The sequence below is a fragment of the Salmo salar genome, chromosome 20 (genome assembly GCF_965601325.2).
Source record: "Salmo salar chromosome 20, fSalSal1, whole genome shotgun sequence".
NCBI classification, from domain to species: Eukaryota; Metazoa; Chordata; class Actinopteri; order Salmoniformes; family Salmonidae; genus Salmo; species Salmo salar.
The window spans coordinates 12,118,826-12,190,914 of NC_138310.1; the positions used below are offsets into that span (position 1 = coordinate 12,118,826).

The 72,089-nt window shown below is 40.9% G+C and overlaps 2 protein-coding genes and 1 non-coding gene across 3 annotated transcripts; 2 read left to right on the plus strand and 1 right to left on the minus strand.

Moving 5' to 3' along the window:
- Positions 1-265: 265 nt before the first annotated feature.
- trnav-uac (transfer RNA valine (anticodon UAC)) lies at positions 266-347 on the minus strand. The gene has a single exon. It is a non-coding gene; the product is annotated as a tRNA-Val (tRNA).
- A 1,837-nt stretch (positions 348-2,184) lies between these two features.
- On the plus strand, positions 2,185-7,460 carry LOC145862388 (uncharacterized). The gene is made up of 4 exons (XM_082966196.1): positions 2,185-2,316; positions 2,919-3,221; positions 3,560-3,655; positions 6,835-7,460. Exons 2-4 carry the CDS (start codon positions 3,008-3,010, stop codon positions 6,984-6,986), a joined length of 462 nt encoding a protein of 153 aa, XP_082822322.1. The 5' UTR covers positions 2,185-2,316; positions 2,919-3,007; the 3' UTR covers positions 6,987-7,460.
- A 14,349-nt stretch (positions 7,461-21,809) lies between these two features.
- LOC106580237 (immunoglobulin kappa light chain) lies at positions 21,810-54,587 on the plus strand. Its single transcript, XM_082966842.1, has 4 exons — positions 21,810-21,917; positions 22,091-22,408; positions 38,476-38,781; positions 53,857-54,587. The coding sequence occupies exons 1-4, from the start codon at positions 21,875-21,877 to the stop codon at positions 53,994-53,996; spliced, it is 807 nt and encodes a 268-aa protein (XP_082822968.1). The 5' UTR covers positions 21,810-21,874; the 3' UTR covers positions 53,997-54,587.
- Positions 54,588-72,089: the final 17,502 nt, after the last annotated feature.

A 72,089-nucleotide genomic window follows, 5' to 3' on the forward strand; every position in this document is an offset into this window, starting at 1 on the left:
GCCTCCCCACAACAGGGTAGCATAGAGGGGGTTACGAGTAGTAAAGGCTCACAAGTGAACTCATTCCTACTGATGAGCCTGGTCTTTTAATGGGCAAGTTGATAAAAAATGTCCAGTTGCTCCACAATACAGACAGCTCTTGGTGTGTTGTCTGCGTAAGCACTAAGCATTTACATTTACATTTGTCATTTAGCAGACACTCTTATCCAGAGCAACTTACAGTAGTGAATACATACATTTCATTTCATTTCATGCATAAGTTTTTTTTGTACTGGCCCCCCAGTGGGAATCGAACCCACAACCCTGGCGTTGTAAACACCATGCTCTACCAACTGAGCCACAGGGAAGACAAAAAATGGACAGCTGTGTCATCTAAATTTCAAAATAGTTGGGAAGAGATTTTCAATGTACCCATTCCATGGCACATGGTTTATGAATTGATACGCAAAACAACGCCGGATTCAAAACTAAGCAGGAGACAATCTAGACCTGCCCAGTTACATAGTCTCCGTAGGAGGCGAGTAAGCAGCCCTCAGTGATTCCCGAGAGAACTCGGGTGACATCGGATTCACTCGGAAATGTAGATGTTGGGGATTTCCGGGATTCCTCTGAGGCGAGGTGGGAATCAAGGATGAGCAACAGCGACAGGGAACAGATTCCCTCTCCCTCCTATGTTCCTGTAGCCACCCATCGATCCGGATGGTCAAGGCTATGAGGGAGTCAAGGTCCGGGCAGCTCCCGGGCTGCGAGGTCATCTAAAATCACCTCCGATAATCTGGGAAGGAACATGTCTAACAAGGCTTCCGTGTTCCAGGCACTCTCAGCCGCCAACGTGCGAAAATCCACTGCGTAGTCTGCCACACTACTGGAGTCTTGACATACCTGTTGCAGCTTACGAGTAGCCTCTCTCCCGGACAACGGAGAATCTCACACCTTACATACCTCCGCCACAAACTCCTCCAGTCTGAGACAAACAGCGTACTATTGCTCCCACACCACCATAGATCAGGCGAGGGCACTCCCGGACATCAGCGTTATGAGGTATGCTGTCTTCGTGCGGTCCAAGGGGACGAAGAAGGCTGCAGCTTGAAGATGAGGGATCACTGGGAGAGAAAGGCCCGGCAGGTTCCAAAATCTCCAGCGTAGTGCTCCGGAGGGGGTAGCGAGAGAATCCCTCCATAAGGCATTGCAGTAACTCCAATGGTGGCTCCTTGCTGCGAGACAGCGTTGTGGAGCTGGGTCAGTCATGGCCAGTTCGTACTATGTTTTTCAAGTCAACCAGCGGTTTTCTTGTACTTCTCCTTCTATTCTATTTTTGCTAATCTTCCTGGTTTTGACCCTTTCCTGTTTTCTGGACTCCGTACCCGCCTGCCTGACCGTTCTGCCGGCCGCTCTGTACCTCCTGGACTCTGAACTGGTTTTGACCTTTTGCCTGTCCATTCTCTTGCCTACCCCTTTTAGATGGTTTGAGTGTTTGTTTAATAAATATCAATCTGCCTCCCGTGTCTGCATCTGGGTCTCACCTTGTGCCCTTATAGGGCCAACTTCTTGGAATGAAATGTAAGTCAGGACTCTCTTGTTTCCTACCCCAAGTCAGTGATAATTTGCATCATACATTTTCATTATCTTAACATAAATTAACATACTTTTTTCATTGTTGGAAATTTGCTGTAGCATGTGACAGCACAGCAGTAAGCCTAAGCTGGTTTGGAAAGTGTTTTTATACAGCGTAGAGACCTAATATTCTACAAATAACTTATTTCAATGACAGGTATTTGTATCAACATTTTAGCTTTTTACAATAAACATGTCTTTACAGTGTTATTAGTTTAAATGGCACGTGTGCTTCAGAAGTAGCTAATACAGGCTATACCTCAATCGATTAAAAAAAATCTTCATTTCTGGTGCTCCTAATGTTTATGTTGTGCTCTTAACTTTAAGTTGGGAGCACCAGTGCTACCAATGAAAAAAGTTCACTTAACTTTGGCAGTAGGCTTCATGTTCCAACTAATTGTTTGTGTGTGCGCCTGTATGCGTGCGTGCCACCTCTAGATATATTTTTAAGCTCAAGAGGTATGCTTAGATATGCATAATAATAGACATATTTTGTTTTACATACTGTAGAATTAAGCATGATTTGAGTGTGCCCCCTCAGATATTTGTGCCCCCTCAGATATTTGGGGTGCATGAGGCGACTGAACCTTTGTATAGCTAACACAAGCTCTGTCAAGAAGAAGTGAAGACTACTTTTTGACAAGGGAATTTTCACTGTGTATGGTTATGTATTTGGCTCTGGTACGAGACTTTTTGTGACAGGTAAGTGATCCATTCCTCTGATTTTTGGGCAGAAAAACTAAGCAGTAGTCATTAATAATTAATCTGTCTAATCAGTCCAACATAATTGACCAAACATCCTGCAGTATTGCTACCCAAATATGCACACACTATTTATGATCAACCCATGTTAGAAAAAGTATCTATGAATTTTAACATTTGTTATTAGCCTGTATAATTGATCGTTCTGATTGGCAAGGAAGCCATATGCACAATTTGCAGTGTATTGCGTGTCCTTAATATTAGATATACACCCTCAGTTAAATGTGATATGTAGAGTAATCTGATATAGGGAAGAATGTCAAACTGGTTACTGAGCTAAGAATCTGATTTAAATAATATTGAATGTTATAATTGACTTTATATTGAAATAAGATATTCCCTAAAGGATAGCTAAGAAAAATATCAGATGGTTTATTTATGTAAGTAATTGTTTACTTGACTATAGACAGTAAAGCTGCATATAAAACAAATGGTGTGGGACATCACGATTCCTTTTGACAACAGAATACATCTGAAGTCTGAACTTGTGTGATGGCCCTTTAAAGAAGTCTGTAAATGTTATTGTTTCTCTTGAAAACCAGACAATAACGTACGAAAACCCAAAGTGACGGTCTACTCAGAGTCCAACCCTGAGTCGAATGTGAACACCCTGCTATGTCTGGCTGGAGACATGTTTCCAGACTTGGTCAAGATCTCATGGAAGATGGAGGATGAAAACGGCAGAGCAGTCGAGGTGCCTAAAGCAGAGGGGGAACAACTGGAGCAGAGGGAGGAAGGACAGACGACCAGTATGATCATCACTGATAAAGAGAAGATTTACAGGAACAAATACATCTGTTCTGTGGAGCATGAAGGGGGCCCTCAAGATGTTTACATGCTAAAAGGTAAAGCCAGTCATTGAAATAGTTTTACATTAGTATGTAGGCCTATTATATTTTATATACATCATTATTCATTTAATATGTATGTAATTATGAGTAGGTTATTGTGTATTCAACCTTGCAAAATTGGCAGGCCTACCTATTACCTTTTCAAAGAAAAAAAGAAAGTATATAAAAATTGGACTCACACTTGGTAATTGTATTGGAATGTTGGTGTAGTTAGTCTCCCAAATTTTTAAACAAAATAGCCTTTTTTTCTTAACAATTATCCTCGACAGTAGCCTACATAATGCTCTGAAAAAAATCTTAAATAATACGATCTTTTTCCATTTCATTCTCAGATCAACCAACTGAAGCTCCGCCAACCACCGTGGCTGCACCAACCTGTTCGTTCAGAAATGACACACAGCAGTCACAGTCTCTACATCTTACCGATGGTAAAATTTGTGTATTTCATGCAGGGTTCGGCTCAATTCAAAAATATGGGGGGGGGGGGGGGTGTAAGTGGTTGGATAAATTAACCAATTTAGACAGGTATTAAATTCGATTGCGCTTTGTCACAATTGCACGTTTTGGAGAATGCATTCATGGTAAACGCTGCTTATGTCTGCTGAATTGGAAATGTACTTTTAAGGGTGCTTTCAGATACAGTGCATTCGGGAAGTATTCAGACCACTTGACAACATGTATTAAATTTAAATATTCTCTCGGATTAACACAATGAAAACGCAAAACAGGTTTCCATTTTTTTTTTACAATGTATTTACATAAGTATTCAGACCCTTTGCTATGAGACTCAAAATTGAGCTCAGGTGCATCCTGTTTCCATTGATCATCCTTGATGTTTTTACAACTTGGAGTCCACCTGTGGTAAATTTAAATGATTGGACATGATTTGGAAAGGCACACACGTCTCTATATAAGGTCCCACAGTTGACAGTGCATATCAGAGCAAAAACCAAGCCATGAGGTCGATGGAATTGTCCGTAGAGCTCCAAAACAGGATTGTGTTGAGGCACAGATCTGGGGAAGGTTACCAAAACATTTATGCAGCCTTTAAGGTCCCCAAGAACACAGTGGCCTCCATTATTCTTAAATGGAATAAGTTTAGAAACACAAAGACTCTTCCTAGAGCTGGCCGCCCGGCCAAACTGAGCAATTGGGGGAGAAGGGCCTTGGTCAATGAGGTGACCAAGAACCTAATGGTCACTCTGACAGAGCTCCAGAGTTCTTCCTCAGTCAGACACATGACAGCCTGCTTGAAGTTTGCCAAAAGGCACCTAAAGGACTCAGAACATGAGATACAAGATTCTCTGGTCTGATGAAACCAAGATTGAACTCTTTGGCCTGAATGCCAAGTGTCACGTCTGGAGGAAACCTGGCACCATCCCTACGGAGAAGCATGGGGGTGGCAGCATCATGCTGTGGGGATGTTTTTCAGCGGCAGGGACTGGGAGACTAGTCAGGATCGAGGGAAAGATGAACGGAACAAAGTACAGAGAGATCCTTGATGGTTTACCTTCCAACAGGACAATGACCCTAAGCACACAGCCAAGTCAACGCCGGAGTGGCTTTGGGACAAGTCTCTGAATGTCCTTGAGTTGCCCAGCCAGATCGAACATCTCTGGAGAGACAAGAAAATAGCTGAGCAGCAACGCTCCCCATCCAACCTGACAGAGCTTAAGAGGATCTGCAGATAAGAATGGGAGAAACTCCCCAAATACAGGTGTGCAAAGCTTGTAGCGTCAAGAAGACTCAAGGATGTAATCGCTGCCAAAGGTGCTTCAACAAAGTACTGAGTAAAGGGTCTGATACTTATGCAAATGTAATATTTCAGTAAAAATTTTAATAGCAACCTGTTTTTGCTTTGTCATTATGGGGTATTGTGTGTAGATGGAAGAAAAAAAGGCTGTAATGTAACAAAATATGGAAAGTCAAGGGGTCTGAATACTTTCTGAATGCGCTGTATCCTCTTATGATCCGGATCCTGAAGTGTTTAGTAGCCTACCCTCATCCGCGCTATAAAGCCAAGCCCCCCCCAAAATGCCATATTACAACTTATGTGTTGTGATAATTGCGTTGTTAGCCCTGTAACCTGTTCATTCATATGCCTTGCAACCGTGATAGAAAGGCCAAGATAATAATAGGATAGTGGTTGAATAAATTCAACCACACCTTTGTTTTATTACAAAACCGTATAGTAACCTCAAAGCAGTTCACAAAGCATATTGCATGTACAGTAGCAGACAGTTACATGACCTACAGCATGGTCAAGCAAATTAATGTTTCTGAAATTTGCTGACCGCTAAACAACTATTGATTTACAGCAGAACCACAGTTACCGCAAGTCGCAAAGAAAACAGGAGCTACCTCCTCTATTCCAGCACCATTTCAACTTCAACTTCAACATTTTCAACATCATCTGCTTAGTCTGATACAGTGACGACTAAAAGATACAAAAAACAATTTAGTCCAATTAACGTAAGCTAGATATGTGGCTGTCATGGTTCTGATTTCTGTGTGCATGTATCCGTGTGTGTGCTCATGCTCGTTTGCGCAAGAAGAAAAACATGTTGGCTCACCCTACTTGTACAGAAAAGCCAATGCCATTCTCCACTTTCATGTTGAGGAACGGTCTATCACGCTGTCATATACTACATGCTTTTTTTTTTGCTTACTCGCTAGCCTAACTTCAACGTTAGCTAGGTAACATTAGTCCAAATCCCTATCTCCATCCATGGCTAATTTAGGAAATAGCCCATTTTAGCTAGCTGGCTAGCTAGCCACCGGAGGACAACAACTAAAAAATATGCAACAATTCAAGTTTTTCTGTCAATGGCATTTGCGCTCAATGGGATTTGAGTGACGCAAATCCAAGCTGGCTTCTCTTAACTTTTTGGGGGGTATACCAGGACCATTCGCTGAGCTCGATCAGTTTAGCTCAACGCTGATTGGCACATTCTTTGTACTTATTTTTTTGTCAAGGGAGTCCAGATGCTCGCTGGCTTCCCTTGACTTTTAATGCTATGGGCGGCAACAATGTCATACTCGTTTGGACCAGACCGCATCAGATGGCCCACACTTAGAGACAGAGGGGTGCTGTTTTGCTCACTCTGATGCTTTCACCTGTGAGATACATTGTCAATTGCGAATTGAAAATTATGAAACAGAGACGAAAGGTATATAATTTTTTTATTGATCATTTTTGGGGGGAAGCTTGGCTTCCCTTGGCATCTATGAATACATGCCAATGCTGAAACGACTCCTGGACCTGCATGAGTAGTGGCTCCAGGACCAGAGTACCAGGTATTGTGATATAGCAGCGCGAGTCGCATGGAACATTTTTGCCTGTTGTACTCACTGTTGTACTCGTAAAATGTTCATATTGCTAAAACGCCCTAAATGGAGTGGTGCCAACAAAATGCGATTGGATAGCTAATCTGATCATGGTGAATAGGCAAAGTGTCTTATGAAGGCATAATTCCTGCATTTGCCGAGATGCCATCCACGGTAAATGTTGCATATGTCGGCTTAAAAGGAGAATGTCTTTAAAAACCGCAATGCCTGTAACCAGCAATCAGATTGAATCCCGGCCTTATTCTTTTCTCTTCTCCAGATTCCTTCCAGTCAACGTTTAGTCTGAACCTGGCCTCTATCCTTTACACAGTGATGATAGTGAAGAGCATGGTGTACTGCTGTGGGCTCTCTATCCTGCTGCACCACAGGAGCTTGGGAAGAGGACCCAGCACCTGTAGACACATTTATTGAAAGGATACCCCCCCCCCCCCCCCCCCATTTATGGATAGAGTTGTAGTGGGCTGGGAGTAACATGGATTTTACATGCCATTGAGGTCTAACATTTCATTTGTATTGCTTTTATTTTTCCTGCTTTATTTTTTAGATGCTACAATATTGTGAGCCATAGATTTCCATGTCTTCTAATAGCTTCAACTGCCAAATATGACAATTGCAGCACATTTAATTGTGTATATGGAGTATTGTTTCCCTCCTTATGTGGGAGCTACCCACTGCAGACACATGAATAAAGATTAAGTTAAGGTTTTCTGAAAAATAAGCAGAGCAAATCTTGAATGTAAATACATTATGATTTTAATTTAGACTTGTTTTGTTAGTTGCCCTGCAATATGTCATAGAGGTAGGCCTAAATTATACTCACAACCTGTATTTAATTTATACAAAATATGTCATTATTAAATATGTAGGCCCATGAGTTCTAAATCATTATCCAATATAATATTTAGTAACTTGTCTTGAAGTGTAATTTTTCTCAAGAAATTACTTTGTTTCACATCTCAATAAATGAATAAGAGAATCAATTTTTGCTTTAAATTCTAAATGCTGAGTGCTTATTGAGCATAAAAATTGGGCTATGCGCAAAATAATTTATTGGTGCTTTTGTACATTAATACAATGTTTTTTTATACAGCTTTTATGAAGAGTAACACAGCCTGCTCAAATGAACCAAGTTGCTCAAAATAATAATATCCTTTCAGATGAGGATGGATTTAATAAACGCAGCCTTTGTGAACGAAAAGTTACAACAATGGTTCTGCAAATGATTGTAAATAACTTTTTTACAGTTCCTTGCTAACCCCCCCCCCAAAAAAAACATTGCATTTCTTTACTATAAGATCATCTATTCATATTTGTGAATGTTATTTGATTAAATCTCATCAGCAGCAGAACAATAAAATTGTAAGATCCCCCATTCTCTGTTTTCAACTTGTTTGCTTCAATGTGCATGTTCCAACACAGATGTTGAGCCTAGACTCAATAGTGGTGGGAAAATGTGGTTAATTTATATTTGGTTTTCTAAAGAAATGTGAAACGGTACTTACTGGAAACAAGATATAGCTAGCTGCATAACCACAGCTCGAGCGTGTGATGAGTTGGTTATCCAAAGCTGCTGGATGATTAGTTTTTATCTTGAACCGTTTTCTGCTCTATTTGTGGGTTCGGCTCCTGCCATCAAATTGAAGAATATGACAGCGATGGCAGACAAAACGAGTCCATAATGGTAGCTTATGGTTCTTTCATTTGTAGAATTATAGCCCTATGACAAAACAAGCTCTTACTTCTGTTTGTGTACTTTTTACCTTGAAACAATCAAATTAAATGAAATCAGAGTTGAGTGTTTAATTTGTTTTTAACACATCTTTTGAAAGGAAATTAACATTGTTATCCAAAGAAGTAGTAAATACAGTAGGTTTACGTTTCCACGTTATGTTATTACCATTTATTCTGTTTTAATGTAACGTGCTACCAAAATGTAATATTAATTGCTTTCTTTTATCTTCACTTCCTAAAGAAGAACATGTGCAAATGTTACATTTCATTAAAATCTAAAGAAATGCAAAACAGAACTTATATAGGCCTATAATATCAATAACAGATTAATCATAGAATTGTAACTTTCATAAATACACGTTATTGAATTGACAACCAATGTAACTCATGATCAAATGTGGTAGGTAACTGTTAGGCTACTTCATAATAGGCTACTTTATAAACAAACACATGCTTGTCACTGTGAAAATGAACTTGGTGTCTTAAAAGGTGAACCTAATTAATTTACTGTATTGAATAAGAGAATACTATGTTTAGTGGGTCTTAAATATAGAACACTAAGGCCAGGATTAAATCTGATCAGTCTTTTAAGGTGCACGCTATGTGCACCTTAAAAGGCAACCACAAAAAGGTCGATGTCCGCACCCCCGCGGAAATATAATTACCATTAAAAAAAAATCACCCATAACCAGTCAGTTTGAGATATCTGGGTTGCATTGAATGCGTCTCAATCCACCGCATCTGTCATTTTCGACATTCCGTATCTGCGGTGAAAGGTGACAGAGCTAGAGCGGTGTTTGTCAAATCATGAGACATCCGGATAATCAGTCTTCTCACAAAATCGTCTGTAGCGTCCGAACGGTTTGGCCTACACCCTATTATGAGCCCTCTATGGAAAGATGACACTCTCACGAACACGGTGGTGTCCGAACAGTTTCGGCTACATACCCCTCAGTGGAAAGGTGAGACTCTCACAGGCCCCATAAAACTCGATTGAAGGTCCCTGTTTAAAAAATGAATGGAAGTACAGTATATATGGTCACTGTTTAGTGCCAAAAATAAGTGGCTAAAATGTTTCCTGAACTTTATTACATCTCTCAGATAGACATTTCAGATCAAACTTCTTTAGATTTTTTGGGGGGGGAGAATGTTGTTCCATGTATTGAATCTGTAATTCAATAGTTTTCAATTGGCTAATAGCAGTAAGTCCAAAATATTTTCTCATGAAATATTTTTTTTTATGTATTTTGTTGATACTTCAAGGGGTCATTAAATAAAAAAGCTAAAAGCTAAATGATCCTTGGTATAACCTCAACCTGGAACCCTAAGCTGTATGGAATTGTTTTATCTCATGGGGGCAGCTTACATTTAAGCAATAAGGGGGTGTGGTATATGGCCAATGTACCATGGCCAAGGGCTGCTTACGCACGATGCATCGCGGAGTGCCTTGGCCATATACCACAAACCCCCGAGGTGCCTTATTGCTATTATAAACTGGTTACCAACATTATTAGAGCAGTAAAAATAAATGTTTTGTCAGACCCGTGGTATACGGGATGATATAGCACAGCTGTCAGACAGTCAGCGTTCAGGGCTCGAACAACCCAGTGTATAAGTAGCATTTTATCACGTGTAACTATGACAATGATTTTAATTGGCTGATGCACATTTTGATACATTTAAACTCTTTCAAATGTTTGGAAGTATAGAAGTTTTATTACCATTGACACTTTAATACTCTTGTCATGGTGGATAGAAATGAGGGTGGGAGTCATTCTATTTAATTCAAACAGCTTCTGTAAACCACTACAGGTGGCTGTTAGATGCCAGTGTGAACTCCAAAATCAGTTCATAGAAAAAGTATTCTGTCCTGTCCAACATGGAAGACATGTTGAATTTGTACATGGATGCATTTTGTAAAGCTGAATGCAAAGTTTATCAAGAAGCTTCCACGCTAATGCCCTTCTTCCAAAATGTCAGTGCATGCATTTGGACTGTATATACAGTCTTGGCCAAAAGTTTTGAGATTGACACAAATATTAATTTCCACAAAGTTTGCTGCTTCAGTGTCTTTAGATATTTTTGTCAGATGTTACTATGGAATACTGAAGTATAATAACAAGCATTTCCTAAGTGTCAAAGGCTTTTGTTGACAATTACAAGAAGTTGATGCAAAGAGTCAATATTTGCAGTGTTGACCCTTCTTTTTCAAGACCTCTGCAATCCGCCCTGGCATGCTGTCAATTAACTTCTGGGCTACATCCTGACTGATGGCAGCCCATGCTTGGAGTTTGTCAGATTTTCTGGGGTTTTCTTTGTCCACCCACCTCTTGAGGATTGACCACAAGTTCTCAATGGGATTAAAGTCTGGGGAGTTTCCTGGCCATGGACCCAAAATATCGATGTTTTGCTCCCCGAGCCACTTAGTTATCACTTTTGCCATATGGCAAGGTGCTCCATCATGCTGGAAAAGGCATTATTCGTCACCAAACTGTTCCAGCATGGTTGGGAGAAGTTGCTCTCGGAGGATGTGTTGGTACCATTCTTTATTCATGACTGTGTTCTTAGGCAAAATTGTGATTGAGCCCACTCCCTTGGCTGAGATTCCAAGCACCACCCTCTGGAAAAGAGGGACTTTGCAATTAATTGCAATTTATCTGATCACTCTTCATAACATTCTGGAGTATATGCAAACTGCCATCATACAAACTGAGGCAGCAGACTTTGTGAAAATGAATGTGTCATTCTCAAAACTTTTGGCCACGACTGTAGATTATGGATTGAGCTTGTTACATTATAATAATATGCATATGTAGGCACAGCTGTGTTGGTTATGCAGCCTATTCTATTTTTCCCTCTTGATAGTATTCCAAAGGAGATTACTCTGAACTTATTTTTTATTTATATTAGGCAATCTATTGATATTCAAGTGCCATCATTAAGGACTCAATTGTCACACACTGCCATCCTGACTTCTCAGTCTTCAACTCTGAACTGATTTTGGAGCCATGGTTTACCAATATAAACACATCAGGATCTAGTTTTATCTGAAAGATTATGGTTTCAAAAAATGTTAACTGTATGCACAAAGTCAAGGTAAAATGTAACATTATCTTCATCTTTAAATACAACTGTTTAGAAGCTTGAGTGACGAGGCGAAGAGAAATGAAGCAGGTGTGTAGACGGTGAGTAGGCTGAGGAATGTGGATCTCTGTGGAGGAATACAGAACATGCAGTGGTTGTAAGGCAAAGTCTTCCTTCACAGTTAGATGGGTTAGCTGCTGTGAGAACTTGGGTAACTTTGGGTTCTATCGCTCAAAGTTGTGATATTCAAACGTTGCAATTTCCAGGATGACCACTAAAAATGGTTCTTCTAAAGAACTAAAAGAAAGCATGTTGTAAGCAAGCAAAACACAAATTATATTATTACCTTGTATTCTAAAATAAGTGATCAGTGAACCACATAATTAATCAAACCCGAAATAGTGTCCTAAAAATACAGTAATGTGGAAGTATTTTCATGTCAACATTATCAAAAGGACATTTTAACAATAGAGCCATACAACTTTTATATGTTCTTATATGAAGATATTAATTATACCTATTATATACACCATATCAACGTGAAATAATATTGTGATATATTTTGTTCATATCGCCCAGCCCAACTCAACCCAAGTGTCAGGACAGCCTTCGCTTTGGCTATTCAGCCTTCGCCCTCCTATCCAGCACATGTGTTTGGTGTATATAAATATATTTTGAGCACAACAGCATTTGGGGTTTGTCCCGCTTTGATCTATGGTGCTTAAATAAATTCAGTAGTTCTTAACCTGCTACTGCCTCCTCTACTCTACATCAGTGACAGAATGACCGACCCAAGAAAACAGGAAGCAGCAGGACATTCCGCTGTAGGAGCGAAGCTCCGCCACCACGACTCGTGTCTGGAACGCCTCGGGACTGCCATGGACGAAGTGTATGCCAACAGCAGGCTACACCACCATCTTCCCAGCTCACCGCGGTCGTTTCAGCCACCCCACCACCATCTACATCACCCGGGCCAATCAGCAACGTCCACCTGTTCCTCCCGGAGCGGATTGAAGGCATCCCAACTCGTTGTATGGGGTTTTGTCCTGCAGTGTGACCTCCACCTGGCCCGTCATGCCGGGACGGCATCTGAGAGGGACAAGGTGGCCTTTGTTATCTCGGTGCTGACAGGCCTGGCTCTGGAGTGGGGGCACGCCGTCTGGGAGAGGGACGGACCAGAAGTGAAGTCCTATGACAGCTTCACCCAACTCTTTCGTGCCGTCTTCGACCAACATACAGAGGGCCAAGAGGGATGTGAGCATCTCCTCCGTCTACACCAGCGGTCCAGGACAGAGTTGGAGTACGCTCTGGATTTCCGAACGGTGGTGTGTCCACTGGTTGGAACGACCAGGCCTTGTTGTCCCCAGCGGGCTACAGGCGGATGTCCAGACCGAGCTGACCTGTCGCAATGAGGACCTCACGCTGGACCATCTCACTGCCATGGCCATCCACTTGAATAATCTCCTGCGTGCCTGTCGTCGCCCATCCCGGGGGTTCAGGTCTCTCCGAGGAACCTCCAGCGAGACTGAGCCCATGGAGGTGGCACGACACACCGTCCCCCTGAGGAACGTCAACGCCGCCATCAACAGGGTCTCTGCTCCTACTGCGGGGAGTCGGACCACCCCTGGAACACCTATCCCAGAAGGAGAACAAGGCGAGTAAGCGACAGGCCGAGGAGCGCTCCTGCACCTTCCCAGGTAGGCATGGATGTGCCTTACTCCTCTCTGTCCACCCAGCCTGTCCTCCTCCCTGTCACCTTCCCTAACTATCCTGGCCCCCCACTGAGTCCTGCCCTAGTGGACTCATGTTCTGCAGGCATTTTCCTAGACCGATCAGTTACCTTATCATTACACATTCCTAAAGCACCTTTACAATCCCCTATCCCAGTCCTTGCCCTAGACAACCGTCCCCTAGGAACAGGACTGGTTTGCCAGACCACGATTCCCAATTCCCTCAGTTACTCACAACCACCATGAACGCATTACTTTCCTCATCTTAGACTTTCCTGCACACCCCATAGTTTTAGGTTTCCGCTGGCTACAGTTGTATAAATCTTTTTAGGGATAGGGGGCAGTGTTCGGAATTTTGGATGACTGAGGTGCCCAAAGTAAACTGCCTGTTACTCAGGCCCAGAAGCTAGGATATGCATATAATTGGTAGTATTAGATAGAAAACGGTTAAAATAATGTCTGTGAGTATAACAGAACTGATTTGTTAGGCAAAACCCCGAGGACAATCCATCCAGGAAAATAATTTTTTGAGGTCATTGGATTTTCCAATGCTTTTCTATGAGAAAGCATAATTATTAGGACCCAGATTGCAGATCCTATGGCTTCCAATAGATGTCGTTAGAAATTGTTCGATGTTTTTTTTATGAAGAAGTATTCATATTCTTTCTAAGTGTCACTCAGGTGGACTCTAGTCTTTTGGTGCGCGTGAATGAGAGCATGTTCCATGTTGTTATTCTCCAGTATTGGAAACAGTTTATTCCGTCTTAAATTTTATTGATTATTTACAGATTAGAGTACCTGAGGTTGGATTGGAAACGTTGTTTGAAATGTTTGGACCAAGTTTACAGGTAATTTTTTACATTCCTTTGTAGGCGAGTTGGAACAGGTGTATTTCTGAATCAAACGCGCCAAATAAACAAACATTTTTGGGATATAAAGAAGGACTTTAATGAACAAAACGACCATTCATTGTGTAACTGGGACCTTTGGGGTTGCGAAAAGATGAAGAGCTTCAAAGGTAAGGCATTTATTTTATCGCTATTTCTGACTTTGGCGATGCATCTGCTTGGTTGGAAAATGTTTTTGTATGCGGGGTGCTGTCCTCAGATAATCGCATGGTATGCTTTCGCCATAAAGCCTTTTTGAAATCTGACAAAGCTGCTGGATTGACATTTTTGTTTACATTTTAGTCATTTAGCAGACTCTCTTATCCAGAGCGACTTACAGTTGTGAATGCATACATTTCATTTCTTGCATTTGTTTTTGTACTGGCCCCCCGTGGGAATCGAACCCACAACCCTGGCGTTTCACACAGCATGCTGGCGTTGCAAACACCATGCTCTACCAACTGAGCCACAGTGAAGGCAGCTAACAAGAAGTTAAGCTTTTAAATGATGAATCATGAATGTTTAACCTGTTATGGCTAGGGGGCAGTATTTTCACGGCTGGATAACAAACGTACCCGATTTAATCTGGTTACTACTCCTGCCCAGTAACTAGAATATGCTTTGGATAGAAAACACCCTAAAGTTTCTAAAACTGTTTGAATGGTGTCTGTGAGTATAACAGGAACTCATATGGCAGGCAAAAACCTGAGAAGATTTCATGCAGGAAGTGGCCTGTCTGACAAGGTGTCGTTCTTCTTGTCTCTGTTTATTGAAGAGTGAGGATCTTAGCTGTCCCGTGACACTTCCTATGGCTGCCATAGGTTCTCAGAAGGCGGCAAAATGCTGAATCATGGCTTTGCAGGCTCTGGCTGAAACAAAGTAGCGCGTTTGGGTTACAGTACTGTGAGACTCAGGCTCGTGCCCGCGTCGACCAAAAGCTTTGTTTTCTTTCCTCTGTTTAGCTAAATGGACATTCCAGGTCGGAATATTATCGCTTTTTTACGAGAAAAATGGCATAAAAATGGATTTTAAACAGCGGTTGACATGCTTCGAAGTACGGTAATGGAACATTTAGATTTTTTTTGTCACGAATTGCGCCATGCGCACGACCCTGATTTACCATTTCGGATAGTGTCTGGGACGCACGAACAAAACGCCGCTATTCGGATATAACGATGGATTATTTTGGACCAAACCAACATTTGTTATTGAAGTAGCAGTCCTGGGAGTGCATTCTGACGAAGACAACAAAAGGTAATCAAACTTTTATAATAGTAAATCTGATATTGGTGAGTGCTAAACTTGCCGGGTGTCTAAATAGCTAGCCCGTGATGACTGGGCTATGTACTTAGAATATTGCAAAATGTGCTTTCACCAAAAAGCTATTTTAAAATCGGACATATCGAGTGCATAGAGGAGTTCTGTATCTATAATTCTTAAAATAATTGTTATGCTTTTTGTGAACGTTTATCGTGAGTAATTTAGTAAATTGTTAGCAAATTCCCCGGAAGTTTGCGGGGGGTATGCTAGTTCTGAACGTCACATGCTAATGTAAAAAGCTGTTTTTTGATATAAATATGAACTTGATTGAACAAAACATGCATGTATTGTGTAACATAATGTCCTAGGGTTGTCATCTGATGAAGATCATCAAAGGTTAGTGCTGCATTTAGCTGTCTTCTGGGTTTTTGTGACATTATATGCTAGCTTGAAAAATGGGTGTCTGATAATTTCTGGCTTGGTACTCTGCTGACATAATCTAATGTTTCGCTTTCGCTGTAAAGCCTTTTTGAAATCGGACAGTGTGGTTAGATAAAGGAGAGTCTTGTCTTTAAAATGCTGTGAAATAGTCATATGTTTGAAAAATTGAAGTTTTTGTATTTTTGAGGAATTTGTAATTCGCGCCACGCCTATCATTGGATATTGGAGCAGGTGTTCTGCTAGCGGAACGTCTAGATGTAAGAGGTTAATATTACGACTTTAGTATTTTTGAATTTAGCGCTCTGCAATTTCACCGGATGTTGTCGAGGTGGGTCGTTAGCGGCACGTCTATCCCTAAAAACATAACCCTAGTATATCGTGGACAGAGAGGAGGTTGTTGGTTTGGAATGTCAGGGGAGGTGTCTCTCTGTGTTAATCTGTGCCACCTCCATGGAAAGTCCGGACCAGGCCACCCAGGTTCCTATCCCGGAGGTACCGGGACCTACATGTGGCCTTTTCTAAGACTCATTACACGTGCCTTCCCCCTCATTGCCCATGGGTCTGCACTATCAACACACTGTCTGGTTCTATCCTCCCGCGGGGGCAAATCTACCCACTCTCGCAGGCAGAGAACGAAGCCATGGAGACCTACGTCCAGGAGGCACTGCCCAAGGATTAATCCATCCGTCCACCTCTCCGGCCGCCTCCAGCTTCTTTTTCGTGATGGAGGGAGGTCTCCACCCCTGTATCGATTAACGGACACTGAATAAGGCAACTGTTAAATTAAGTTATCCCATGACTCTCATACCCACTGTCATCTAAAAGATGATCGGTGCTAAGTACTTTAGTAAATTGGATTTACGCATTGCCTACAACCTGGTGCACATCAGAGAGGGGATGAATGGAAGACCGCCTACAGCACCAGCATGGGGCCAATGCATCCTCGGTGTTTCAATCATTCATTAACCTGTTATGGCTAGGGGGCAGTATGTTCACAGCCGGATAAAAAACGTACCCGATTTAATCTGATTATTACTCCTGCCCAGAAACTATAATATGCATATAATTATTAGCTTTGGATAGAAAACACTCCAAAGTTTCTAAAACTGTTTGAATGGTGTCTGTGAGTATAACAGAACTCATTTGGCAGGCCAAAACCTGAGAAGATTCCATGCAGGAAGTTCCCTGTCTGACAATTTCTTGCCCTTCTTGATTATCTCTATCCATTACAGAGGATCTCTGCTGTTACGTGACACTTCCTACGGCTCCCATGGGCTCTCAGAAGGCGGCAAAAAGCTGAATCGTGGCTTTGCAGGCTCTGGCTGAAAAAAAGTAGCGCGTTTGGATAGTGGCTGGTTACAGTACTGCGAGACTCAGGTGCGTGCCCGAGTCGACCCCATGCTTTGCTTTCTTTTGTCTGTTTACCTAAACGCAGATTCCCGGTCGAATATTATCGCTTTTTTATGAGAAAAATTGATTTTAAACAGCGGTTGACATGCTTCGAAGTACGGTAATGGAATATTTAGAAATCTTTTGTCACGAAATGTGCCATGCTCGTGACCCTTATTTACACTTCGGATAGTGTCTTGAACGCATGAACAAAACGCCGCTGTTTGGATATAACTATGGATTATTTTGAACCAAACCAACATTTGTTATTGAAGTAGCAGTCCTGGGAGTGCATTCTGACGAAGAACACCAAAGGTAATCAATCTTTTCTAATAGTAAATCTGACTTTGGTCAGGGCTAAACTTGGTGGGTGTCTAAATAGCTAGCCGTGATGGCTGGGCTATCTACTGAGAATATTGCAAAATGTGCTTTCACCGAAAAGCTATTTTAAAATCGGACACCTCGATTGCACAAAGGAGTTCTGTATCTATAATTCTTAAAATAATTTATGTTTTTTGTGAACGTTTATTGTGAGTAATTTAGTAAATTCACCGTATGCTAGTTCTGAACGTCACATGCTAATGTAAAAAGCTGTTTTTTGATATAAATATGAACTTGATTGAACAAAACATGCATGTATTGTATAACATAATGTCCTAGGTGTGTCATCTGATGAAGATCATCAAAGGTTAGTGCTGCATTTAGCTGTGGTTTTGTTTTTTTGTGACATTATATGCCAGCTTGAAAAATGGGTGTCTGATTATTTCTGGCTGGGTATTCTGCTGACATAATCTAATGTTTTGCTTTCGCTGTAAAGCCTTTTTGAAATCGGACAGTGTGGTTAGATAAAGGAGAGTCTTGTCTTTAAAATGCTGTGAAATAGTGATATGTTTGAAAAATTGAAGTTTTTGCATTTTTGAGGAATTTGAATAACGCGCCACGGGATTACACTGGCTGTTGAGTAGGTGGGACGCAAGCGTCCCACCTAGCCCATAGAGGTTAAGCCCTTGTCTCAGTCTTCTGTTTCTAGGCCCATCCCTCCCCAAGGGTTATTGATGGCCAGCCAGCGTATACGGTGAGACGCCTCGTGAGGGTTCGACCACGGGGCAGGGGTTTCCAGTACCTGGTTGACTGGGAGGGTTATGGCCCGGAGGAGAGGTGCTGTGTCCCTGTTAAAGACATCCTGGACCAGGCCCTAATTGCTGATTGTTTTAATTTTTTTTTTACGCCGACACCCCGGTCAGCCAGGTATGCCTCCAGGTAGGATGCCAAGTGGCGCACCTAGGGGACGGGGGTGGGGGGGTACAGTCACACTGATCTGTTTCACCTGTGATTGTCTCCACCCCCTCCAGGTGTCGCTTTTTTCCCCCCAGTGTATTTATCCCTATGTTTCCTGTCTCTCTGTGCCAGTTCGTCTTGTATGTTTGTCAAGTCAACCGGGGTGTTTCTTCCCATACTCCTTTTTCTCTTCTCTTTGCTAGTCCTCCCGGTTTTGACCCTTGCCTGATTTCTGGACTCCATTCCTGCCTGCCTGACCATTCTGCCTGCGCTGACCTCAAGTCTGCCTGTCCTTCGGTACCTACTGGACTTTGAACTGGTTTTGACCTTTTGCCTGTACACGACCATTCTCTTGCTTACCCCTTTTTGGATTAATAAACATCTAAGGCTCCAACCATCTGCCTCCTGTGTCTGCATCTGGGTCTCGCCTTGTGCCCTTATACATGGGGTCTATATGGGCAGACACCAGCCATAGGTCTACAAGGGAGTAAATCTATAAATCCTCATCTCGGATGTATCCCTCCGCCGCAGAGTGATCCCAATATATTGGAGTGATCCATATAGCTCACATAACCATGGTTACATAATTAACCTTCGTTCTGCCATACAAAGGCATAGAGCAGTAACTACGCAAATAGGGAAACTGAGAAAAATGTCTTGAAAGTTTATTTGCTGTCCAGCCAAACATGTCGTAGGTACTGTAGATAAGTGATGATGCACTGATGTATTAACTTACTATGAAGTACTTTTTTATGCATATCTAGCATGACCATTGATTTGACCTGTGACCCCTAAGTCAATTAAATGACCGTGCAAAGTAAAATAGATAAATTACAAGAATTTTGGATAAACACATTTAGATTGTAGATATTCCTCCAAATTCAAAACATGTTTTTATCTATAAAACGTTCTACGTCATGAAATAGACCTTATCTTTGGTGAAAAAATACTTGTGGGTAACTATAATATAACATTCAAAACATGAAAAGATAACTACATCAAATATGGAATGTAGTTAAAACTCAAACATGGAATGTAGTTAAAACTCAATCTGTTTCCATCACACAGAAAAACAAAAAAAGAGTTGAATGAAAACATTTCAATTGTACATACTGCACTTTGCCTTTGCTTTACCCGTATAGTTTAATTTCATGCAAAGGCAGTGTGCAGTATTTGCGTTTTAGGGGTCATATGTTAAATCAGTGGTCATGGTTGATATGCATAAAAATGACTTCATAATAAGATCATACAGCCGTGCATTATCACTTATCTACCTACAGCATATTTGGCTGGATATGAAATAAAGCTTTGAAGACATTTTTCTCAATTCACAGTTGGGGTAGTTAATGCATTTTGCCTTTGTAGGGCAGTATAAACCTTAAATGGTATATGAAAATGTTGTTAATAATAACAGAACATCAGTGATCAAAATCAATGCTTCCCATTTATAAGATTGAAAATAAATAGCCATTGGTCTATTGTGAACCATTTCTCTATTCAACTTGATTTCTCAAACATGATTTATAGGCTTATGTTTTATCACCATCTTGTGGAGAAAGAGACAGGGGAGCAATGTCAGTATTGCGTCCCACCTACTCAACAGCCAGTTGAATCCTGTGGCGCGTTATTCAAATCCTTAGATATGCTATTACTTCAATTTTTCAAAAATATGACTATTTTACACCATTTTAAAGATAAGACTCTCGTTAATCTAACCACACTGTCCGATTTCAAAAAGGCTTTACAACGAAAGCAAAACATTAGATTATGTCAGCAGAATACCCAGCCAGAAATAATCAGACACCCATTTTTCAAGCTAGCATATAATGTCACATAAACCCAAACCACAGCTAAATGTAGCACTAACCTTTGATGATCTTCATCAGATGACAACCCTAGGACATTATGTTATACAATACATGCATGTTTTGTTCAATCAAGTTCATATTTATATCAAAAAACAGCTTTTTACATTAGCATGTGACTAGCATGTGACTAGCATTCCCACCGAACACTGCCGGTGAATTTACTAAATTACTCACGATAAACGTTCACAAAAAGCATAACAATTATTTTAAGAATTATAGATACAGAACTCCTCTATGCACACGATATGTCCGATTTTAAAATAGCTTTTCGGTGAAAGCACATTTTGCAATATTCTCAGTAGATAGCCCGGCATCACAGGGCTAGCTATTTAGACACCCAGCAGGTTTAGCACTCATCAAAGTCAGATTTACTATAAGAAAAATGTTATTACCTTTGTTGTCTTCGTCAGAATGCACTCCCAGGACTTCTACTTCAATAACAAATGTTGGTTTGGTCCAAAATAATCCATCGTTATATCCAAACAGCGGCGTTTTGTTCGTGCGATCTAGACACTATCCTAAAGGCTAAATAAGGGTGACGAGCATGGTGCAATTCGTGACAAAAGAATTCTAAATATTCCATTACCGTACTTCGAAGCATGTCAACCGCTGTTTAAAATCAATTTTTATGCAATTTTTCTCATAAAAAAGCGATAATATTCCGACTGGGAATCTGCGTTTAGATAAACAGACAAAGGAAAAGAAAGCATTCGGTCGAAGCGGGCACGCGCCTAAGCCCATAGTACTCTGAGTGGCCACTTGCCAAAAGCGATAAAGTGTTTCAGCCGGAGCCTGCCTCGATATCGTTCAACTTTTTCCCGGGCTCTGAGACCCTATGGAAGACGTAGGAAGTGTCACGTTATTGCACAGATCCTGAGTCTTCAATAAAAAGAGCCAAGATGAAACACTACTTCTCAGACAGGCCACTTCCTGCTTGAAATCTTCTCAGGTTTTGGCCTGCCATAGGAGTTCTGTTATACTCACAGACACCATTCAAACAGTTTTAGAAACTTTAGGGTGTTTTCTATCCAAAGCCAATAATTATGTGCATATTCTAGTTACAGGGCAGGAGTAGTAACCAGATTAAATCGGGTACGTTTTTTATCCAGCCGTGTCAATACTGCCCCCTAGCCCTAACAGGTTAAAGGAGCAGTCTGGTATTGGTACATCGAGGTCTACATCAAGTCTTTTTCTTTAGGAGGACATTGAACATGTATACATCAGGAATGAATCACTTAGCTGAGTAGTATTGATAAATCTGGTAAAAAAAAAAGTTTTATTTAGACAGTGAATGGGTGCGTCCCAATAATACATCCTTTCTCCTGAAGTGTTCACTACTTCCCACAAGCATTAGATAGGTCGAGGCATGGGCTACTGGCATTCCCACCATGTTTCTTTCAAATCAGTGAAGGGAAGTAAATAAGTGCACACTTTGGAAGGAAGGAGAGATAAGTAGATAATATAATTGGAACATAGCCCTTGTCAAGGACCACAGGAAGTGACATCAGATTGGAGGAGAAGTTAGAAACCACAAGGCCCAAGTGACAGTGTTTCACTTCACATCATCTCTGCTCCAACTGAACACAATTATCTTCAGGTTCAATAGAGGACACATCAGAATCATCATAGAAATGTCTCTAGGCTCTGTTGTCATTCTTTACTCACTTTATTTAGGTAAGTTTGTCCATCACTTAGAATTGTTCATGGAGCAACTGGAAATTACTAGAGGAAAATAGTGTCTATGTCTGAATTTAAGTCTATGATTGATGCAAATATTGTGGACATGTGAATGCTTTTAACTTCTGCTAATGTATTTTTGTTTGAGTGTGTTGATTTTGTCATTGCAGTGTCAGTGTCAGGGCAGAAATTGGACCAAGACATTTCATGGACTAGGAAAAAGGGAGAGGTTGTCTCCTTCAGCTGCAAAGACTATGACCGGTGTAAAACGTTTCTCTTGTGGTTCCAGAAGAAAGAGGGAGAAACTTTTACCTATATTCTTGCAATCTTTAAGGATGACTGCACTATCTTTGACAATATAGAATTTCCTCAAAAAGACGATTTCTCAGCCATGAGAAAGAAGAACAACTGTGATCTGAAGATCCAGTCAGTTAAAGTGTCCCATTCTGCCACCTACTACTGTGCCTGCTGGGTCTCGGGAACCCACAGTGAAAACTGATCCACACACCCTGTACAAAAACTCTGTGGTTTTAATCAAACGAAAAAATAAAATGTTTTTTTTTTGCACCCCAGGAAGTTACATAACTGTTTAAAATTACACTCCCAGCTTGTGTTTCACCTCTCGTCTTCATAATTTACTATTTGATGCAAACCATACTTCAGTAAAGATTTTCGAAATCAATTTGATTTCCCCGTGATCATTTATTTTTCATATTCATATTGTTCAACGTTCTAGTGTTATACAGCTTTTGATTTTCTCAATTCTTAAGCCCATATTCACTGAACATGGACTGTGGTTTAACAAGATACTCTCTTTTTAAGTGGTTCATCCAACCTGTATCCAAATATTTCAATGAAGTAACTTTACCGTCTGTTTTTTAGTATTCCACTTCTGTTTTGCAATGGCTGCTTCAGAACAATGGTTGCAACAGGACCAAATATCAGAGACTAGGAGAGAGAGACATATTGTCTCCTTCGGCTGCAAAGTTACTGGTCGGTGTGTGGGTAACTTCGTTGAATGGTACCGGAAGAGAGAGGGTGAACCCTTCACTTGTATTCTAGGCATTGATTTTGATGAAAATTCTGTCACCCCTGATACCACTCATCCTCAGAGACTGTACAGCAGGGTGGCTATGCATTTAGAGGTGAAGTGGCCGTGTTCACCCCATTGCAGAAGTGATCAAGGTTCAGTAGAAAGAACCTGGCTCCTGTGGCTCCCACAGTCAAGCACCACCTACCTCTGTTTTCGGATTTCATCAATGAATTTACAACAACCTGGCCCAACCCGCATGCATCTAAGCTGATGCTGCATGGGCGTGCCCCCTTCATGGAGCTGGAAGGGATGGAAGGGGCAGGGCTGGTACACACGCCTCCGGTGGATAGGAAGTTAGCTGGCTGCCTAACCCCGTTGGCTAACAAGGGTGTGGCTAATGCGAATCTATGCTTCTTAACAAGTACTGTCGATTTCGGCTGCTCAGCTGGAGAAGATGTATCGTTCAGAGGAGGTGGCTGCCCAATTTCTGTCGTGTCAGTATGCTGCAGGTCTATCAGACTGAATTTCTGGATGAGCTGGGCATGGCTTTGGCACGCAGGAGAGCCACTTGCAGATCTCTGGGTACTAGCAAGGTGTCCCCGACATTCCTACGAGCACTGGTCCAGTGGCATATCAGTCATCATATTGTCGGATATGACCAGCACCTGCCGTGAAGAGGTGCCGGAGAGCTATATACACCGTCAGAAGTTCCAGGTAATTGATAACATTTTTTTTCTTTTTTCAAATTTTATTGGTCACATACATGTCTTTAGTACTGTAGTTGTTATTAGGAGCTAGAAACACAAACATTTCGCTACACCTGCAATAACATTGCTAAACACATGTATGTGACCAATACAATAAAACAATTTTAAAAGAATGTATCAATTACCTGGAACGTCTGATGTCTTCCCACTTTTGTCGGGCCGGCATGTGCTGGTCAGATCCAACAATATGACGACTGTGGCATACATCAAAAGTCGGGGGGACTCGGTCCCTCCACCTCCTCACCACGGCTCACTCCTGGTTTCTGTGGAGCAGTGAGCATTTGCTCTCACTTCGGGTTCCTGGTAGCCTCAACTCGGGTGCGGATCTGCTATCCAGGGGAGGCCCTCTTCCTCAGAAGTGGACACAACAACCTTGCGTGATTGCGCATATATATTGGAGAGGTTCGGCAGGGCCAACGTAGATCTTTACGCGTCAGGAGAAAACGTGCAGTGTCATTTATTTTTCTTGGCGAGTGACCCGAGTGCACCGTTGGCCCAGGCAGCCTTTCATTCATCTTTCAGGTGTGGACCCGTGGCAACTCCTGTTGAGCAGGGACATGTTGTCCCAGGCGCACGGACAGGTTTGGCACGAGAGGCCGAAGTCTTGGTTCCTATGGGCATGGCCCCTGAGAGGACCAATCTGATGGCCAGGGGTTTCCCTCTGAATGTTATTGCTACTGTTCAGTCTGCAAGTGCGCCCTACATGAGAGGGCTGTATGCGTATAAATGACAAGTGTTTGAGTTCTGGTGCCATGATAAAGGACTTGTTCTTTTCAGTGCTCTGTGAGGGACATCCTTATAAACTCAGCAAAAAAATAAACGTCCTTTTTTTCTGGACCGTGTCTTTCAGAGACAATTCGTTAAAAATCCAAATAACTTCACAGATCTTCATTGTAAAGGGTTTAAACACGGTCTCCAATGCTTGTTCAATTAACCATAAACAATTAATGAACATGCACCTGTGGAACGGTCGTTAAGACACTAACAGCTTACAGAGGGTAGGCAATTAAGGTCACAGTTATGAAAACTTAGGACACTAAAGAGGCCTTTATATTGACTCTGAAAAACACCAAAAGAATGATAACCAGGGTCACTGCTCATCTCCGTGAACGTGCCTTATGCATGCTGCAAGGAAGCACGAGGACTGCAGATGGGGCCAGGGCAATAATGTCCATACTGTGAAACGCCTAAGACAGTGCTACAGGACGGACAGGACGGACAGCTGATCATACTTGCAGTGGCAGACCACAGGATCGTTACATCCGAACATCAATTCTGTGGGACAGGTACAGGATGGCAACAACAACTGCCTGAGTTACACCAGGAACGCACAATCCCTCCATCACTGCTCCCCAATAGGCTGAGAGAGTCTGGACTGAGGGCTTGTAGGCAGGTCCTCACCAGACATCACCGGCAACAACATAGCCTATGGGCACAAACCCACCGTCGCTGGACCAGACAGGACTGGCAAAAAGTGCTCTTCACTGACGGTTCACGGTTTTGTCTCACCAGGGGTGATGATCAATTTGCATTTATCCATCAAAATAAAGAAAGTCGCACACTCCGTGTATAATCTCCCAGCAATTTTATGGGTATCTAAAAAAGTTTCGGCATGCCTTCCTCAGGGTCCGTGAGGAAGGCACAGTGATGCCGAAACGTTGGTAGATACCCATTACATTGTGGGAAGATTATACATGGTGTGCAAATTTCTTTTTTTGATAGTTTGTAGTTTATTCGCAGTTAGTCAGCACCTCCACACATACTATTATTCTGACCCTTTGTTCAGGGACATATTATTCCATTTCTGTTAGTCACATGTTGTGACGATCGTCAAAAGGAGTAGACCAAGGTGCAGCGTGGAAAGTGCTCATATTTATATTTATTGTAACTCAGAACACTCAAACAAAATAACAAAGAAAAAAAAAATGAACGTCACGTTTTGCAGGCTTACTGAGCTGACAAAAACAAGATCCCACACTGAAGGAGGGAAAAAGGGTTGCCTAAGTATGATTCCCAATCAGACAATGATAGACAGCTGCCTCGGATTGGAAACCATACTAGGCCAATCAAAGAAAAACAACATAGAAATATGACACATAGAATGCCCACCCCATGTCACACCCTGACCTAACCAAACAGAGAAAAACGGCTCTCTCAGGCCAGGGCGTGACACATATCTGTAGAACTTGTTCAGTTTATGTCAGTTGTTGAATCTTGCTACGTTCATACAAATATTTACACATGTCAAGTTTGCTGATAATAAACGCATTTGACATTAAGAGGACGTTTCTTTTTTTGCTGAGTTTAGTTCGATTGGGATGTGAGGACACAAAGGATAATGACATTAGTACTATAGACTGACTTGAGTTTAGAGTGGTAGATTGGGGATTTACAATTGAAAGTGTGAAATTAGTGTGTATACAGTTTATTTGGCATCTGTTGTCAGAAAGTGTAGACTAAATTCTTCATAGATGAACAGTGGTGGGTGCAATAAGGAGCTACAGGACCAAATCTAATGGCAGTGTATCACAGTATGGTCAGGCAAAGATAGCAGAAGGTTATGCTAAGACAAACTCAGATTGTGGAGTACATTCAAACAGAGCACACAACACCCATGTGCATAACACTCCTCACCTTTCCACCCTGATAGATGTGTGGTTAACGTTCTGGTACAATACGGTTGCTATGCATCACCAAGTGGGTGCTACACAAGGTATATGTAAATTGCTTTGAGTGGTCTTTCTGATTGAAACATTTTATTTCACATCTTCAGAAATAGTTCAGACCTGGTGGTACTGTTTTCTTGTTAATTATCTGATTGTAGTCCCAGTCCTGATCGTAGTCCCAGCAGAGAAGACTAAGGAAGACGCCCATGTAGTTTCCCAGATATTGGTATGCAATCTCCCTTTCATATTTATTTGCAGGATGCAATGCAATCAACTACACCAGGGTTTACCAAACTTTTTCATTACGGCCACCATTTCCCAGCTTTGATCTAACTTTATAAAACAAACACCATTAGCTTGTTCTCTATGAGTGGAGCGGACACTGTGAGGGGAGTGGAGGGTCCCACAGATGTGCAGAAGCTTCAGGACCTTTAGCTGTCGAGAGGAAAGATCTGGAAAAATCTGATCCGCACCCACTCGGTTTTTTACTTTGCATGCTTTTATTTCACATCATGCTTTCAATAATCTCACCAGAAAAAAACATAACTAACCAACACTGACACTTTGTTTGTAACGAAGACACAGAGAGTCGAGAAGCAGGTGGTACGTTTAATAAACCAACAAACATGGAGCAAGACAACATAAATGAGGTCTTAACATAGACACAGAAACAATACTGACTGGGGAAAGAACTTAAGGGAGTGCCAGATATAGGGAAGGCAATAAGTGAGGTAATGGAGTCCAGGTATGCCTCATGATGAAGTGCACGTAATGATTGGTGCCAGCTGTGCGTAATGACGGATGCCAGGAAGGGTGGTTAGTATACCTGTGACGGCGACCTCCGGAGGGGAGGAGCGGGAGTAGATGTAACATTGATGAAATCAACTCACTTTAAGCTGTAGGGTCAATATTTGTTTGTTCTTTACCTCAAGAGCACAACTTGAAACTTCAGGAGGAGGAACCAAAGTGGTGGACCTTGTTTCAAGGACAGAAAAGTAATTTCTACAGACTTCTATTTTGTCTCCTGTCTTTGTACTGGGAAGTTGGGGGGATTTCAAATGCGTGTGTCAACAATGAAGGTGTACAGTTGATTATGTTTTTCACTTTGGATGCACCGGAGTTAAAAGTATTATCAATGTAATCGATATGACACAGAAAAAACAAGATGGTTTCTGCTGGAGAACAAGGATGACGTTTTACGTATTCCAAACCAATTGTGTTTTATTGTTTGTTTCTTTGCGTTGTTAGTAACTTATTTTTTAACTTACTTTGTACATAATGTTTCTGCTACCATCTAATATGACCGAAAACAACCTCTGGACATCCCCGTCATTTGCGTGAAGAGAAGGCGGAGAAAAAGGGGCCAGAGGGTGGGCTGTCTTCTGAGAATTTGTAGGCGATTTAATAAACCCCCACTTCTTTCCATTCTGCTAACAAATGTGCAATCTTTGGAAAATAAAATCGATGACCTACGCAGAAGTTTAAACTACCAACGGGACATTCAAAACTGTAATATGCTTCATGGAATTGTGGCTGAACGACGACATTATCAACATACAGATGGCTGGTTATAAGCTGTTCCGGCAGGATAGAACAGCGGCGTCTGGTAAGACAAGGGGCGAAAGACTATGTATTTAGTAAATAACAGCTGGTGCATGATATCTAAGGAAGTCTCGAGGTTTTGCTCGCCTGAGGTAGTGTATCTCATGATAAGCTGTAGAGATAGAGATTCCGCCGATGGCATTGAGGAGTACACCACATCAGTCATTGGCATCATCAATAAGTGCATCGATGACGTCGTCCCCACAGTGACCACACGTACATACCCCAACCAGAAGCCATGGATTACAGGCAACATCCGCACTGAGCTAAAGTCTAGAGCTGCCGCTTTCAAGGAACGGGACTCTAACCCGGAAGCTTGTAAGAAATCCCGCTTTGCCCTCAGATGAACCATCAAACAGGCAAAGCATCAATACAAGACTAAGATTGAATCATACAACACCGGCTCTGACACTCGTCAGATGTGCCAGGGATTGCTTGCAAACCATTACAGACTACAAAGGGAAGCACAGCTGAGAGCTGCCCAGTGACACAAGCCTACCAGACGAGCTAAACAACTTCTATGCTCGCTTCGAGGCAAATAACACTGAAACAAGCATGAGAGCACCAGCTGTCCCGGAAGACTGTGTGATCATGCTCTCTGCAGCCGATGTAAGACCTTAAAACGGGTCAACATTCACAAGGCCGCAGAGCAAGACAGATTACCAGGACGTGTACTGCTAGCATGTGCTGACCAACTGGAAAGAGTCTTCACTGACATTTTCAACCTCTCCCTGACTGACTGAGTCTGTAATACCAACATGTTTTAAGCAGACCACCATAGTGCCTGAAGAACACTAAGGTAACCTGCCTAAATGACTACCGACCCGTAGCACTCACGTCTGTAGCCATGAAGTGCTTTGAAAGGCTGGTCATGGCTCACATCAACACCATTATCCCAGAAACCCTAGACCGACTCCAATTTGCATATCGATATAACCTCCCTGGGCGAGGTGGGACGCGCATCTCACTCTCACTGTCCCCAGGCTGACCACTCACAAACTCTCCTGCTGTTCTTCGCCCAGAGACAGCAGACACCCCATTCCACTTTCTGGCAGCTTTAGAGAGCCAATGGAAGCCTTAAGAAATGTCATGTTACAGCACAGATGCTGTATTTTCGATAGAGATGCAACAGAAGGACAACAAATTGTCAGACAGGGCACTTCCTGTATGGAATCTTCTCAGGTTTTGGCCGGCCATATGAGTTCTATTATACTCACAGACACCATTCAAACAGTTGTAGAGTGTTTTCTATCCAAATCTACTAATTATATGCATATTCTCGTTTCTGGGCTAGAGTAGTAACCTGTTTAAATCGGGTACGTTTTTTATCCGGCCGTGCAAATACTGCCCCCTAGCCCCAACAGGTTTTAACCTCTTGGGTAGGGGGCAGTGTTTTGACGTCTGGATGAAAAGCGTGCCCAAAGTAAACTGCCTGTTACTCAGGCCCAGAAGCTAGGATATGCATATAATTGGTAGATTTGGATAGAAAACACAAGATTCTAAGACTTTTAAAATTATGTCTGTGAGTATAACAGAACTGATATGGCAAGCGAAACCCCGAGGACAAACCACCCCTATTTTCAATGGCTATCACTTTAATTATAAGGCAAGTCTTCCCAGATTGCAGTTCCTAGGGCTTCCACTAAATGTCAACAGTCTTTAGAAAGAGTTTCAGGCTGGTTTTTGGAAAATTTTGCCAGAAATTGTAGTTTTTCTAGGTGGCTCCCATTTTGGCTGTAGTGTTTCCAAGCATGGAAGAGAGCGCGTTCTTTGGTATTTTTCTCCGGTAAAGACGACAACGATGCTCTGTCTTAAATTTTATCGTTTATTTACGTATTAGGGTACCTAAGGTTTGATTATAAATGTTGTTTGACTTGTTTGGAAAAGATTATTAATAACATTTTGGATTCATTTTGTATGCATTTTGATGGAGGGAAACTGGGTGGATTGACTGAAGCGCGCCAGTTAAACTGAGTCTTTATGGATATAAAGAAGGACATTATCGAACAAAAGAACCATTTGTGATGTAACTGGGACCTTTTGGAGTGCCAACAGAAGAAGATCATCAAAGGTAAGGCATTTTTTATATCGCTATTTCTGACTTTCGTGTCGCACTTGCCTGGTTGAAATATGTTTTTCATGTGTTTGTATGTGGGGCGCTGTTCTCAGATAATCGCATGGTTTGCTTTAGCTGTAAAGCCTTTTTGAAAACTGACACCGCGGCTGGATTAAGAAGGTAAGCTTTATTTTGATGTATTATACTTGTGATTTTATGAAAATTAAATATTTATAATACTGTAGTTTGAATTTCACGCTCTGCAATTTCCCAGGATGTTGGCCAGGTGGGGCCCTACCGTCCCACCTGCCCATAAGAAGTTAACACATCCACAAATAATGCAATCTCTATTGCACTCCACACTGCCCTTTCCCTCCTGGACAAAAGGAACACTTATGTGAGAATGCTATTCATTGACTACAGCTCAGCATTCAACACCATTGTGCCCTCAAACTCATCAATAAGCTAGGGACCCTGGGACTGAACACCTTCCTCTGCAACTGGATCCTGGAATTCCTGATGGGCCGTCCCCAGGTGGTAAGGGTTGGTAACAAAACATCCTCCACGGTGATCCTCAACACAGGGGCCCCTCAGGAGTGTGTTCTCTGTCCACTCATGTACTCCCTGTAAACTCCTGACTGCACGGCCAGGCACAACTCCAACACCATCATTAAGTTTGCCGATGACACAACAGTGGTAGGCCTGATTACAGACAACGACGAGACAGCCTACTGGGAGGAGGTCAGAGACCTGGCCGTGTGGTGCCAGGACAGCAACCTCTCCCTTAACGTGATCAAGACAAAGGAGATGATTGTGGACAACAGGAAAAAGAGGACCGAGCACGCCCCCATTCTCATCGACAGGGCTGTAGTGGAGCAGGTTGAGAGCTTCAAGTTCCTTGGTGTCCACATCACCAACAAACTAACATGGTTAAAGCACACCTAGACAGACGTGAAGAGGGCATGACAAAAACCTATACCCCCTCAGGAGACTGAAAAGATTTGTCATGGGTCCTCAGATCCTCAAAAGGTTCTACAGCTGAGCATCGAGAGCATCCTGACTGGTTGCATCACTGCCTGGTATGGCAACTGCTCAGCCTCCGACTGCAAGGCACTACAGAGGGTAGTGCGTACGGCCCAGTACATCACTGGGGCCAAGCTTTGTGCCATCCAGGACCTCTATAGCAGGCAGTGTCAGATGAAGGCCCTAAAAATTGTCAAAGACTCCAGCCACCCTAGTCATAGACTGTTCTCTTTGCTACCGCATGGCAAGAGGTACCGGAGCGCCAAGTCTAGGTCCAAGAGGCTTCTAAACAGCTTCTACCCCCAAGCCATTGTTATTATTTATGCATAGTCACTTTAATAATTCTAACTACATGTACATATTACCTCATCTAACCGGTGCCTCCGCACATTGACTCTGTACCGTTACCCCCCTGTATATGGTCTCCCTCTTGTTATTTTACTGCTGCTCTCTACTTTTATTTCTTATTCTTATTTGTATTTTTTTACAGCATTTTTGGTTAGGGTTCGTAAGTAAGCATTTCACTAAGGTCTACACATGTTGTATTTGGCGCATGTGACTAATAAAATGTTATTTAATTTGAAATGGAAAAGTGAAAAAAGATCAACAACAGCATGTTTACCAACGTAATTTGTTTGCATTGCCACTTTGTATATTTCTTTTTTATTGACCAAATGATTATATTAACAGGCCTACACTCCTTCACTGGACCAAATATAGAACCCCAGGGGTTCTTCTTAACTGAACCAACATTTGTTCTATATATATCCCTGATAGTGTCATTCATTAATTATTGCTAATAATACAAATAAAATGTCTACGTAAGAAAATAAAACATATTTAATAATAAACAAAACAAAGAATACCAGCATAGTTTAGAAAGTCATGTAATGATTAACTGAATTGCCTAGTTAAATACAGGTAAACTAAAAAATGTAAATAAATAACTATTGAATCACCAAGACTTATTATTAATCATTTATCTGTTTTGTGTAATTGTTCATTGAAATAAAAACTGTGAATTGCAACGGCTGCTACAATATTGCACCAGGCGCGTGTTATGTTTCTCAGGTGAAAGCGCATTGGGCAAGACAGACAGACAAGCTTCGGAGAAAGTTAAGTCTAGGCTACTTGAAAAGGGATGATGAAGAAAGAAAACATCTAACCTCTATGTTGAAGTGATCTGAGCCCAGCACTGAAGCGTAGCCATATTGGTGGCACGTTTTATTAGGCCTAGCATACTTGAAACAATGTTGTAAATGTTGGAGAGACAAACAGCAAGGTTTATACAAATCTCCTCTGTTGAAAACTAAATGTTAGTTATTACCTAGATGCTTTTTATAGCGGAGATCAAGTTTATAAATTCTCTGGCTGGGCTGATGAGACAGTGGATTGCGCAGTCAGATGGAAAAGAATAAATAGGCATTTTAACATCATAGATTTAGCCGGTAATAACTTGTGGAATAGACACAGCTGGAATGCAGATTTAACCAATTAGCATTCATGATTAGACCCACCCTTTGTATAATAGATAATAAATACTCTCTATAGTGGGTATTCAATATAAAACACTGGGGCCGGGATTCAATCTGATTGCGCTTTGTCAATTACAGTATGCACCTTTAAAAGTCAATGTTGCTCTATTCGCGGACACTGCATTCATGGTAAGTTCTGCATAAAATATGTCGGCTCAATCAGAAAATACCTTTCAATGTCATGTGCTACTATGCAGATCTAACGCTGATTGGATTGAATCCTGGCTTAAGGGCGGCTAGTCAAGGATGCATCATGCAATATTAGGACACTGCATTTGTTTCAGACCAAGTGGGACAAAAGTAGCCTAAACCTTGCATTTTGAGGTCTACAATATCCTTCTGGTGGCTATGTTGACCTATTTTAAGAAATGCCATTGATTGCCATAATCACAGTCAGCTTTTCAGGTTAGCATTGAGGTAAATGTGCCAGGTTCTCTAATAGGAACAGCCAACATGCAGCGTTTATCACATGCAACTACGTCAACTATTTTAATTGGCCGATGCACATTTTAAGACAGATATATTTTTTCAACGTAAACTTTTTCTAATGTTCTTAAGTATGGGCCACAGATGTTTTAGTTTCTAAATTGCGGTAAGTACAGTAACTAGTTGGCTGTGGTATTTTGGAAGCAGAAACTGCAGAATAACTGCAGTGTACTACAGTTGAACTGCAGTTATACTGCACTCTAACTCACATGGCAAAATTAATACAGTAAAAAAATATATTTTAGACGCAGTATTTGCAGCATACTGCAGTTATACTGCACTCTGACTGCCATCATTTTCGTAAGTGTATTGTCATTTTCATAGTCTTCTCATGGTGAATAGAAATGGTGGTGGTGGGAGTTATATTAATTCATGCAAACACAACTCCTGTTAACCACTACATTAAATGGTCCTCTCTGTGTTAGCTGTTTGTTTGTGTATTCACATGTGTGGGACTGCATTCTTCAGTACCTACAAGTCTGCTACTGCGTGAAAAGCCGTTCACTTTGAAAAAATACAGTGCAGATGTATGTGAAAGCAGCCATTTTGATTAAAGGATGAAACTTCCGGATGGGGTAACAGATGACAGTGTGAATTCAAATATGAGTTCATAAAACATGTAATCTGCCCTTTCCAAAATGGATGCAATTTTAAATGTGTATATTGATGCATTTTTCAAAGCCAAGTGCAAGGTTTACGAAGAAGCTTCGAGGCTAATGCTCTCAGTTTAGCAAAAAAACAGTTTAACAATGTCCAGTGATTTTAATGGTTGTACTATACTATTCGACAATTTGTTCCATTCCTATAATGAGGAGAGGGCAGCCGTAAAGATATAAAATAATGGGTTCCAAAGGCATGCATTTGGACATACACTATATAGATTATGGATGGCAGTATATAGATTATGGATGGCTTTAAAAACAACTGTTTCGGAAGCTTGAGTGAAGAGGCGAAGGGATATGAAGCAGGTGTGTAGATGATGAATAGGCTGAGGAACATGGATCTCTCAGTGGAGGAATACAGAACATGCGGTGGTTGTTAGGCCAAGTCTTCCTCCACAGTTAGCTGGGGCAGCTACTGCGAGAACTTGGGTAACTTCAAATGGGTTCCACATTCCAGTATGACCACTAAAGGTGGTACTTTAAAAAAAATGCATGCTATAAGCAAGCAAAACACATTATCTTATCTTCAAAACAGATTGAGCCACATAATTAATCAAACCAAAAATTCCATGTTGTATTATGGAAGTATTTTCATATCAAAATGACCTTTTGGCAATAGAGCCATACAGCGTTTATATTTTACTTAGATAAATCATACCTATGATACACACGAAAATAATTTAGAGATTTTATTAAAAGTTACCCTCGACAGTTGCCTCATTAGTTTGAGAGGTACAGACAGTATATCTACCTGCTAAATAAGACCCTTCTTCAGGTTGTATTTATCATCCAGCACTTCATCATCAGAATCTACAAATGGAGCAAGCACAACAAAATCAAATAGATTATCTGAGAAAACACAAAAACCCACACAGAGACAGGAAATGGCAACAAAAAAAAGCTATGCAATAACTCGATTTGAAAACGACTTGCGTCACTACCAATGATTTAGGCTACACCAGATGTCTACCCAGGGGGAGGACCCATGGAGACTCCTTGGCACTCCTCCACCAGTGTAAAAAATGTCTACATTCGTTTTGGCCACATTTATTGTATTACAGACAACTTAATACATACTTTTAAATTGTATCATGTATAAGCTAAACATAAAAATAGAAAATGAAAAAATATAGAACAACATTTTACAAAGTATTAATGTAATTATGTCCTTGAAATACGGTATAATTCCATTAATTCCTATGGAGGACTGCTTTTCTGAGGAGTGCCAATATGGCTGACCGGTGGCTTCAAAGCCTCTCCATGGCCAAAACATAGCATCAGCATTCCAGGGTTTATGTACATCATTGATCACTATGTGGTGACACAGTATCAGAGTATACATATATGAAATAAAATATTATTCAGAATATATCTCTTATGCCTCTAAGAACTGTGAGTTATCTTGTCTTGGTTTCCAGAGAGCGTCTCTAATAATTGTCATATCAGTCCTTGGTACCAAAACAAAATGTAGCATTTACAGTGCCTACAGAAAGTATTCATAGGGCCTCCCGAGTGGCGCAGCAGTCTAAGGCACTGCATCTCAGTACTTGAGACGTCACTACAGACCCGGCTTCGATCCTAGCCAGCGTCATCTGGGTTAGGGGAGGGTTTGGCCGGCATGTCCTTGTCCCATCGCCCTTGAGCGACTCCTTGTGGCGGGGTGGGCGCATGCATGCTGACTTCGGTCACCAGTTGTACGGTGTTTCCTCCGATACATTGGTATGGCTGGTTTCCAGGTAAAGCGAGCAGTGTGTCAAGAAGCAGTGCCATGTTTCGGAGGACGCATGGCTTTCGACCGAGTCCATATGCATGGCTCTTTCCCGAGTCCATACGGGAGTCGCAGTGTGGGGACAAGACTGTAACTACCAATATGATATCATGAAAAAGGGGTAAAAAGTACACACAAAAAAAACGTATTCCACATTTTGTTGTAGTACAGCCTGACTTCAAAATTGATTCAATGTTTTTATTTTTCTCACCCATCTACACACAATACCCCATAATGTCAAAGTGAAAACTTGTTTTTGGAATTTAAAAAAAAATGTATTGAAAATGAAATACAGAAAATTCTAATTTACGTAGGTATTCATACCACTGTGTCAATACTTTGTAGAAGCGCCTTTGGCAGCGATTACAACTGAGTCTTTCTGGGTAAGTCTCTAAGCGCTTTCCACACCCGGATTATGCAACATTTGCTCATTATTATTTTCAAAATTCTTAAAGCTCTGTCAAATTGGTTGATCATTGCTAGAGAACTATTTTCAGGTCTTGCCATAGATTTTCAAGTAGATTTAAGTCAACATTTTCACTGTCTTGGTAAGCAACTCCTGTTATCACGGCTCAGGCTAAGTAGTACGAGTCTCGAGTTTATTACAGTAGTTTGAGGGGAAGGCAAAAGCTGCAGCAATTTGCTGCTTGTGGTCTGAGAACGCCCATTCAGCTGCTGGAGGCCATATGAACGAAACCTTGGGAGAGGTGAGTGCAAAGACGGGGGAAAAAATGGTGCTGTAACCCCGGACAAAACAACGGTAGAAATTGGCAAACCCCAGGAAACGTTACAACTACACTCTGGATGTGGGTTGAGTCCAATCCAACACAGCTCTCACATGGTCAGGGTCCATCTGAATATTCCCTGCATCGATGACGTATCCTAGGAAGGAGATGATGGAGCGACGTAACTCACATTTCTTAGCCTTCACAAAAAGCTGGTTCTCCAGGAGACACTGGAGGATCTGTCGGACATGGAGGACATGCTGAGCGAGCATTGGTCAGTCCGAACAGCATCACCAGGTACTCGTAGTGCCTGCTAGCTGTTTTCAAGGCAGTCATCCACTCATCTCCTTCCCGGCAGAGTTCAAAACCTCCCATAAGTCCTGGTACTCCGCGGGAACAGCGGAGAGATCCAAGGTCTTTCCCAAGACAGCAGGGAGACATCCCAGGGCAGGCTGCGCCGACTTCCGACAATGAGCATGGCAAAATGGGCTCCAACCCATGACGGACCCCGTAGCCCAGTCAATAAGGGGATTGTGCCTCGAACTAAAAGCATGGGTATATGAGGAGACTCCAGGAGCAGAAACTGCATGGAATCACTGAGGTTGTTTCCTACCCATTAGAGTGATAATTTACATCATAAATTAACGTACTTTTTGTTGTTGTTGACAGCAGTAAGCCTAAGTTTGTTTGAAAAAAGGGATTTTATACAATGTACAAACCTAATATTCCACAAATAATTTTGTAAATTAAATAACAGGTATTTGTATCAACATTTTAGCTTTTTTTTATAAACACGTATTTACAGTGTTATGTATTATTTTCAATGGCACAACGTGTGCTACAGAGTAGCTCATATAGGCCCAATATAGGCTATATCTCAAACGATTTAAAAAAATCTTAATTTCTGGTACTCCTAATGTTTATGTTGTGCTCCTAACTTTAAGTTGGAAGCACCAGTGCAACCAATAACAAAAGTTCATTTAAAACATTGGCAGTAGAGGCCTCCCGAGTGCCTCAGTGGTCTAAGTCACTGCATCGCAGTGCTAACTGCGTTACTACAGATCCTGGTTCGATACCAGGCTGTGTCACAGCCGGCCGCGACCGGGAGACCCATGAGGCGACGCAGAATTGGCCCAGCATCATCCGGGTTAGGGGAGGGTTTGGCCTGCCGGGATATCCTTGTCCCATCGCACTCTAGTGACTCCTGTGGCAGGCCTAGGCTCATGCACACTGACAGGGGTTGTGTTTTTATAATATTAATTTAAAAAAATAATAATAATTTTTGAAAATTATAATAATACTTTGTTAGTAGGCTTCATGTTCCAACTCATTCTATGTGCGTGCGTGCCCCCTCATATATATATATATATATATTAGCACAAGAGGTATGCTCAGATAAAGAAATACATATTTTTGTGCATACTGTAGAATTAAACTTGTTTTGAATGTGCCCCCTCAGATATTTGTGCCCCCTAAGATATTTTGGGTGCATGATGCAGCTGAACCTTTGTATAGTTAACACAAGCTCATCCAAGACACAGTGAAGACTACTTATTGACAAGAGAGTTTTCACAGTGTATGCTTATGAATTTGGCTCTGGTACGAGACTCTATGTGACAGGTAAGAGATCCATTCCTCGGTTTTTCGGCAGAAAAAAACTAAGCAGTAGTTATTAATAATTCAGAATTAATCTATGTCTAGTCAGTCCAAAATAATTTACAAAACTTCCTGCGGTATTGCTCCAAATATGCACGCACTATTTACGATCAACCCATGTTAAAAAAAATCTCTATATTATGAATTTGAACATTTGTTATTAGCCTGTATAATTGATAATTCAGATTTTCAAGGAAGCCATACGCACAAATTGCAGTATATTGCGTGTCCTTAATCTTATAGATATACACCCTCAGTTAAATGTGTGATATAAATGTAAAGTAGTCTGATATAGGGCAAGAATGTTGAATTGTTTACTGAGCTAAGAATCTTATGATTTAAATAATATTTAACGTTATAATTTACTTTATATTGAAATTGGATATTCCATAAAGGATAGTTGTTATGACAAAAGACGAGTTGGTACATGGAAATTATTGATGTATGTAATTAATTATTTACTTGAATATAGACAGTAAAGCTGGATATAAAACAAATGGTGTGGGACATCGATTAATCTTGACACCATAATAGATCTGAAGTCTGTAAATGTTATTGTTTCTCTTGAAAAATCAGACAATCACGTACGTAAACCCAAAGTGACGGTCTACCCAGCGTCCAACCCTGAGTCGAATGGGAAGACCACCCTGATATGTCTGGCTAGAGACATGTTTCCAGACTTGGTCAAGATCTCATGGAAGATGGAGGATGAATACGGCCAAACAGTGGAGGTGTCCAAAGCAGAGACGGAACAGCTAGAGCAGAGGGAGGAAGGACAGACGACCAGTATGATCATCATTGATAAAGAGAATGCGTACAAGAACAAATACAGATGTTATGTGGAGCATGAAGGGGACCCTCAAGATGTTGACATGCTAAAAGGTAAAGCCAGTCATCGAAATAGTTTTACATTCGTGTGTATTGTTTTGTATACATCATTATTTATGTATATTTATTCATGTAATATATTTATATGAGTCGGCTATCATGTAGGCTATTCAACCATGTAAAAATTGCATACCTTTCAGTGCCAGGCATACGTGACATATTCAGTCGCTTTGGGCCCCCCCAGTCGTGGTCTCAACTTACTGTTGAGAGTTAGAATAGTAGAATAAACAAGGTGTAAATTCGAAATGAGCATGTGCATGTGCATCAGCAGTTTTTCTCTTGTTTTGTCAGTCACTGACAGTCATTTAATTGGTCATGTCAGCTAACCATTTTTGGATTGGTAAATTATACCCTTTACAGACAGACTTTACGGCATGTTGCCTGTAAAAAAAAAAAAAAAACTCATCAGGGAATGTTTTTTAGAGACCAATTCATACAGTCCTATTTTTACCACATTCTGGGATAAGCCTTTTATATCTCTCAGCAAGTTTAGGAGTGGGACTAGACCTGTGCAAATTTGCGTGGACATCAATCTTAATAATATACACTATCACAAAGAAATCCATTATTAATTAGTTTTAGGTAGGTCCTAAGAAACATAATACTAATAAAAAAAAAAAACTCTAAATAATATAATGGAATATTTAGAGTTTAATTTGGCTACTGGTCTGTGCAGCCTATATGCGCTGTCAAATATAAAAGTGATATTTTGAAGGCAAGCCCATGCTATTTTTTAATCCACCTTTCATCTCTTTTCTACCCTCACTCCGCTTTGTTAGGGAGCAGGTGTAGGGTCTTACATTGAGAGTATCTTCATCATGATACCGATGAAAAAAATAGCAATCTAATGTCAATAGCATGTGAGTCTCATATTTCGCGGGCAATGGGAGTTGCCTTTAGGCGATCGAGCAAAAAATAATACACTTAACATAGGCTACATTATTGCATGCTAAATGTTTCTGAACAGTGTTAGATGAGCATGTGAATAGATGACCTATACCACCTCCGCTTACCATGGTACTGCCATTAGCCCTATACCTAAATAATACCATGGTATTGCATAATTTATACCATGGTATAGATCTGAACAATGGTTTTAGCTTTGAAGTATGATAGTACTGCGATGCACCTAAATAATACCATGGTATTGCATCATTTATACTATGGTATAGATGTGGATCATGGAAATACCATGGTTTAAAGCTGCATTTTACATTCTACCATGGTAACACACAATCATGATAAATGGTGCCAAAAATGATCATATGGTACCATATTTATTAAGTGAACAATGTATTTTATCTCAATGAGAAAACACCTGTATAAATAAAGGATACATAAACATTTTAAAAAGTGTGTGTGTTAGCATAGCACAGTGGCAATATAATGCATTAAATAAATAAACACCACAAGGTCAAAAGAGGTTGCTTGGTATTATACTGATTAATTTATATACCAGTATGGGGAAGTATTGGCCGCCGGTTGCCGGTTTTTATCCTATTTCTAAGTTTAACCGCGGCCGCTGTGGCATTTCTTTAAAAAAAGATTGTAACGACCCTGGGTTTAAAAGCGCGGATATCGACTCTGCCGCTTGAGCATGCTTTTGGGGCACAGAAGCGCTGGATTTCGGGCCAGATGGTTGAGGGTTCGAGACCTGCTCCCTGCCTGTTTCATTACAATATATATTTCACGGTAACCTGCTGCTTACTGTCAGGCAGTGAGGCCGGCTGTGTGTGTGTGTGTGTGTGTGTGTGTGTGTGTGTGTGTGTGTGTGTGTGTGTGTGTGTGTGTGTGTGTGTGTGTGTGTGTGTGTGTGTGTGTGTGTGTTGAGAGAGCACTTTAGTCACTTGAGTGAGTGGAGGTGGTTTAAACTGCATTATTATGTTGACTGCTTATTAAAGAAAACGGTAAGTGCTTTATGCATACTCAGGTCTTGGGTCTCGGGGGCTGCCCGAGTGTAAATTTGAAATGAAAGTTATGGAAATTAAAAACAACCACTGACTGTTGTTGACAAGCATATTCAGTTCATATACATATTATTAATATTTAATTCAGTGACTGAAATTATGACCCCATCCTCAGTAGCTTATTCCAGCATGCTACTGGGAAACACAAGCACTTCTTATTGCGAAATCGCCTTCCTATTCATGAATAAATTAGTCTGTTAATTTGAACTAAGCAAGCTGCTAATTTGTTCAGTTTACATCTTGGCTACATGTTGTCTAGGCTACTGTAGACTATCTGAAAAGAGATGTAGGCCAATCAGTAGCCTATGCCTATTGAAATTACAAGTCAATCTCGCAAATGGGCCCTTTATAACGGTTTGTATTCATAACATATGGCACATAACTGCACAGTTGCCGTTTTTTATGTTCATCCAATGTTTCTTTCTCAGAGACTTCGAGATCCTCTGTCCAACTTTCATGACTCGAACTCTCCTGTCAGATTTATCTATAAACCTGGTTGAGCCCTGAATTTTGATTTGTCATATAGCACAGGTATGACAAAACATTACTTTTAACTGTTCCAATTACAGTTTTAACCAGTTGAAAATAGCAATAAGCCACACTGGGGGTTTGTGGAATATGACCAATATACCACGGGTAATGGCTGTATCCAGGCAGCCCACGTTGCGTCATGGTTAAGAACATTCCTTAGCCGTGGTATATTGGCCATATACCATACCCCTTGATCCTTATGACGTAATACATTCATTTGAATATGTGGCAAGAGAAAAGATAGTTTGCCTTTATTAAACTCGCCAGATCATTTTCTGTCAATAGATGTCGATTTAACTCGTTTGACTGCTATGACTAAGCAATGTCATAGCTTGCAATAATAATTATTTTGAGGAAACACGAAATTTGCTTCTAACGGTTACTATGATATTCCTTATTAATTGGCTCAATAACGTTATGGAAAAAGGGATTATTGTATAGATATGGCAAGTCCTCTCTTGTTGTGAAAGAAAAATGGGGATAGTTTTCAGGCCTTTTGGGAAGGTTTATGTTCACATTGGGCTAGAAATGTTTGATATACCTGGCAACCCTGATCAGTTGACTCATTCAATTTGAATGAGAGCGCCAAGCCAACTGAGAACTAGATATTTTAAACGTTATCTTCACGGTGAACGAGTTATAACGCATAGGACAGGAAACACCAAGTTAAGCAGAGTGTAATGATATTTGTTTTTATCACATTTTTTTATTACTTTTAATTGATTTATAAGAGACCATTAGCATACAAGTTAATGTCGGCTATATCGTAGTCATGATGACAGGACCACACAGTGTAAACAAAGGGAAACATTGTAACTTGTTATTTTTAGGGATATGTTGAGAATGACATTTAAGTGATAATGCCCGAGAAGCCGGTGTTTGTTGGATATATTGGCAGTTGTTATGCCCGAGAGGAAGTCGACGGCTGGCAAACAGTGCCAATACATCCTCCAAACACCAGCTTCGAGGGCATTATCATTTTTATACAACAGGTTACCAACATATTCAAATAATGATTGACATACTTTCATTAAAAACTATATTTTCATGAGTTTATTAATACTATTTCATCCTTCTACAAGATATAGTCCCGACACAAATCTAGGGTTGCTACCAAAGTCGGCTGGTCTTTCATTCTATCGGTTCTGTTGCTAGAAACACGACCCGACCTAGTCGTTCAGTCTTTTTGTTCTGTATCTATGGACACGACCCAGACGTTCATTCTAAATGTTCCATTGCCGTACTGGCTGTCAATGTTCTTATCCCTTGCTTGCTAGCTAGCCAACTATGGCTAACTTACAATCATGTCAAAAAGTGCAGCCTGAATAACAGCAAAGTAGCAGCATTTGCATTTGTTTAATCATTTTCTAGTGACATTTATTTGGATCATCGATAACAATGATCTAATGACGCACGATTTTGCCTGGCATAGAAAATATGCTAACTTGTCAGGACACTGATGTTCAGAGGAGCTAGCCAACAACACAGCTGCAGTAATACAATCACTTAAAATTGAAGATGGAAAGACTGCAAATTGCGTGCGTTTCATTTGTCCTTTCATCAATTGACGTTTTTTGTATATATCATAACAATTATGCCAGCTGATTCATGATTTTGACAGGCTGAGAAACACTGCCTGCCTGCCTGTCGGTCTTGTCCGGACTCCGGACACTTTCATTAGTATGGGGCAGCAGGAGATCGAATTTTAATATTGAAACAATGTTGCAAATGCCGGAGAGACAGACAGTAAGCTTTAAACAAATCTCCGCTGTTGAAATCTAAATGTTAGTCTAAAAGAAATGTGACAATGTCTAGATGCTTTTTATAGTGGATATCAAGTGCATAACTTCTCTGCCTGGGCTGATGAAACAGTGGATTGTACAGTCAGATGGAACAGAGTAAATAGTCATTTTAACTTCATAGATTTTGCCTTTAGCAACTTGTGGAATAGACACCGGCTGGAATGCGGTTTAAACCAATCATCATTCAGAATAAGACCCACCCATTGTATAAGATGAAAATGTGTCTATGAGATACATGTGTCGAGTCTGGACTATCATTAAATATGAAGACTTATTTATATAAAATTAGTTCTCTAGGTTTAATTATTACGTGATTAAACTAATCATGTAAACATTAATTAACTAGGAAGTTGGGGCACCACGGAAAATGTTGAGATTACAAAGTTATACTTTTCCCGAATTTAACTCTTCAATTAGTCTTCTAATAATTAATTCTTAATTGCCTCATCAGTTCTCATTACAGAAAGTCACAAACCCTTGGATATCTGCACGAACCCTAGTTTCCATAATGAATCAGCAATATACAAATTGGCTTAACCTCTTTGGGCTAGTGGGCAGTATTTTCACATCCGGATGAAAAGCATGCCCAAAGTAAACTGCCTGTTACTCAGGCCCAGAAGCTAGGATATGCATATAATACACTCTAAAGTTTCCCAAACTGTTAAAATAATGTCTGTGATTATAACAGAACTGATATGGCAGGCGAAACCCAGAGGACAAACCACCCCCCAAAAAATTCATGTTAATTATGAGGCGAAATCCTCCCAGATTGCAGTTCCTAGGGCTTCCACTAGATGTCAGTCTTTAGAAAGAGTTTCAGGCTTGTTTTTTGAAAAATGAGCTAGAATTTGTAGTTTTTCTAAGTGGCTCCCATTTTGGCTGTAGTGTTTTCCTGCGCATGGATGAGAGCGCATTCTTTGTTGTTTATCCCCGGTAAAGACAATAACGATTCTCTGTCTTAAATTGTATGGTTTATTTATGTATTAGGGTACCTGAGGTTTGATTATAAACGTTGTTTGACTTGTTTGGAGAAGTTTATTGGTAACGTTTGGGATTCATTTTGTATGCATTTTGAATGAGGGAAATCGGTGGATTATTGAATGAAGCGTGCTTGCTAAACTGAGTTTTTCGGGACATAATGAAGGACTTAATCGAACAAAATGACAATTTGTGATGTAGTTGGGACCTTTGAGTGCCAACAGAAGAAGATCTTCAAAGGTAAGGCATTTATTACATTGCTATTTCTGACTTTCGTGGCGCACCTGCCTGGTTGTCACGTCCTGACCAGCAGAGGGTGTTGTTGTGTAGTTTTGGTCAGGACGTGGCAGAGTATGTCTGTGTATGTGTGTTCTGGGTGTTGTATCTCTATGTGGGTCTGTGTGGCTCCCGATCAGGGACAGCTGGTTATCGTTGTTCCTGATTGGGAGTCATATAATTAGGAGTATGTTTGTCACTTGGGGTTGTGGGTGGTTGTGCTAACACTGCTAGTTTTTGGTATGTAGTTAGCCTGTTGTTAGTCGTTTTTGTTCATTGTTTTTTTTCCCGTGGATACTTTGCTCTTATATATTAAAAAGATGAGTATCTACATTTCACCTGCTGCAGTTTGGTCTCTTCAACACGGCTGTAATTATGACACTGGTTGAAAAATGTTTTTCATGCTTTTGTATGAGAGGTGCTGTCCTCAGATAATCGCATGATGTGCTTTCGCCGTAAAGCCTTTTTGAAATCTGACACAGCGGCTGGATTAACAAGAAGTTAATTATTTATTTACTAACTAAGTAACCACAAAAATACATAAAAAAACAGTAGATATTGGTTACTAGCAATGATACAAAGAAAAGGTCCCTAGTAGATGAAGCCGATATGACGGCTTGATAGACAAAGGAAAGGGGTGGTGACAGAGAGCGGAAAAGACAAAATGGATTCGCTACACACAATGGATAATTATACTAATTGAAATGCTAATCCTTCACACATGAACGGTCGCTCATTCAAGAATAATTGCAATATATATATATATATTTTCGCCCGTATGTCGTTCTTGTCTCATCGTTGAAAACACTTGATCGTCCTGTAGAGTTCATCGGGGTCTCTGGTTAACTTCCCCAGAAGTCACAATGTCTTTCGTGGTTGTAGGTGGATAGAATGGATACTTCAGAGTATCATTCAGAAATGTTCCCATAGAATAGATGCTTTGGCAGGTGTCAGTATTCTCGTTCAAGGTTTGCATCATTTCTAGCTGCAGACTAGTAAATTTGTGTCATCTAGAATTTGCTCCTTCTTCTGCAGTGATCGATATTCTCAGATTTTAACAATTTCTAGTACTGTAGCCAAAACTACAGGTGTATGGTCTCTGTGGCCTATAGAATTGTAGCCATTCCAACGTGGGGACTCTGTCCCGGTGTTCTCTGACTTCTTAACCATTCGAGACGTCCGGCTTACCGTGGATCTCTTTGGCATGAAATGTACATTTTGTCACGGGTGTTTTTATACTCTGGAGTAGAAAAGGGCGGTTCCATAACGCCGACATAATAGCTATGCTCACGTGGGCGTGGCCACTGACAAGTTAATCTTTAGATGAAAATCCAGTCTCATTTAGGAAAACATCACATTACATCTTTCCACAAATAGTTTCGTGTTTAATCACATACGTTTCACAATATCTAGATGTAAACCTGACAGCTGGGAAATGTACACTTTATTAAGAGATATGTGTTTCCTGTCCTTCATGAGATCACCAAATGAAACACTCGACTTGACTGTCCCTTAAGTGTCCACGGACCATTCCCACGTTCTCAACGGTATAAATAATATTTAGTTCTCCCATTTTGGGAATTAGGAGTTTTGAACTGAGAGAAGCTCTTTGTTCTGGTAGACTCTGTCCCTCAATACTGCATGGCAGTTTCTACCAGGTATTTATGACCTGTCGTAAAGTCATAAAACTGTGGTGAAAGAGAGAGGGGGAGGTTATGATCCTCCCCCCAGGGCACATCATGACAGTCCCCTTCTGGTGGGTTGAATCTTGTGATTATCCTGCAAGTTGCAAAGCAACCTACGAACAATGACCACATGATGTCCTGGTTGTGGATCATTGTTGGGATCCCCCCTCTGGTGGTTGACCTTGTTAAGCTCTCTGAAAGCAGAGCAGTCCACCACAAGAATATGCAGTGGATGTCCGGTTGGTGATTGCAGCTGCGGTCCCCCTCTAGCGGTTTACCTTGGTACGTTTCCTGGAAGCTGCAAAGTACTACAGGAATGGTCAGGGGATGTCTGGTTGGTGATCGCCGTTGCAGTCTCCCTCTGGTGGTCGACCCGGGTAGGATTTCTGAAAATGGAACAGGTCGACACAAGGATGGGCAGTGGATGTCTGGATTGGGATCGGTGTTCCGGACCCATCGTCTGGTCGTCCAGACTGGAAGATCTGGGCAGTAACTTAGGCAGATGTTAACACACTCACAAAATATATAATTCAATTTCTTGTGGTGTTGTGGCACTATTCTGGTGTTGTGGCACTAAGTGATGGTTGTATGGGGCTTTGGTTATGGCTCTATCACTTCCTAAGTGTCTAAGGAAATGAAACAAAAAGGAATGAAAGCATAAACAAAAGATAACCATATTTTGTATATCACACCAAAACCATCTAATTGAACTGCATTCTATATACGTCCAAGGTCCTGGCAAAGTGACCCTATCATGGCATTGTCTAATGCCATATCTAGGGTTCCTAATTTGCGGTGTGTTGCTTAGGGCACTATCCCAAGTTGATAACTACATGATTAGTCTACAGCTTGAAGGCACCAGCTTTGGGCAGTCTACAGGGATCACCTATGGACCTCTGTGGAGAAACTGGTGAGTACTGTAGCTGTAGAGTCGAAAAGGCCTAAGAGTAAATGTTCAACTTTACTAAGGCTGGTATTTCGTTCGACCCCTTATGTGATGCGAGCATAAATCCTCATTAAATGTTCCGTTGTTTGCGTGCGTATATGTGTTTATAAGGGCACATGCCAAGGGAAAGAACCAAGTATCCTGGTAGGTTGCAACCTGTTCAGATTGAGTCTGACGTCATCAGATAATTTCCAGGTCAATGCCTGGAGGTCAGTAAGAATTGATGTCAACCTCCAGACATGTGTTAAGGGGACCTGTAGTATTTTTACTACACGTCAATATGTCTTACACCATTGTAGCGGTGATAGGTATGAAGGAGTCTATTTCATAGCTATGTTATCCACGGAGGAGCTAACCTCATGACGGAAGTACTCTCTAAACACTGAACCAGTCATACGCGGTGTGATTATGGTTCATGACTTCTAATAACTTTCCTCCTGAACGGAGGGTTCTATTTATTAGTGGCATGTGTGGTGACCATCAGAAGAGTGTTCTGAGATTCCCTTACACGTATTGCAATCTGAGTGACAACTAACTCCGTTGTCACTATTATCAGTAGCAATTTGACTTGTGAGGTCTCTAATCCTCTTACTGATTGTTGCTGGACTGACTGTGGTAGCATTGGCACTGGTACTCAAAGGGACCAGTTATCCTACCGGAACACATGATTAGAGCATTTTAATAGTTGTATTGTTGTTGAACCTACACATGGCCAGGCATGATTATTTTTGCCATTTGTTTTGGAGGTGGAAGTCCACTGGACTTCTTTTACGACCAGTGTGGTACACCTCAGTAATATCTTAGATGTGTTCTAAGATTATCCCCGTCTAGGGGCCTGTCTGCTCCTCACTGTTCTCATAGGAGAGTTTACAACTAAATTTGTTTTCTGCTCTGGCGTCCTCGTATGGTGTTGCACGTAGTCTCAACCCCCCCACCGGCCTCGATGAGGCTCATCATGGGTCTGGGCCCCACCAGCGGTTGGTGTTGGTATCCGAGGCACAAATGAAAAGGTCGGACCCTATGAATGAGTTGTCAGCGGCCGCGTTGTTATGAGAATGCCTGTAACCTTTCAACCAAATCTCCTGGTGTTTGTGCTTCAAAACCCTCAGTGGCTGTTAAGGCCTGTCAGTCACCACAGCGTCCGCGTGTGGCAACCTCTTCAGTACCTGCGAACTGAGACAAGGATATCTGTCTGTGATATCGCAAAGTGTTTCACCAGTGGGAGTCATCGGGTCAGTTGCTGGACTGACGCCATTAGTGTCATTGCAAGGAGTGACACAAAGGGGTCCCCCACAAAGCGGAAGATGTATCATCAGAAGCAGAGTAAACTCTGCTCATCTATGTTTTTCTTGCTGAGACGGCCACAGTGCTTGCGGAAGTGTCCGAAGAGAAAGAGAAGTTCATCTCAACTACAGTATTGCACGACTTCAAGGAGGAGGGAAATTGCTCATTCACAGAGACTGCTGGCTCGAAATCATGAAAAGAATGGTCAATCAGGTTTGCTGTTGGAATGTGTTGAGATATCGTAATATCTCCTTGGATCGGATTCTGCTCCAAGAGGTTTCGAAATGTCTTTTTCCCAAGGGTTGCTTTTGACAGATACCATTCGTGGATGATTAAGTTGCAGCTAGTGTTAGGAGAAGGCACTGTGACCATACATGGTATGTTCTCCAATCCATCAGTGGGAGTTACCGATCCATCAAGCCTGCTCCGAGTAGCAGAGGTTCAGATTCGAGGCTGGTAACATACACAGGGTGAACGAGCGATACGTCCTGGAAGTGTAGTTTCAGCATGACTCTCAATGTGAGAGGTGAGGTAGTTTTAACCAGTGTTTAGTTGGCTTCAAAGCCCTTTTGAGATCATTGAACAATGTTTGAGAGATGAGCGATATTGTCGCGCCCGACTCAATTTGCGCATGACAAGTTAAGCAGTCCTCCGGGACTGTTTCCAGGTATGGCCGTTTAGAGTGGACATATTCCCTACAAAGTGGAGTGGTCATTCGCAATGACGTTATGTGTCAAGGTGAAAACAGGTAGACTTTTCTGATTTTGAGTGGGCTTTGTTTTAGCAAAGCTTTTGACCTTTTCTTCGCAACCTTTGTATCAGAGTCCAAAGACAAAGCCTGTGGGCTTGTTTCTTTGTCAAGCGGGCCCTGGATAGGGTCTCGAGTGAGAGTGGGAGAAATTAGATTTTTAAGGATGCTAAGGGTGTTAACCTCTCTAGGGTAGGTGGCACCAAATCGTCCCACCTACGTAACAGCCAGTGTAATCCCGTGGCGCGTTATTCAAAAACCTCAGAAATGCAAAAACTTCAATTTTTCAAACATATGACTTAAGATATTTGAAAATCGCTCCACTGGATTACACTGGCTGTTGCGTAGGTGGGACGATTACGCCCCGCCTAGCCCATAGAGGTTAAAGACAAGACTCGTTAATCTAACCACACTGTCCGATTTCAAAAAGGCTTTACAACGAAAGCAAAACATTAGATTATGTCAGCAGAGTACCCAGCCAGAAATAATCAGACACCCATTTTTCAAGCTAGCATATAATGTCACATAAACCCAAACCACAGCTAAATGCAGCACTAACCTTTGATGATCTTCATCAGATGACAACCCTAGGACATTATGTTATACAATACATGCATGTTTTGTTCAATCAAGTTCATATTTATATCAAAAACCAGCTTTTTACATTAGCATGTGACTAGCATGTGACTAGCATTCCCACCAAACACTGCCGGTGAATTTACTAAATTACTCACGATAAACGTTCACAAAAAGCATAACAATTATTTTAAGAATTATAGATACAGAACTCCTCTATGCACTCGATATGTCCGATTTTAAAATAGCTTTTCGGTGAAAGCACATTTTGCAATATTCTCAGTAGATAGCCCGGCATCACAGGGCTAGCTATTTAGACACCCAGCAAATGTAGCACTCACCAAAGTCAGATTTACTATAAGAAAAATGTTATTACCTTTGCTGTCTTCGTCAGAATGCACTCCCAGGATTTCTACTTCAATAACAAATGTTGGTTTGGTTCAAAATAATCCATAGTTATATCCAAACAGCGGTGTTTTGTTCGTGCGTTCAAGACACTATCCGAAAGGGTAAATAAGGGTGACGAGCATGGCGCAATTCGTGACAAAAAAATTCTAAATATTCCATTACCGTACTTCGAAGCATGTCAACCGCTGTTTAAAATCAATTTTTATGCCATTTTTCTCATAAAAAAGCGATAATATTCCGACCCGGAATCTGCGTTTAGGTAAACAGACGAAAGAAAATAAAGCATTCGGTCGACTCGGGCACGCGCCTAAGCCCATAGTACTCTGATCGGCCACTTGCCAAAAGCGATAATGTGTTTCAGCCAGAGGCTGCCTCGATATTGTTCAGCTTTTTCCCGGGCTCTGAGAGCCTATGGGAGCCGTAGGAAGTGTCACGTTAGAGCAAAGATCCTCAGTCTTCAATAAAAAGAGCCAAGATGAAACACAACTTCTCAGACAGGCCACTTCCTGCATGGAATCTTCTCAGGTTTTGGCCTGCCATTTGAGTTCTGTTATACTCACAGACACCATTCAAACAGTTTTAGAAACGTTAGGGTGTTTTCTATCCAAAGCCAATAATTATATGCATATTCTAGTTACTGGGCAGGAGTAGTAACCAGATTAAATCGGGTACGTTTTTTATCCGGCCGTGTCAATACTGCCCCCTAGCCCTAACAGGTTAATTCCTGCGGACCTGGTGTCTGGCAATTCCCTGTCTAGTCCTTGTGACTTATCTTTTACCCTTTTCTCAAATTTTTCTCTCTTTCTAGAGAACATTGATCTACGTTTTGATTGTCCTTTAACCCTTTGTTACACTTGTGTTCTGACACTTTTTGTGGGTTGGGTGCAGGAACGTAGCGAACCGGTCAATTGTAGAGCGGTAATCGTTTCGATGGCGATGTACTTTACAGTTATTTCGACCGCAGAGGTTATTGTATTCGTGGTTTCATGGTAAAAAACCGTTGTTGTGCTTCATCTCTCAACGCTCCAATACCTGATAATGCACCCTCTAACTGGAATGAGTGCTCCTGATCAAACTTCAAAACCGAGTTGTCAAGGCTCTTAGTGTTGCGAGCATTTGATGCCTCAAAAGCTGTGTTTGCAAGCTCTCTGAGTTATAAGATAGGCAAGCCAACATGGGCTGTAAGGCCTAAGTAGGTAATGGTGGGATACATGTTCGACAGAAACATTTGTTTGAACGGTAAAAACTCTTCCATATTACTTCCATATTGCCAAGAGGAGAAGACTGAGGGACACATGAGGGAGGCAAAGTCTGAAACCATCTATCGTCTTCACTCCTTTGAGTACCGGACTCCAGTTGCTTGGTTGGGTAGTCACGCTGTAGTGCGTGGCCGTTCTGGAATTCCACCAGATTGTACCTAAGGGTGGTATTCTGCTGCATTGCGGAGTCCACTTGAGCACTTAGAGTACTGATTTTGGACACGTGAGTGTCGCACTTGCTCCTTTTGGTCTCATACTTATCTGTCATGGTTTGCAGATAGAGGTATTGAGTACTGTGCGAGAGATGAGATTTCCTCCGCTTGCTTATAAATCAATATTTCCATCTTCATCACCTGAGTTCTCTCATCATTCATTTGGTCAGCGACTTCAATAAGTTCTGCTGACCTGTCATCCAACCTAGTCATTGTGTTCATTAATAACTGATCGTCTTTGGTCTGCAGCCTTTTGAGTAGAACATTGTTACTTTGAGTAACGTTCAACAAAACTGCATGCATGTTATCAAGCTGCTCACTCCAGTTTGTAGATAAATCTGACGAGTTATCTAGTTTGGCGTGGACATCGTCATATTTAGTTTGGGCTAAATCGAGTTGTTCCTGTAGAAGGCGATTTTGTTCCTGTAGAAGACGATTTTGTTGAAGAGTTTCTGCTCGTTCGTCTTCATAAGTTTTTGCAATTACATTTAATTGTTCCATTTTTAAACGCAGTTCATAGCTAGCTAAATGTATCCCTTTTCTGCATTTGTCATCAGTTTCCCGGTTCTCTTCACCTGTCCCTTTATGTCTACCAATTCCTGCTCGTGCTTCAGCTGCGCACTACGGTATTGGACCGATGCCAATCTCGGATGGCAAGACATCCGGGCTAAACTGGAGAGAACCTTTACAAGGCCTGTGCCCGAAGGTTGATTTTGGAGAGCGTTTGTCGCGATTTCTATTGTTTTTCCGCTAATGGCAAAGTTAGGGTTGGTATCGCTGCTGAGGTCAGAGATCAATCATCTTATGGGTGAGGGTTCACTAATTAGCGGGGGAGTGGGGACCACTCGCTCTGATAGCTTGCACATTATTAGAACATTTTAGAGGAGAAAAAAATTCAATAGTTCCTATTTTTCCAAAGTTTGGTTTTGGAATACATTGGAAACTTCAAAGACAATTTTATTATATTTATAGATGTTAATGAACCATCAGTACTGTATCAGTAATGTGGGAGTTGGACGTGAATTAATTTGCAAAGGCATATTGATTTGGTTAATCAATGATAATGATTAATCATACCTTTTATAGGCAAGTGGGAGTTCAACTTTAATTAACCTGAGAAGTTGGTTCATCTAGGTTATTATGGGAATGTTTAAAATGTCTAATTTAAATGGAAGAACCTGCACATTTTACTTATTAATCAATGTTAAAAACTCTTAAGGATTTGTCCCTTTTTTTTTTTTTTTCACCTAAAATGACATACCCAAATCTAACTGCCTGTAGCCCAGAAGAAAGGATATGCATACTCTTGGTACCATTTGAAAGGAAACACTTTGAAGTTTGTGGTAATTTGAAAGGAATGTAGGGGAATATAACACAATAGATCTGGTAAATGATAATACAAAGAAAAAAACAACTGTTCTTTTGCATTTTTTGTACCATCATCTTGGAAATGCAAGAGAAAGGTCAAAATGTATTATTCCAGCCCAGCTGCAATTTAGATGTTGGCCACTAGATGGCATCAGTGTATGTGCAACGTTTTAGACTGATCCAATGAACCATTGCATTTCCCTTCGAAATATTGTATCAAGACTGCCCAAATGTGACTAATTTGTTTAGAAATAACTTTTCATGTTCAAAATTGTGCACTCTCCTCAAACAATATCATGGTATTATTTCATTGTAATAGCTACTGTAAATTGGACAGCACAGTTAGATTAACAAGAATTTAAGCTTTCTGCCAGTATCAGATATGTATATGTCCTGGGAAATGTTCTTGTTAGTTACAGCCTCATGCTAATCGCATTAGCCTACGTTAGCTCAACCGTCCCGCAGAGGACCCACCAATCCTGAATATGTTTTTAAGAGTCTTCTATTGGTTTTGGAATCAATCCTCAATTGTGCACCCCAATATGTCAGACATGCTTTTAAGTTATGTACCCAGTAGGTCCCTTTGTAGGCACTGGCCTTTTAACTATCCCAAAGCCAAAGACGAGGAGGTATGGAGAGGCAGTCTTTAGTTATTATGCCCCCAGCCGTTGGAATAGCCTGCGAGAGAACCTGAGGGGGGCTGAAACTGTGGACATATTTAAAAGAGATTTTAAAACACACATTTTTAGCTTTGGGGTGCTTTTTTCATCGTTCAGTTTTTATTGTTATTCTTTTGTGTTTTATCCTCGTGTTTGTTGTGTAGTAAATATTTCAGTTTTTATTTTCATTGTTTGTATTCATTTTAACCGTGAAGCACATTGTGTTGCATTCCATGTCTGAAATGTGCTGTATAAATAAAGCTTGATTTGAAGAAGATAACGCCAAACAAAAACTAACAGAAAACAGGACTTTATTCAAATAAATTCACTGGCTAAAATCTCGGCCAATATACTCTTTTCTTTTCCCCAGATCCCTTCTCCTTCATGTGCAGTCTGAACCTGGCCTCTTTGGTTTATACAGTGATGATAGTGAAGAGCATGGTGTACTGCTGTGGGCTCTCTCTCCTGCTGCACCACAGGAACATGGGGAAGTGGACACAACACCTGTAGAAAGGATACCACCCAGTATGGATCGAGTTGTAGTAGGCTGGGAAAAACATGGATTTTACATCCCATTGAGGTCTAACATTTCATTTGTAGGCCAATTTTCTTATTTTTTTTAGCTTTATATTTAAGATGCTAAAATATTGTGAGCCATAGATTTCATGTCTTCCCTTAACTTCAACTGCCAATTACGACATGAATTGCAGAACATTTCATGTAAATTGTGTTTCCCTGCTGAAAATAAAAATGAAGCCTAATATTACACTTTTTATGATTGTGGGAGCTACCCACTGCAGACACTTGAATAAAGGTTAAGTTAAGGTTGTGTGAAAAATAAGGAAAGCAAATCTTGAAGGTAGATCCTTACGATTTAAATGTAGACTGTTTCATGAAAGTTGCCCTTGAGTATCTGTCATAGCTTAAATTAAACTTTTTACAAAATCTGTATTTGATTTATACAAAAATATTAACCTAAATATTATATTTACCGATACATTATTAAATATGTAGGGCCATTATTTCCAAATGTCCTATGTATCATTATCCAATATAACATTTAGTAACTTGTCATGTGTGTAATGAAGTGTTTTTACCCCCCAATAATTTAATTTGTGTTCTAACATATTTTATTCATTAACATGAGTAATAGAAAATACGTATTTTATATTTTCTTTGAAGAACAAAAATTAGTGCTTATTGAGCAGACAAATTGATCAATGAGTGAAAATATATATTTTTTTTTACATTGATGTTGTTTACATTGGTAGGTTTGTACGAAGAGTGACATTTTCCTTCGCTGCCTTCATGAAAGAAATGTTACAACAAACATGGCTCTGCAAAGGATTCTACATACTGTATTGGGCTGTTTTGTATGATGAAATTGTCACCATAACAGAAAAAAATAAAGTTACCTAAAACCCCCCAATTTTTTTTTATTTCTTTATTATAAGATCATCTATTCTTATTTATGAAAAGTAGATTTTATTGAATCTCTTCAGAAGCGGAAACAATAAGATCATCTCTTTTTTCAATCTGTTTGCTTCTATCTGCATGTTAAGACGCAGATGTTGAGCCTAGACTCAATAGTGGTGGGAAAATGTGGTTAATATATTTCTTTGGTTTTCTAATAAGGTGGAAACAAGATATAGCTGCATAACCACAGCTAGATCGTGTGATGAGTTGTTGGTTATTCATTTTTACATTTAGAGGTGGATAATTCTTATTCAGAGGGACTAAAACCAATAACTAACTCCTAAAAAGCTACGCAGTGGCGGTTCTAGCTTGTATGGCTCCCTGGGCGAACCCCCCCTTCAGCACCTAACAAAATAAAGCACCATTATGCACTAACTGTAATTTTTATTCTGACATTTGGAACAACACAAATAAATAATCATAATGTTTAAAACTATATAAAAAATATATACAAAAATAAAACTCATAAATATCAAAAAGAAGTAACAAAGACAAATAGAAAGAAATTGTAGAATCTAAATAAAATTAAAATAAATAATAAAATTATTACACTACCCTATTGCTAACAAAAACACACAAATAAAACTAAATTGCACAAATCCAATATCACAGAGATACACAAATAGAATAACACACTTATAAAGAAGAGAACCTGATTGTTACACTTCAAACAAGAAACACACAAACTAAATTGCACAACTAATTGCATTAGTACTGTACAAAGTTATATATGATAGATTCCCCTGCTCCCGCTACCTCAGGCTTCCAGTGGGGAGACCCGAGGTCAACCTAACCCCGCCCCCATCCCCGTCTCATACTTCTGAGTGGGAGACCTTCTCAGGCAGTAGCCTGCCTAGCTCACAAACTAGAATCAGGGTGCCCACTCCTACAAGGTTAACTGATCCACAATATTCGGAATGATATCATTGACGTGATGTGCAAATGAGCGATAGAAAACCGATCGCGCAAATGTCACCATTCCGAATATAATTTTTTTTCATTTTTCAATTGTTTTTGTGCGCGCGCCCCGTGCTGCCCCGGAAAGATGCCGCCCTGGGCAGCTGCCCATGTCGCCTATACCTACATCCGCCACTGCTTCATTGAATTAACCTGTTAGGGCTAGGGGGCAGTATTGACACGGCTGGATAAAAAACGTACCCGTATAATCTGGTTAGTACTCCTGCCCAGTAACTAGAATATGCATATAATTATTGGCTTTGTATAGAAAACACCCTAAAGTTTCTAAAACTGTTTGAATGGTGTCTGTGAGTATAACAGAACTCATATGGCAGGCCAAAACCTGAGAAGATTTCAAGCAGGAAGTGGCCTGTCTGAGAAGTAGTGTTTCATCTTGGCTCTTTTTATTGAAGACTCAGGATCTGTGCAATAACGTGACACTTCCTACGGCTTCCATAGGGTCTCAGAGCCCGGGAAAAAGCTGAACGATATCGAGGCAGGCTCTGGCTGAAACACTTTATCGCTTTTGGCAAGTGGCCACTCAGAGTACTATGGGCTTAGGCGCGTGCCCGCTTCAACCGAATGCTTTCTTTTCCTTTGTCTGTTTACCTAAAAGCAGATTCCCGGTCGGAATATTATCGCTTTTTTATGAGAAAAATGGCATAAAAATAGATTTTAAACAGCGGTTGACATGCTTCGAAGTACGGTAATGGAATATTTAGAATTTTTTTGTCACGAATTGCGCCATGCTCGCCACCCTTATTTACCCTTTAGGATAGTGTCTAGAACACACGAACAAAACGCCGCTGTTTGGATATAACAATGGATTATTTTGGACCAAACCAACATTTGTTATTGAAGTAGAAGTCCTGGGAGTGCATTCTGACGAAGAACAGCAAAGGTAATAACATTTTTCTTATAGTAAATCTGACTTTGAGTGCTAAACTTGCTGGGTGTCTAAATAGCTAGCCCTGTGATACCGGGCTATCTACTGAGAATATTGCAAAATGTGCTTTCACCGAAAAGCTATTTTAAAATCGGACATAGAGTGCATAGAGGAGTTCTGTATCTATAATTCTTAAAATAATTGTTATGCTTTTTGTGAACGTTTATCGTGAGTAATTTAGTAAATTCACCGGCAGTGTTCGGGGGGAAAGCTAGTCACATGCTAGTCACATGCTAATGTAAAAAGCTGGTTTTTGATATAAATATGAACTTGATTGAACAAAACATGCATGTATTGTATAACATAATGTCCTAGGGTTGTCATCTGATGAAGATCAAAGGTTAGTGCTACATTTAGCTGTGGTTTGGGTTTATGTGACATTATATGCTAGCTTGAAAAATGGGTGTCTGATTATTTCTGGCTGGGTACTCTGCTGACATAATCTAATGTTTTGCTTTCGTTGTAAAGCCTTTTTGAAATCAGACAGTGTGGTTAGATTAACGAGAGTCTTATCTTTAAAATGGTGTAAAATAGTCATATTTTTGAAAAATTGAAGTAATAGCATATCTAAGGTATTTGAATAACGCGCCACAGGATTCAACTGGCTGTTGAGTAGGTAGTGTCCCACCTAGCCCATAGAGGTTAACAAGCAATGTAATTATTGAACAAATGTGGTGTTGTGTTGCAACATGCACACAGGCTTGCTACTGTGAAAATGTACTTGGTGCCTTGAACGGTGTACCTTATTATTTTACTGCATTGAATAAGATAGTACTCCCTTTAGTGGATTCAATCTGATTCTCTTTGTATTGACAGTTTGTTAGCTACATGAAGCAGAATGTTTTTCTCAGAATTCAACACTTGCTAATGGTAACGATGGTTGAATTACTGATTATAGTGTAAACATGCTCTGACCATCTCCAATTCAACATCTGATGCCAAAGTGGTCCGGTGTGGATCAGATGGTTGGGGGTTCGATTCCCACGGGGGACCAGTACCAAAATGTTTTCACTCACTACTGTAAGTTGCTGTCACATCCTGGCCAGTATAAGGTTAATTGGTACTGTAGTTTGGTCAGGACGTGGCAGAGGGTATTTGTTTTATGTGGTTCGGGGTGGTGTTTTGGAAAATAGGGTGTTTGATTTAGTATTTCCGGGTTTTTGGTTTATGGTCTGTGTTTATGTATTTCTATGTGTTATCTAGTTAGTTGTATGTCTATGTTTGGTTAATTGGGGTGGACTTCCAATTGAAGGCAGCTGTGTGGTGTTGCCTTTGATTGGAAGTCCTATATTAGTTGGGTGTGTTTGTTTGTCTAATTGTGGGAGATTGTCTTTGGATTGCTGTGTTGCCTTCAAGGCTGTCATTTTGTCGTTCATCGTTTTGCTTATTTTTTGTATACGTGTTTGTTTGGTTTTTTCCTTCTTTTCCGTTAAATAAAGAAGATGAGTATACACATACCTGCTGCGTTTTGGTCCGCCATTTCTAACGACAAGCGTGACAGAATCTCCCAACTTACCAGGACCAAGCAGCAGAGGAACGAGGAGGAAGGATGGACATGGGCCGAGTTAAGGAGGAGTGTTTTCAGGGCAATGGAAGAGTTTAGGAAATTCGAGAGGCAGCCCCAATAAAAAAATTTTGGGGGGCACAAGGGCAGTTTTGCGGGGCAAGAATGGAGCCCCAGGCCAGCTCCCCGCACTAGCCTGGATGTACGTGTTCCCAGTCTGGTACGTCCAGTACCAGCACCACGCACCAGGCTTCAAGTGCGTAAACCCAGCCTCGCCAGTCAACATACGTCAGAGCCGCCCGCCAGTCAACAGTCGCCGGAGCCGCCCGCCAGTCAACAGTCGCCGGAGTGGCCAGACTGCCCAGAACTGCCGGAGTGGCCAGACTGCCCAGAACTGCCGGAGTGGCCAGACTGCCCAGAACTGCCGGAGTGGCCAGACTGCCCAGAACTGCCGGAGTGGCCAGACTGCCCAGAACTGCCGGAGTGGCCAGACTGCCCAGAACTGCCGGAGTGGCCAGACTGCCCAGAACTGCCGGAGTGGCCAGACTGCCCCGAGTTGCCGGACTGGCCAGACTGCCCCGAGTTGCCGGACTGGCCAGACTGCCCCGAGTTGCCGGACTGCCCAGACTGCCCCGAGTTGCCGGACTGCCCAGACTGCCCCGAGTTGCCGGACTGCCCAGACTGCCCCGAGTTGCCGGACTGCCCAGACTGCCCCGAGTGGCCGGACTGCCCAGACTGCCCCGAGTGGCCGGACTGCCCAGACTGTCCCGAGTTGCCGGACTGCCCAGACTGTCCCGAGTTGCCGGACTGCCCAGACTGTCCCGAGTTGCCGGACTGCCCAGACTGTCCCGAGTTGCCGGACTGCCCAGACTGTCCCGAGTTGCCAGACTGCCCAGACTGTCCCGAGTTGCCAGACTGTCCCGAGTTCCCAGACTGTCCCGAGCTGCCAGACTGCCCAGACTGTCCCGAGCTGCCAGACTGCCCCAACAGCCTGGAACGGCCAGAGCTGGAGCCACCTCCAGAGATAGGTGGGTTGGGGAGGGGGGGTGTAGCACAGTGCCGTCGTTGACGGCAGCCACCCTCCCTTCCCTCCCTTTAGTAGGGGGGAATTTTTCTTTTTTGGTGTTGCTTGGGGTTATTTTGTTAAGGTGCTTCCGGGGTTAGCACCTGTTTGATTTAGTATTTCCGGGTTTTTGGTTTATGGTCTGTGTTTATGTATTTCTATGTGTTATCTAGTTAGTTGTATGTCTATGTTTGGTTAATTGGGGTGGACTTCCAATTGAAGGTAGCTGTGTGGTGTTGCCTTTGATTGGAAGTCCTATATTAGTTAGGTGTGTTTGTTTGTCTAATTGTGGGAGATTGTCTTTGGATTGCTGTGTTGCCTTCAAGGCTGTCATTTTGTCGTTCATCGTTTTGCTTATTTTTTGTATACGTGTTTGTTTGGTTTTTTCCTTCTTTTCCGTTAAATAAAGAAGATGAGTATACACATACCTGTTGCGTTTTGGTCCGCCATTTCTAACGACAAGTGTGACAGTTGCTCTGAATAAGAGCGGCTGCTAAATTACTATAATATGCTGCGCTCCCTCACTTTTTTTCAATTTAAGAATGCACAGAGATGGGAAAAATATTTGAGGAAAATAAATAATAATAAATTCAAAATAAATTATTCGCTACTTAATTACCACAAAATTCCATGAAAAACCATAGAATGACAAACCAAATAAATATGTATAGCAGCTTAGAAGTAACCAACTCGCTGAGTGGCTGCTGAACTTCAGCATTAAGTTACAAAGGTAGAGTGCGTATGTGAATACGCTGGGTGCCGAGCTCTTTCCTGGTCCAACAAGCTCTGCGCTCACGTTGAGCGGGCCAAATCCAAAATAACAAGAACAGCCACAGACAGAAAACTCTATGAGGTGTTTCCAAAACGTCTGTCCTTAAAACAGTTTGATATGGACTTGGGGCTGTATTATACAAGAACAAATAGCATAGGCTATAGCATAGTAGTAGTGGTAGGCCTATGTTACTGTTACACCAAAAACCAACATTTTTACGAGCTTTTAGGATGCTCGCAGAAGCTGAATAGTCACTCTTTTCTAATGCGGCCAAAATCAACAGCTGCGCCGCTAGGCGGGATATAGGCTATTTGTATTTATTATAGATCCCCATTAGCAACAGTGCATTAGAAAGTATTCATACTCCTTGACTTTTCCAAAATGTTGTTCGGTTACAGCCTTATTCTAAAACTGATTCAATCGTTTTTTCACTCGTCAATTTACAGACAGTACTCCATATTGACAAAGCAAAAACAGGTTTTTAGAAATGTTTGCAAATCTATTAAAAATCCAAAAATGAAATATCACATTTACATAAGTATTCCAACCCTTTACTCAGTACTTTGTTCAAGCACCTTTGACAGCGATTACAGCCTCGAGTCTTCTTGGGTATGACGCTACAAGCTTGGCACACCTGTATTTGGGGAGTTTCTCCCATTCTTCTCCGCAGATCCTCTGTCAGGTTGGATGGGGAGCGTCGCTCCACAGCTATTGTCAGGTCTCTCCAGAGATGTCCGATTGGGTTCAAGTCCGGGCTCTGGCTTGGCTACTCAAGGACATGCTGCAGAAATGTTTTGGAACACTTCCACAGATCTGTGCCTCTGTCTCGGAGCTCAACAGAGAATTCCTTCAACCTCATGGCTTGGTTTTTGCTCTGACATGGACTGTCAACTGTGGGACCTTATAAAGACAGGTGTGTGTCTTTTCATGTCCAATCAATTAATTTGCCACAGGTGGACTCCAATGAAGTTGTTGAAACATCTCAAGGATGATCAATGGAAACAGGATGCATCTGAGCTCTATTTCGAATCTCACAGGAAACGTTTTGAATACATATTTAAATAAGGTATTTCAAAATGTTATAAATTATCTAAAATGTCAGAAGACCTGTTTTCACTTTGTCATTATGGGGTATTGTGTGATGATTGCTGAGGAAAAAAACAAACTTAATCAATTTTAGAATAAGGCTGTAAAGTAAGAACATTTGGAAAAAGTAAATGGGTCTGAATACTTTCCTAATGAACTTCACTCTTCCTGGAGTCCAGCAAAATTAAGGCACATATAAAAAAAATGAACATTAGAATACATTCACAACTGATTTCAGAACACATTAAGTGTGTTCCCTCAGGCCCCTACTCTACTACCACATATATACAACACAAAATCGATGCCTTGTTGATAGTACTGTTAAGGAGGCAGAGCTTTATTATGAACAGACTTCTCGCTATCTTACCCACTGTTGTATCAATATGTTTTGACCATGACAATTTACAATCCAGGGTTACTCCAAGCAGTTTAGTCACCTCAACTTGCTCAATTTCTACATTATTCATTACAAGATTTAGTTGAGTTTTAGGGTTTAGTGAGTGATTTGTCCCAAATACAATGCTTTTCGTTTTTGAAATATCCAGGACTAACTTCTTCCTTGCCACCCATTCTGAAACTAACTGCAGCTCTTTGTTAAGTGTTGTAGTCATTTCAGTTGCTAACGTGTATAGTGTTGAGTCATCCGCATACATAGACACACTGGCTTTACTCAGAGCATGTCGTCAGTAAAAATTGAAAAAAGTAAAGGGGCTAGACCGCTGCCCTGGGGAATTCCTGATTGTGTTGGATAGGCTTCCATTAAATAACACCCTCTGTGTTCTGTTAGACAGGTAACTCTTTATCCACAATATAGCAGGGGGTGTAAAGCCATAAAACATGTCATTATCATAAATTTATCTCAGCCAATCATCAGTCATTTGCGTAAGTGCTGTACTTGTGGAATGTCCTTCCCTATAAGAGTGTTGAAAGTCTGTTGTCAATGTGTGTACTGTAAAAGAGCATTGTATCTGGTCGAACACAAAAGTTTACTTAGGGTTGGTAACAGGCTGATTGGTAAGCTATTTGAGCCTGTAAAGCGGGCTTTACTATTCTTAGGTAGGGGAAGGACTTTCGATTCCCTCCAGGCCTGACGGCAAACACTTTCGTGTATGCTTAAATTGAAGAAATGGCAATTAGGAGTGGCAAAATCATCCGCTATTATCCTCAGTAATTTTCCATCCAAGTCGTCAGACGCCGGTGGTTTGTCATTGTTGACAGACAACAGTAATTTCTTCCTCTTCCACACTCACTTTACGGAATTCAAAATAACAGTGTTGTCTTTTATAATTTGGTCAGATATACTTGGAGTCAACGTTTGTTGCTGGCATGTCATGCCTAAGTTTTCTAATCTTGCCAATGAAAAAGTCATTTTCCTAGTGGGTGCATGTAACTGGGATAAGCAATTTCATAAATGTGTCAAGTGCAGAGTCTGGTTGCTTCTCATAACGGACCAACACATTCTTTACATCAACCATGTAGGAATAACTCCAAAACGTATTGTATGACCTCTTATACACTATTTTAGGCCCAGCCTTTGGAACTTTGGTTTTCCTAGATATGACTAGTATGTTGTCACCACTACATCCGATGGATTTGGATACTGCTTTCAAGCAAATCTCTGCAGCATTAGTAAAGATGTGACCAATACATGTTGATGATATAATTCCAGTGCTTTTTGTAAATACCCTGGTCGGTTGACTGATAACCTGAACCAGGTTGCAGGCAATAGTTACAGTTTGAAGCTTTCTCTTGAGTGGCCAGCCTTATGAAAGCCTGTCAATATTTAAATCACACAGAAAATATACCTCTCTGTTGATATCACATACATTATCAAGCATTTCACACATGCTATCTAGATACTGACTGTTAGCACTTGGTGGTCTATAGCAGCGTCCCACCAGAATGGGCTTTAGGTGAGGCAGATGAACCTGTAACCATATTATTAACAGTATTAACATGAGATCCTCTCTAAGCCTTACAGGAATGTGGTTCTGAATATAAAATCGGCCACACCTCCACCTCTGGCATTTCTGTATTTTCTGTAGATCTTGTAATCATGTATTGCTACCACTATATCATCAAATGTATTATCTAAGTGAGTTTGAGAGATTGTCAGAATATGAATGTCATCTGTCACTAGCAAATTATTGATTTCACGAACGTTGTTTCTTATAGCTACATATGTAAACGTGGGCTATTTTTAGCACTATTCTGGGATGCTTTATTGTTGTTATTGCTTTACTGGGAAGCTTAGGAGAGGTATACATGCTCAGGTTATGTTAGTGCCTGATGAGCTGCACACAGTGGACTTCCTGCTAGGACACACCGCCTCAGTGCTATCAGTTTAACTCTGGTTCATAGGCACATGATTACAGCATACAATACTGCGGGACTTAGAGGTACCCAGCGTCACGGCTTCATTGCTCCAGACCACCGCAAGGGGGAGTTAGAGCACTCATTATATGATCAATCATATCGAGTGGTTCCAATGACGAATTTGACATGAGCCACCTGTCCCTGGTGACTGTCTTCAGCAAAGATGGCTGACAAAACATGACGGTGGAAGCAAATGTAAGTGATTATAATGTCATACGAGTCAAACAAAATATATGTACAATTGAGAGGAATATGTTAGTTAATTTAGAGACAAACGATTTTGCATATTTTTTTGTCAAAGTTCATTTACAAACATCACTATTTAGCAATTTAGCTGACTAACTATCATTTAGCTGACTAACTATCATTAGCCAGCTTGCTTATTGTGTAGTGGAGGATAAAAATAACTGTATGCCTATGGATGTGTAGCTAGCTACAGTATGTAGCTGATCTGTGTATGGACACAAAAACGTTAGGTTCTGAACTAATTCATACCAATCTATGAACCTCAGTTATCATAGTTGTTGTATCGACTTCAAGTCTTAATGGCATTAATGAAGCCTATGGATTGAGTAGAATATAATAACTTTATTGTGCCAAGAATGCAAGTCCTATATACATGTAGTTAATACCACGCAAGAGATCCCCACATTGTAGCCTGTACATTGAATATATTCACTGATCATGTACTCTTCATTGGTAAATAAAGGTGTGGTTCCCTAAGTTGGTCTTTGAAGTTATTAAAAGTATAAAATGTTGTTGAGACAACATGTTGGCATAGGCAGACGTTGCAATTGGCAAATGCATTTAACGCATATTCTATAACAGTGGAGGCTGCTGAGGGGAGAACGGCTCATAATAATGGCCGGAACAGAGTAAATGGAATGGCATCAAACACATGGAAACCACGTGTTTGATATATTTGATAGCATTCCACTGATTCCGCTCCAGCCATTACCGCGAGCCCGTCCTCCCCAATTAAGGTGCCACCAGCCTCCTGTGTTCTATGATGATATTCAATAGGCTACATCTATCAGTTCAAACTTTGATTGAGATATAAAACAAAAACTGGCTCCCGCACCTAAAAAATAGCAGTACACCACTGAATGTTACTATATTAACCTTGTTTATGACAAATATGGATATTTGACATGGTCATAGGTCTGTTCTTTTCTCAGATCACATATCATTACTTTTAACTGGTGAACTATAAACATCAAATGGTATATAAAAACGCTGTAAATTAATAATAACAGAACATCAGGGATAGCAGATCGTCTAGCCAAAATCAGCAGTCCCAGTTCATAAGATTGAAAAAGATATAGTCATTGGTCTGTTATGTGAACCATTTTTCTACTCAACTTGATTTCTTAAACATGATTTATAGGTTTATGTGTTACCACCATCTTGTGGAGAAAGACACAGCGGACCAATATCAGCAGTAATGGAGCAATCTGGGATTGGTACATCGAGGTGTACAGTACATCAAAAGTAAAACATTTTGTTAGGTGGACCTTGACCAAGGATACATCTGTAATTTATCACTTATAAGCTGAATTTGAGAAGTATTGATACATTTGGTAAAAATACTAGAATGGCTGAATTTAGACGGTGAATAATATCCCACTGGGCAAGTTTAGTTTTCAGTTAAATTTGGTTGAATTGTCAACTATCCATGAATTCAACATGAAATCAACTAGAAATGTGCTAGTGTCACTGAATTAAGGTTAAAGGTTGGGTGAAAAAGACAAAATGCCCTTATGTCGAGGACTTTTTACAAATCTAAAAAGTTTTCCACATCATCACTTTGGGTTTTTTGGTTGACGTTCAACCAATTTTTTCCAGATGGGATCTCCTTTCTCCGCAAGCATTAGAAAGGTGGAGGTATAGGCTAGTGGCCTTTCCACATTTACCAGACACTTTTATCTAGAGCAACTTATAGGAGGTTAAGTGCCTAGCTGAAGGTTAAGGTTAAGTGCCTTGCTGAAGGGCATATCTTTCAACTAGTCAGCTTGGGGATTTGAACCAGTGACTTTGCAATTACTGGCCCAACGCTCTTAACCGCTAGGCTACCTGCTCCCATTTTTCTTTCAAATCAGTAAAAGGGAAGTGAACAAGTGCACACTTTGGGAGGAAGGAAAGATAAGTAGATGATAAAATTGGAACATAGCCTTTGTCAACAACCACATAAAGTGACATCAAGTTGGAGGAGCAGTTAGAAACCACGAGGCCCAAGTGACAGTTTAACCTCACGTCTTCATCACTTCTCTACCTGAACACAGTTATCTTCAGGTTCAATAGAGGACACATCAGAATCATCATCTCCAGGATCTGTTGTCATTCTTTCCTTTATTAAAGTAGGCCGTGTGTGTCCATCACGTACAATCTATTTTTTATACAATGCACCCTGGTCATTGAACAACTGGAAATGACTGGAGAAAAATAGTGTCTCTGTCTGAATTTGTCTATGATTGAAGGAAATATTGTGGGCACACGTAAATGCGTCAGACTTCTGCTAATATACTTTTGTCTCAATGTGCAGTTGTTGTTTTAAATGCCACTATACTGTTGCTATATTCTTCTGCTGAATCTTGTAAGGTCACACAAATAAGTTAATAAGGGATTTTATCCTAGTTAAATAAAGGTTGAATAAATAATAATAATAATACAAATAAAATAATAATAATAATTCAAACCTTGTACATCTTAATGTGTATATTTTGTCATTACAATGTCAGTGGCAGTGTGTAAATTGGACAAGGAGATATCATGGACCAGAACAGAGGGACAGGTTGTCTTCTTCAGCTGCAAAGACAATGATCAGTGTACAACTTTTGTCTACTGGTGCCAAAAGATCGTGGGAGAACCTTTTACCTTGATTCTCAACATCCAAAAGCATAATTGCATTGTCTATAGAGGGTACAACTATCCACAAAAAGATGACTTATCAGCCTTGAGAAAGGAGAACACCTGTGATCTGATGATCAAGTCAGTTAGAGTGGTCCGTTCTGCCACCTACTACCGTGCCTGTTATCGGGCTGGGGAACCCACAGTGAGAATGAATCAACTCACCCTGTACAAAAACTGTGGTTTTAATCAAGCTGTGAATTCTTTTTTTTCTTTTTTTTTTGCACCACATTTTCATGTGGAACTGTTTGAGAAGACACACCCCAGCTGAGGTGTTCAATTCACTTGAACGTTTGATACGTTGCGGAATGGTTTGAACTGACCGACACGATTCCTCAATAAGTTTTGTACGTTTTTAAATTAGACTTTGAGATCCGTTTACATATGGTGGGTGTGGCGAGGTGTGGCTTGAAGCAATGAGTGACGTATCTAAAGGGCTGTGGCCAAGTATCTATGTATTTGATTAATAGAAAAATAACTATACTGAACAAACATGTAAAATGTTGGTCTCATGTTTCATGAGTTGAAATAAAAGATACCAGAATTTTTCCAGCCACACAAAAAGCGTATTTTTCACAAAGCTTGTGCACAAATGTTTTACATCCGTGTTAGTGAGCATTTCTCTTTTGCCAAGATAATCCATCCACCTGACAGGTGTGGCTTATGAAGAAGCTGATTAAATGGCATGATAATTACACAGGTGCACCTTGTGCTGGGGACAAAACGTCCAATCGGCCTCACAACCGCAGACCATGTGTAACCTCACCAGCCCAGGACCTCCACATCCGGCTTCTTTACCTGTGGGATCGTCTGAGACCAGCCACCCAGACAGCTGATGAAACTCAGGTGTATTTATTTCTATAACAAAGCCCTTTTGTGAGGAAAACAAATTCTGATTGGCTGGGCCTGGCTCCCCAGTGGGTGGGCCAACCTCCCAAGTAGGTGGGCCTATGCCCTTCCAGGCCCACTCATGGCTGTGCCCCTGCCCAGTCATGTGAAATCCATAGATTAGGGCCCAATGCATTGATTTCATTATATGGAGCTTTTTTTTAATTGGATCACTTCAGAAGCTGAACTTTTTTATTTATTTAACTAGGCAAGTCAGTTAAAACCTGTTAGGGACAGACGTTCCGCTAGCGGAACGCCTCACCAATATCCAATGGTATAGCGTGGCGCGAAATACAAATACCTCAAAAATGCTATAACTTTAATTTCTCAAACATATGACTATTTTACACCATTTTAAAGACAAGACTCTCCTTTATCTAACCACATTGTCCGATTTCAAAAAGGCTTTACAGCAAAAGCAAAACATTAGATTATTTCAGAAGCGTACCCTCCCGAAAATAATCACACAGCCATTTTCAAAGCAAGCATATATGTCACAAAAACCAAAACCACAGCTAAATGCAGCACTAACCTATGATCTTCATCAGATGACACTCCTAGGACATTATGTTAAACAATACATGCATGTTTTGTTCAATCAAGTTCATATTTATATCAAAAACCAGCTTTTTACATTAGCATGTGATGTTCAGAACTAGCATACCCACGGCAAACTTCCGGTGAATTTACTAAATTACTCACGATAAACATTGCCAAAAAACATAATTATTTTAAGAATTATAGATACAGAACTCCTTTATGCAATCGCGGTGTCAGATTTTAAATTAGCTTTTCGGTGAAAGCACATTTTGCAATATTCTGAGTACATAGCCCGGCCATCACGGCTAGCTAATTTGACACCCACCAAGTTTGGGGCTCACCAAACTCAGATTTACTATAACAAAAATTGGATTACCTTTGCTGTTCTTCGTCAGAATGCACTCCCAGGACTTCTACTTCAACAACAAATGTTGTTTTGGTTCGAAATAATCCATAGTTATATCCAAATAGCTCAGTTTTGTTCGTGCATTCAGGTCAGTATCCGAAGGGTGACGCGCGGGCGCATTTCGTGACAAAAAAATGCTAAATATTCCATTACCGTACTTCGAAGCATGTCAAACGCTGTTTAAAATCAATTTTTATGCTATTTTTCTCGTAAAATAGCAATAATATTCCAACCGGGCGACGTTATATTCATTCATAGACTGAAAGAAAAACATGGAGTCGTCTCGTGCACGTGCACTCCAATGTCATTGTTCCCTGCCTGACCACTCACAAAAACTCCTGCTTTTTTTGCCCAGAGACTGCAGAGACGTCATTCCGCTTTCTGGCGCCTTCTGAGAGCCAATGGAAGCCTTAGAAAATGTCACGTTACAGCAGAGATGCTGTATTTTCGATAGAGATGCCCTAGAAGGAGAACAAATTGTCACACAGGGCACTTCCTGTATGGAATCTTCTCAGGTTTTGGCCTGCCATATGAGTTCTGTTATACTCACAGACACCATTCAAACAGTTTTAGAAACTTTAGAGTGTTTTCTATCCAAATCTACTAATTATATGCATATTCTAGTTTCTGGGCAGGAGTAGTAACCAGATTAAATCGGGTATGTTTTTTATCCGGCCGTGAAAATACTGCCCCCTATCCCAAACAGGTTAAGAACAAATTCTTATTTTCAATGACAGCCTAGGAATAGTGGGTTAACTGCCTTGTTCAGGGGCAGAATGACAGATTTGTACCTTGTCAGCTCGGGGATTCAAACTTGCAACCTTTCGGTTAAGAACGTTGGGCCAGTAAGCGAAAGGTCTATGGTTCGAATGCTCCTGATAAGAGCATTTGCTAAATTACGTATAAGTAAATGATAACCCCAGTTCGAGCGGGTAATGAGTTGTTGGTTATTCAAAGCTGCTAGATGTTTATATTCAAAAAATATTTAACCTTTTTCATCTCTTTCCGTGGGTTCGAGGCTGACACCTAAAGCTTTATAACGAGCAGTGATACTAGCAAGAGCAGTGTGTGGGTTTATTATTTTTATTAATTCAAGAATATTACAGTGATGGGCAGACAAGACAATTCCACATATCTTAAGGTTCTTGCATTTGTAGAATTGTAGGCCTATCTCAAAACAAATCTTACTATTGTTTATGTGTACTTTTAATTTGAAACAATCAAATTAAATAAAATCAGGGTTGGAGTGTTTAATTCGATTTTTTTTAACATACATTTTACCAGGAAATTAATATGGTTCTCGAGAGAAGTGGTAGGCATACATAAATTAGACTTAATGTAATGTTTCCACAGTATCATGTTATTACAATTTATTCTGGTCTGTAATGTAAAGTGCTATCGAAATGTCTTATTAATTGCTTTCTTTCCTCTACACTTCCCAAAGAAGGCCCTTTAACAAAATTAGCAAATGTTACATTTTATTTAAATCTAAAGAAATGCAAAACAGAACTTATATGGCCTATAATACTATCATAAAACTTACACAATGGTGTTCTCTGTTTTTGGACTCCTCGGTACGGTCGATCTGCCAATTTCTATCTTTAGTGGATGAACAGTTTGGGCAAAAGAAATCAGCCAAGACCTCAGAAACAAAATTGTAGACCTCCACAAGTCTGGTTCATCCTTGGGAGCAATTTCAAAATGCCTGAAGGTACCACGTTCATCTGTACAAACAATAATACGCAAGTATAAACACCATGGGACCACTCAGCAGTCATACCACTCAGGAAGGAGACGCATTCTGTCTCCTAGAGATGAACGTACTTTGGTGCGAAAAGTGCAAATCAATCCCAGAACAACAGCAAAGGACCTTGTGAAGATTCTGGAGGAAACAGGTACAAAAGTATCTATATCTACAGTAAAACCAGTCCTATATCGACATAACCTGAAAGGCCGCTCAGCAAGGAAGAAGCCACTGCTCCAAAACCGCCATAAAAAAGCCAGACTCCGGTTCGCAACTGCACATGGGGACAAAGATTGTACTTTTTGGAGAAATGTCCTCTGGTCTGATGAAACAAATATAGAACTGTTTGGCCATAATGACCATCGTTATGTTTGGAGGAAAAAGGGGGAGGCTTGTAAGCTGAAGAACACCATCCCAACCGTGAAGCACGGGGGTGGCAGCATCATGTTGCGGGGGTGCTTTGCTGCAGGAGGGACTGGTGCACTTCACAAAATAGATGGCATCATGAGAAGGAAAATTATATGGATATATTGAAGTTACATTTCAAGACATCAGTCAGGAAGTTAAAGCTTGGTCGCAAATGGGTCTTCCAAATGGACAATGACCTCAAGCATACTTCCAAAGTTGTGGCAAAATGGCTTATGGACAACAAAGTCAACGTATTGGAGAGGCCATCACAAAGCCCTGACCTTAATCCTATAGAATATTTGTGTGCCGATCTGAAAAAGTGTGTGCGAGCAAGGAGGCCTACAAACCTAACTGTTACACCAGCTTTGTCAGGAGGAATGGGCCAAAATTCAACCAATTTATTGTGGGAAGCTTGTGAAAGGCTACTCGAAACGTTTGACCCAAGTTTAACAATTTAAAGGCAATGCTACCAAATACTAATTGAGTGTATGTAAACTTCTGACCCACTGGGAATGCTATTAAAGAAATAAAAGCTGAAATAAATCACTTTACTTTTATTCTGACATTTCACATTCTTAAAATAAAGTGGTGATCCTAACTGACCTAAGACAGGGAATCTTTACTGGGATTAAATGTCAGGAATTGTGAAAAACTGAGTTTAAATGTATTTGGCTAAGGTGTATGTAAACTTCCGACTTCACCTGTAGTTGAAGGATGAGTATGAGACATCCAGGTGTCTGATAGATGCCAGTGTGAACTCCAAAATCAGTTCTTATAAAAAGTATTCTGCCCCGTCCAACATGGAAGACATTTTGAATTTGCATATTGATGCATTTTGCAAAGCTAAATGCAAAGATTCCATGCTAATGCACTCATTCCAAAGTGTCAGTTTAGCAAACAAACAGTATACCGCTGTCCAGTGGTTGTAATGGTTGTACTGTATGATCCCACAATTTGTTCCATTCCTATGATGAAGAGAGTGCAGCCATGAAAAATAAACATTGTGTCATTGAGTTCCCAAAGGCATGCGTTTGGATAGAATGTATATGTCATGACTTCCACCGAAGTCGGTCCCTCTCCTTGTTCGGGAGGCGTTCGGCGGTTGACGTCACTGGCCTTCTAGCCATCGCCACTTTTAATTTTCCATTTGTTTTGTCTTTGTTTTACACACCTGGTTTTATTTCCCAATTACATGTTCATTATTTAACCCTCTGTTTTCCCCATGGTTTCTGTGTGTGTTTGTTTTATGTATTTCGGGCCTTTTGTGTGGGCTTGGTATTACTACATGTATTTGGTAATTTTGAGTAAAGTTACTTTTATTACTCATTTCTGCTGTCCTGCGCCTGACTTCTCTGCACCAGCTACACCCAGACCTTTTACAGTATGTAGATTATGGATTGAACATGTTACATACAGTAATAATAAATTGCAAATGTAGGCACAGCTGTATTGGTTATGCAGCCTATTCTATTTCCCCCCTGATACTATTCCAAAGGAATTTGTATACTCTGCACATATTTTTTATTGATA

Bases quoted from the DNA above. Each gene is read 5' to 3' on its own strand.
- LOC106580237 (XM_082966842.1), top strand. From the start codon at position 21,875: ATGTCTCTAGGCTCTGTTGTCATTCTTTACTCACTTTATTTAG. The intron at 21,918-22,090 runs GTAAGTTTGTCC...TTGTCATTGCAG, and splicing joins TCTTTACTCACTTTATTTAG to TGTCAGTGTCAGGGCAGAAA. The intron at 38,782-53,856 runs GTAAAGCCAGTC...TCTTTTCCCCAG, and splicing joins AGATGTTGACATGCTAAAAG to ATCCCTTCTCCTTCATGTGC.
- LOC145862388 (XM_082966196.1), top strand. From the start codon at position 3,008: ATGTTTCCAGACTTGGTCAAGATCTCATGGAAGATGGAGGATGAAAAC. The intron at 3,222-3,559 runs GTAAAGCCAGTC...TTTCATTCTCAG, and splicing joins AGATGTTTACATGCTAAAAG to ATCAACCAACTGAAGCTCCG. The intron at 3,656-6,834 runs GTAAAATTTGTG...TCTCTTCTCCAG, and splicing joins GTCTCTACATCTTACCGATG to ATTCCTTCCAGTCAACGTTT.